Genomic DNA, 60,948 nt, shown 5'->3' with positions numbered 1-60,948 from the left:
TGCCAAGCACTTTTCTTATCTTGTTGTTTTTTGTTCTTAATTAATGATTTATATTTTTTATTTATTTCACAGTATGCAAGCAAGTCTTCAGGAGTCCCTGATAAACTTGCTTTTCGGTAAGTATCTCTCATTTGGCGGTTGACTATTGCACATTCATTGTCAAACCATATCTTAGATTTTGAGTGATGGTTAATAGAGTGGGGGCGTGATGTATTTATGATAATCGTTTGTAAATTTGTCATAAGTAATTGGAAGATGTGGAGTGTGTCAGTCATAGAAGTGGGTTCTAGTAATTCATCTTTAATTTTGTTAATAGTCAGGGAGATTAATAACTTGGTTATCTCGTCGCACAGCTTTGGTAACCATTTAACCCTAGTTGGACGTATTTCTACTTCATTATTAGCAAATGTTCTATTAGAGAAATAGAAGTCAGTTACATTGGGGTTAAATTCAGTAATGGTTGGTAAATGGTCACTTTCTCGACGATTTTCAATATGAAATTTGTTTACCAAAGAGTAAAAATCTATTGAAACAAACACAAAATCAATTTGAGATGAGCCATTGGAAGAATAATAAGTAAATTCCCCTGGAGTGTCTCCCTTTGTTCGACCATTTAGCAATATTAGGTTTGCTTCTGTACACATTTTGATTAGCAGGAGTCCTGCATAATTTGTAGCATTATCCTTGGAAGAATGAGGGGGTATTTTAATAGTCTCCAATAAGAGTAGAGGTAGTTGGTGATACTTTTGGAATAATGCTGCATCTGAATTGCCAATTCGAGCATTAAAGTCCCCATGTAAAATTAATTTTTTGTCCGGATTTTCGATCATCAATTTAGTAATGAAAGCTTCAAGTGAAATGATTCTATTGCTAATTATATTATTACTACGAATGGAAGGTAAGTATACATTGATAAGTATCAATGAGAATTTGGTGAATTTTAAAATGAGAGCAATAGCTACATCTCTGAAAGTCCCAGCAAGTATGGTTTCGACTTTTAAAGAGGTATTCCAACCTGTGTTTGTCAGGTGCAGTGCTGTTTCTGTTCCACTGCAGTTTGGCTTCTGACAAAAACTATGCTATACATCTCGCTATCTGTTGTGGCAGAATTTTACATATTTGTGCAATTAATTACATTTATTACACATCATTCATTTCATTGCAAAGGAAAAGCAATGCAAATACAGGGGTCAGGGGAGACACATCAGGAACCTATCATCTGTGGACCGAAAACAGCAGCAGCAGCAAATACCAATTCTATTCGCGTATTTGTAATGGAGATTGCAGGAGATCATGGAAGTCTCTCCAGCACTCTTTGTGCACGAACACAGCGCTGCATTTTTTTGTAAAAAGCACAGAAACGGGGCTCTGTTCTGCTGCTTTACCCCTGTGCTTCGACAAAAGAGTTCTCTTCCTGATTACAGCAAACCCAAAGTGAAGGGAGAGGGCACGAAGAAGCCTCACAAACCACAGAAACAATTAAATCCCTGGCAGGTTGCACCAGGTCTTTCATAGCAAGCCATGTCTCCTTGGAAACAAGGTGATAAACTCCAGGCAGGGTAGCAATATGTAAATATGTAATCTGAGATGGATGGACACTGACGTCTTCCAGTCATCCTTCACTGCTCTTCAGGGTTCCGTATTAATTACCCCAAGCAGTCCAATCAGAGGAGGGAGGTGTATGCCAGGGGCGGGAGGAGATGCAGAGAAAGACAGGCCCACTTTCCTCAGTCTGTACAAGGGAGCGTCCGTAGTTTCAGGTTAGGAGCAACAGGTAACAGATTAAAGGTAAAGGATTCTTTTTCTCCCTCTCATTTCTTTATGAATTGGCTCAGGAATACTACCATTTAATTAATGCCAATGTAATTAGCTTTCTTTTATTTTGAAAGACACTGCCTATTTTAAAAGAAGGTACATTTAGAAAATTGCTGGTAACTTTGGTAAGACAGTAGTATATGCTTCTGGAGACTATGAAAGCTGGTCATATTCACCAAAAAAAGCTCTAAGAACAACAGCATATGCTTGATGTATTGGAGGAAATTATCTATATCTAACTATAGGCGAGAAAACACAGCTAGGTTGGATTGGGACCTGCTCATGTTGCCTTCAGAATTTGCCTTCAGAATTTGTGAGTGTGTTTGCCTCTAATTTTTGTCATCAAGATCCTTGTGGCAGGTTTTTGGAAATCATTGCACAAATAAAAGAAAGTACACAAGATCTTTTTGTGTAAAGAAAGACTTTTCCACCTTGCCCATTCCTGTTTCCTTATTTAAGATCAGCCATACTTTCGGGGGAAAGCAAGTGCAGCTGTTCATCCTGGTTGTCAGTAGGCCTAAATTGTGGTTGACGTTTGGATTGCAGAGTTAGGATGGATTCATAGTCCACTGGTTGTGCAACACTACACAGGAAAGTGTTTCTCTGAAGGAGATTTGACATAACTGGGGGGATTTTCACCATGCCCATGCAATCACCTGCAAACAGAGAGCCTGTGTAGCCAAGTGAGAAGTGACTTTAGGCTAGCTTCCCACAGACTTCTTGCACTAAAACGGTTTTGCTTTCTGTCAACAATGGTCTACATGGTTTTGGCTGGTATCTAAAGAGCTGGTGTGCATGTACAAGAGTTTGAGGCCTAAGAAACTAAATCTGGTTCTGTTCGTTTGGATCATAACCAGATACTCTGCCAGGTGGGGAGTTATTAATGCAGTGTTTAGGTGCTCTTGGATCAGTGAAATAAGACTCACCGGGAGACTTTATTTTGTAGCATGTTGTTAATTTTCAAAATGCTGCACACCATTCTGATTGAGGGCATTATGCAGCAAAGATCTAAGAACATGTGCATGATTTCACCCTCTTTGAGGTAACAGCTGTATTCCTTAACTTTTGTTTCACATGTGGAATTCACTGCCACAAGATATGGCAGTGATGGCCTTTACGAAGGAATAAACAGGATTTGTATCATTCCTTATTAACTGTGATGGCTAAATGGAACCTCAGCACATATATAAATAATAGATCTATGAATAATAGAAGCTAGGGACAAATAACAGAAGTCAATAAAGGAGTGCAAAATTGTAGGTTTGCTTACATGTGTTATTAAGTCAGATGGCTCATGTAAGAGTATACGTTCTAGAACAATTTTTTCTAGTGCAGCTCCCTGCATCTGATCCAATGCTTAATGCAGGAATGGCTAACTTCTGCTTACTTAGAAACTCTATTATTGCAGTCATTCTAGTCATAATCAACTTATTTATATACTGCATTTTCTCTTACTTGGGAGACTGCCTTATCCCTTATATACCCAGTAGGTCACTGTGATCTGGAGAGCTTCTCCTTCAAGTTCCAAAGTTCTCAGAAGCCTCCTCCACAGAAACTCGGGGCTTTTAATGTGGCTGCCCCTGTTCTGTGGAACACCATTACTCCTGAGATACGATAGGAGCCCACTATCTGCACTTTCCGGAAAGAATTGAAGACATTTTTGTTCTGACAAGCCTCACCAGCTAGATGAATAGGTCTCTGTCATGGGTGTCTACTTAGGTTTTTTGTTGTTGTTGTTATCTGCTGTAATCTTCTGTATTGTTTTAGCTGTTTTTATTACATTTTGTATATCGCCTTGAACCTATGTGGAAGGCACTGAATAAATAAAGCTACATGTAATTTTCCACAAATACATTTGTGTTCAAAGTGATTCAAAAAGTCAGTCTAAATACAGTACTACAGTTACACAGTAGTACAATAACTACACAGTGACCTGAAAGCCATGTGTGTGTTTTTGCCACACATCCTGAAACTCTTTCGTATGTGGTCAGGCTCTATGATAAAGCCGCCAAGGAACAATTGACTAGGAAACAAAACCTAAAAAATGGAAGCAACATCAAATCTCTCACACGCAACTTTTAAAAGTTTCCAGATGAAAAGTGTTAGGCTTTCACAGCCTTTCCTGGCTATTCAGGCTGCAGTCCTATGCACATGTATGTGAGAGTGTCCGACTGAACTCAGTGGGGCTTACCTGTGCCTGAACTACTGTGGCCAAGCACTCCCAGTCCAGGAAAAGTCAAAGTTGTCTTACCAGGCACAACTCAATATCAACATATTGATGTAAGAACTAGTAGACATCATCTAATTATTAGGAAAGTATTAGGAAAGTGTTGCCTGTTACCGTGTTGTCATTGAAAGTTGTTATTGCTGCTTTTTAATAATGATAAGACTTTGTTATCTAATTTTTGTAAATTATACTGTTTTTCTTGATGTGTATTCTGTATTTGTGTTTATTTTTTGTAAGCTGCCTTGAGGGCCTTTTGGCCAAAATGTGGCATAGAAATAAACCAACAACAACAACAACAACAAAACAACATTATTATTATTATTATTAACAACAACAACAACAACAATTGATAAAAGGCATTTCTAGCCACCGAGACTACCTTGGCCTACAGTGACAGACCTGGATCCAGAAGCACCCTCAGACTGTGTACTGGCTCCTTCAGGGGAAGTGCAACCGGCCCACAGTCAGGGGAGGCAATTGGTCAGTTTCTCAGACAAGGGAACCATTCATCCACGTGCCTCCATTTTGCCAGGATTCAAGCTCAGATTATTTTCCTTCATCTATCCTACGGCTGCATCCAGACACCAGTCCAGGGCCCACACAGCCTCTCCTGATTCAGATGTTATGGAGAAATAGAGCTTTGAAATAGAAATAGATCTTGTCCCGAAACTCCTCTAATGACTGCTCTCAGCAGCTTCATATAGGTATTAAATAGCATTGGGGGGGGGGATTGTGCTCTGCAGCACCACATAACATAACTGCCAGGGGGCCAAAAAGCACTGTCCCAATGCTTCTCTCTGGACTTAGTCCTGTAGGTAGGACCAGAACCACAGTAACAGTGCTCCCAATTCCATGGAACTGGTTCAGGAAAATACCATGGTCAACGGTATCAAAAGCTGTCAAGAGATCGAGAAACAGGAGTAAAGTCACACTCCCCCTGTCCTGCTCTCTGTAAAGGTCATCCATCAGGGTAACCAAGGCTGATGTAGTCCCATGGTGAGGCCTGAACTCAGATCTAAATAATCTATGTCACCCAAGAATGCTTGCAGCTGCCCCACCACAACTCTCTCCACCACCTTCCCCAACAAGACGTATTTGCGACTGGTCAATAATTACTCCAGTCCAGGGGGTCCAGGGTCAGTTTCTTTAGGGGTGGCCTCACAACCGCCTCTTTCAAGTCAGCAGGGACCACCACCTTATGCAATGAAGTGTTAGCCTCGCTCTGGACTTAACCAGTCAAACCATCTCTGCTAGCTTTAATAAACCAGGAGTCAAGAGGGCATGTAGTCAGATGTGTAGTCGCCAGCACCTTGCCCACATTGGCAGACTGCATAAACTGAAACTGATCCCACAATACATCACCAATTCCAGCATTAGGTACTCCAGCAACAACAGCAGAATCAAGGTCACTCCGAAGTCGAGCAACTTAACCCTCAAAGTGTGTACCAGTTGGTCACAGTGGGTCTTCAAATGCTCCAGAGGACTCTCCACAACAGTGGGAGTCAGTAATCTCTGGATGGTTCGAAATAACTCCTCCAGCTTGCTACTAGTGGATGCAATGCAAACTGCAAAATCAGCCGCCTTAGCAGCCCACACTGCCACATGGTAGGAATGATTGTGGGCACTAACCAGTGTTTGGTCAGCTTCTGAGACCTGCACTACCTGTGCAAAATTTAGTAGGAATGTGGCACACTCTGGGGGGATCAAAACCAGATGAAGAGAAAGCCAGAAACAACAATAACAGAACTTCAAAAAGCATTTTGAAATGATTGTAAAGATTTATTTCATTTTCAAATTGCTTGGGACAACTTCTCTTTCAGTTCAGGCATGCTCAGGTGAGATGAAAGCAGGCCTTATTATTAGGAAGAGTGAGTTAACTGCCTTAGACAGCCAAAACCTGTTTGTCTTGAGCCCCTCAGCCCCGCTCCAAAAATTCTGGCCTACTGCGTGAGGTGCTGTGGATGCTATTCCATCTCCAGTATTGCCAGTCCAATTGCTTTCTGTTTGTGGAGGGGTCGGGTGGGGACACTGTCTTAACCTTCGACTCAAAGCAACAAAACATCTTTGGCTGGCCCTGGCTAAAAGAAACTCCAGTGATAAAAAGAAATTCTTGAAGTGCACCATGAGCATATATATTTGTGTAGCTGCCTTTTTCTTTTAGTAACGCCACACTGTGGCCACCATATAAAAGTGATAAGTGGACTGAATGTAGCCTCTGGCTGTCTAGGATCTTGCTGGGGAAAGATCCTGTTCTTATAAGTTGGGAGTCCAACAACATCTGGAAGGCACCATGGCAGCTATTACTCTCCTAGGACCCTGCTGTGGAAATTTACATGTTCTTAGACATTTAATTGTTTCTGAATGTAGATGTTTTGGGCTGCTTTTAGGTGTTTTAAATAGGTTTTTATTTTCTTTTTAACTGTATTCTTTTTATCACTGATGCATTTGTGACCCTGGGAAGCAGGGGTGAAATATAAATTTAATAAATAAACAAACAAATAATCTCAAGCTTAGAAGAGCATACAATTGTACATAGTTTGTTGCACCCAGATCGGTTCCACAGATGGTTATCACATACACTTTAGTCTGAAATGTCTCTCTTGCATCTGATTCAGAGGAGCATTAATTCCAAATATTTCTGAAGAGAGGACTTAATAGCAAACTCTCATCACCACTGGCCATGATGGCTAAGGCTGACAAGAGCCGAACAACATCTGGGGGGGCCACAGGTTCCTCGTCAGTTGTGATGTTAACTGTTATATTGCTATTCCAACTACAGATGGCACTGTGTCCAGTCTTGGGCAGTCAGTTTAGGTTCCTGTTCTAGAAATACAGTTCTTCTGTTTGGCATCCATTTGGGAACTGTCTGTTTTCTCAGGGGATAATCTGACATGGTGTCAGAAGTCTAAGTCTTAGACACATTTTTATTTATTTTTTATTTATTTATTAAATTTATTAGTCGCCCATCTGGCTGGTTGTCCAGTCACTCTGGGCGACGTACAAGATAAAAAACAATACATTAAAACGTTAAAATTTAAAACCATAACAGTAAAAACCTAACCCACCCCAAAAGCCTGCCTGAAGAGCCAGGTCTTCAAGGCCTGGCGGAAGCTCATCATAGAAGGGGCATGGCGGAGATCATTTGGGAGAGAGTTGTGTATGTATATATATATACATATATATATATATGTATATATATATATGGTCGTGTATGTATATATATTACATACAACACCTTCCCCCTGGATTTCTAAGTATAAGCTGAGTTGCTACCCTGAGGCTAAAATATGTACAGCAGTTAATATCTAGTATATTTGTACCATATTCTTGGCAGGTGTTTGTATTTCTTCTTAAGAGAAGGTTGAAATTCCAGTTTTGCACAATGACCTTTTGGACTGATATTATCAGAGGTTTGCAAAACTCTTTCTGATAATTAATTGGTAAGCTATTTTTAAAGTATTATCTGCATTTCACTGTTGGCTAGGTATAACAGCAGAGCACATTTTGCAAACATTCTTAAGCTGTAATGTGCACACTTTTGGGTTGTTGTTTTTTACTCCAACAAGTTGTTGAGATTGTAGGTCTACACACACATGAACCCTTATAGTCTGGGTTATATAGCAAAAGGAAATCTTGGTCACAGATGGGAATGGGGGAGGGCTATACCAGTTCCTCCCCTCCCCCCAAAAAAGAGGAGCATGAGATATTTGCAAAGTAAGAAGATGATAAACCATTTTAGACTGTGATGATGATGAAGATGATGATTTTATTTTAAATATCAAATTTAACAAGAAGAAAAAAATAAAAATATAAAATTTTAAAAAAGGAAAAAAATGACAAAACCCCCGCTGTCAGCTCACATTAAGCGTATAATAATCATCATTATTTCCATCTGAAATTAATCATAGAAATCAATATGAGCCCTCCAGATGTCTGCATAGGTGTCCACCCGAGTATGTAGCAAGGGATGGAAAACCATTTGGGCTGCAATGAGATGTGCACTGATTTTGGGGGTAAGCTTCAAGGAAAAGTAGGAGTTGCTTCGCAATATAATGCACAGGCTCTGGTTGTAGAGTTTGTAAATTCCTTTTCGCCAGCGTTATATTGTTACACTGCAGAGGTGCTGCCAGGGTTGAGGAAGCTGCCTTGTTGGACTCCCACTCTGGCTGCTTCGCCCATGGTGACAGGAAGTTGTTTTGCTGGGGGGGGGGTTAGCCTTAAAAAAAAGACTCTTGTGCTGCTCACAGTGACATGAGCCCCTCTATGCCCACTCCCTGGAGTTATGCCCACACCTCCACAAGGGTCTGCACTTCCTAAAAGGTGTTCAGAGCAACACAACTCAGTATGACATCATGTTGCTGTAGAACTGGTGTGGGGCGCCTTTGGCCCTCCAGATGTTGCTGAACTGCAATTCCATCATCCTCAGCAAGCATTGCCAATGGTCAGGGATGATGGGAGCTATAGTTCAGCAACATCTGGAGAGTAAAAGGTTCCCAAAACCTGCTGTAGAGCAAGAGGTTGCCAATCTTTTGGGGGCAGTAAGCAGATTTGGATTTTTGAGAAAGTGTCATGGGCGCTAGTCACAAAATGGCTGCTATGGGGGCACTGGCATAACACAAAGTGGCTGATGTGGGGGCATGGTACGACATAAAATGTGTGCCATGGGAACATGGCATAACACAAAATGCCTGCCACATCTAAAAGAACAAAGAAAGAGGACCACAAAAAAATGCAGGATGCCCCCCCACCCCCAGCCTCACCATCAAGGGAAAAAAGTAGTCTACATTACCCACCCTTGAAGACAACCCATCAGAGTATCTAGGCCAGGGGAATGCTACTTCAGCCTCTAGGCACTAGAGTCTCTAGGGCAGCCTTCCCAACTAGTGAGCCACCAGATGTTGTTGGACCACAATTCCCATCTTTCCTGATCATTGGCAATGCTGGCTGAGGCTGATGGGAGTTGTGGTCCAACAACATCTGGTGACCCACTAGTTGGGAAAGGCTGCTCTAGGGTGACCAGATGCAAAGGATGATGGAACTACTGTATCTTTAATAGCTGTGTAGAAAAGGGAATTTTAGCTACTGCAGCATTTCTCAGCCCTGTATGGCAAACTACACATATCAAATTCGACATAACTTTTACATGCAAGAAGAGTGGTTGAATCTTGTGAACAAATCTTTTTCTTCAGTTGACCGACTCATGCATGTCATGTTGGCATTCGGTCATTACTTTTTACATTCATTCATTCAGGATTACTATTTTTAAAATTCCCTTTGCAAAAATCTTTCCAAAGACACTCATGTATATAAGTATGTATATATGTACAGGTATGAATATACACAGAGCATCTTCACCCTGCTAAAGCGAGCTCTTTCCTGTGAGTAGGGTTGCCAACATTTTTGCCAATTCCTGCTGCTTTGCCTTTAACAACAACTTGCTCTGCAGGCATTAGGCCAAGTTGCTGTTAAGGCTCATAAGCAGGCCAATCAGGTTTTCTTATGGTAAATTAGAAACTATAACACTCCTAAATTACAGTATCCAAGGTGTTTTGAGGACTAAGGAAGTGTATATTTAACCATTTCAAGTTGTGTAGCGTAGATATGCCCACAAATCCCTTATCTTCTTATTAAAAAAGGATGTCTGACATCATTTCTTCTTCTAGATGCCTGGCACAGCAAGACACGACCGGGAGATGGCAATCCAGGCCAAAAGAAACCTTGCCAAAACCACAGATCCAATCGAGAGACTTCGCCTTCAGTGTCTGGCAAGGGGCTCTGCAGGCATCAAAGGCCTTGCTAGGTAAAATGAGTTTGTGAGGTAAATTATTAAACCAGCCCATGGTCTTCTGTAGGCCAGGAGATTACTGAAGTGCAGCCAGCCAGCCTTGCTTCGTAGACACTCGGGCTCCTTCCTCCTGTTTCAAGAGGCCCTCAAGTGCTGCTGATATCATTCGTGAAGCAGCCTTCCTCCATCAAGAGAAAGAAAAAACTTCCTTGAGCCAGTTAAAGGCTATAGTGGCCTCATTACACCTGAATTCACTTCACAGCTCATGAATTCACTTAAGTGTAAACAGGCAAATGTGAGAGGGACTGGAAGAGTTCTTTTGTAGAAAATGAACAAACAGATCACAGCAGAAAGAAAGAAAGAAAAAGAAAGAAAGAAAGAAAGAAAGAAAGAAAGAAAGAAAGAAAGAAAGAAAGAAAGATCAGGATGTTCATAGCCCCCAAACAGCATCATTTAAAGGTGGCCCAAGCTACATATTGCATTAGCTATGTAGATGTGACTTTTAAGTTTTAAAAAACACAAATTGCTGTCATGGGGGCTTGATTTGTATCAAGATCCTATGGGAGGGTGTTACAGGGCTTTAATCATTTACCCCCCTCCCGTTGTGGTCCCAAACTGGATCATTCCCCCAGGGCCAATGACCTGATCTAGGATACATTTGTTTTTTTAAAAAAAGTAGTGCATTCTGAGAGCATTGGCTATGGTATTATCTCATAATAAGCAGAGATGTATGTAGTTTTGATATTTTACTAACAGCATTTATTATCCGCTCTTCAGATGTGGCTCTCAAAGGAAAGCATAAAAATACAAGGTTATCAATACAGACAGTTCAAATCCTGTGTAAAAAAATGAACACAATATTAAAAGGTCTGGGCAAATTGAATTCAACCCCTGGTGCAAAAAATTCAAATTAAAAATGTTTAAAAATAGAAAATAAAGATAGACCTAGGCAAACTTTGCTGGGGAGGAAATTCTGCAGATATTATTTATTTATAATTATTTATTAAATTTATATCCCGCCCTTCCTTCCAATAGGAGCCCAGGGCAGCAAACAAAAGCACTAAAAACATTTTAAACCATCATAAAAAAGACTTTAAAATAGATTAAAACAAAAACATCCTTAAAAACATATTAAAACAAAATATCTTTAAAAACTTTTTAAAAAGTTTTTAAAACATCTTTTAAAAAAGGTTTAAAAATACCTTAAAAGGCAATTTCAACACAGATGCAGACTGGGATAAGGTCTCCACTTAAAAGGCTTGTTGACAGAGAAGGCGCTGAAAAGATAACAGAGATGGTGCCTGTCTAATATTTAAGGGGAGGGAATTCCAAAGGGTAAGTGTCACTACATTAAAGGTCCATTTCCTATGTTGTGCAAAACAGACCTCCTGATAAGATGGTAAGTGCAGGAGGCCCTCAGCTACAGAACATAGTGATCTGCTGGGTATATAAGAGGTAAGACAATGTTTCAGGTATCCTGGTCCCAAGCTGTATATGCCTTTCCACACTAAAACTAGAACCTTGAACTTAGCTCGGTAGCTAATAGGTAGCTCTTTCAGCAGCGGGATGACATGCTGGTGATACCCTGCCCCAGTGAGCAGTCTTGCTGCTGCATTTTGCACCAGCTGCAGCTTCCAGACGAACCTCAAGGGCAGCCCCGCATAGAGCGCATTACAGTAATCCAGCCTGGAGGTTGCCAGTGCGTGGATAACAGTGGCCAGGTTGTCCCGGTCCAGAAACGGCCGCACCTGTCTTACCAGCCGAAGCTGGTAAAAGGCACTCCTAGCCACTGAGATCGCCTAGGCCTCTAGTGACAAAGATGAATCGAGGAGCACCCCCAGACTACGGACCTGCTCTTTCAGAGGGAGTATGACCCCATCCAAAGCAGGCAACTGACCAATTATCCCAACTTGGGAACGACCAAAACACAGCGTCTCTGTCTTGCTAGGTTTCAGACTCAGTTTATTGGCCCTCATCCAGCCCACCACCGTGTCCAAGCAGTGGTCCAGGGCTTGCACAACCTCTCCTGATTCAGATGTTATAGAGCAATAAAGCTGGGTATCGTCAGCATGCTGCTGACACCTTGCCCCAAATCTCTTGATGACCACTCCCAAGGGCTTCATATAGATGTTAAACAGCATGGGGGACAAGATGGTACCCTGTGGCACCCCACAGCACAACTGCCAGGGGGCGGAAGGACAATCACCCAATGCTATTCTTCGAAAACAACCCTGGAGAAAGGATCAGAACCACTGTAAAACAGTTCCTCCAATACCCATTTCACTAATTTGGCCCAGAAGGATACCATGGTCAATGGTATCAAAAGCCACAGAGAGATCAAGTAAGAATAAAAGGGTTGCACTCCCCCTGTCCTTCTCCCGATAAAGGTCCTCCATCAGTGCAACCAAGGCTGATTCAGTCCCATAACCAGGCGGGTCAAGATAATCTGTTACTGCGCCACAACCCTCTCAATCACCTTCCCTAAGAAGGGGGTATTTGCAACTGGGTGGTAGTTGTCACAAACCAAAGCGTCCAGGGTGGGCTTTTCCAGGAGCGGTTGGATCACCATGTCTTTCAGGGTGGCTGGAACCACTCCCTCCCACAAAAACACGTTGACCACACCCTGGATCCACTCTGTCAAACCCCCTTGGCAAGCTTTAATAAGCCAAGAAGGGCAAGGGTCAAGAGGACACGTTGCTGGCTGTATCATTGCAAGCACCTTGTCCACCTCATCAGGCTGCATCAATTGAAACCAATCCCAAGAAGTTGCAGCAGACGTTGCACTGGACACCTCACTGGGGACTCTACAGTAGATGTGGATGGGGCATCAAGATTGCTACAGAGGTGAGGAACTTTACCCTCAAAGTGTCTTGCAGACAATTCACAGTGGGCCTCTAAAAAGTCTAAAACTCCATTTCCTAGAGTTGATGTCCACAACCCCCTGACAATATGGAAAAGCTCCACGATGGCTGAGGATGCAATGGTGGCAGAAAAGTGGGCCGCCTTCACCGCCACTAAGTAGGCATGGTTATGATGTTTTACTTGTGTCCCATCAGCCTCACAGCACATCTTTCTCCACTTGCACTCTAGGCGTCATCTAGCCTGTTTCATTGCTCTTAGCTCACTAATGTACAAAGGTTGCCCCCAGGCTGCACAATGCTGGAGCCCGATGCATCTCACTGTTCCACAGTGTGACAAGGGTTTCAACAGGGTCACCTGCTCTATCTGCTGGGAACTCCCCCAGGGCATTCAGGAATCCTATGGATTCCATTAGTCTCCGGGGTGGACCATCTTAATCTGTCCACCACTCCTGCAGGGGAGGATAGGAGCCACAAGTCTAAACTTCAGAAAGTGATCTGACCATTACAATATGATAACATCCATCTCCCCTATCTCCAGACCACTCCTTCCTCCATCTGGAGCAAAAATCAAGTTGAGGGTGTGCCCTGCCCTCTGCAGTGACAACCCATGGTTGTCATGGAGGCCATGAAGCCCCGAGCCAGAACACCAGAGGCAGCCTCAGCATGGACATTGAAATCACCCAGCACTATCGTTCTGGCCTTCTCCAGTACCACAGCTGAGGCAGCCTCCACCAGCTCGGTCAGAGAAGCTACCGGGCAGCAGGGTGGATGGTACACCAGCAGCAACCCTAGTTTACTGTCTCCTTGGCCCAACACCAGGTGCAGGCCCTCAGAGCCAGCTCCAAGACAGAGTGATTTTCTGGTGACAGAGATGGAAGTTCTGTAGACCACAGGAACTCCTCCCCCTTGTCCCTGCAACCTGTGCTGGTGTTGCACCGAGTATCCAGGAGGTCAAAGCTGGGTCAGATCAGATCAACTCCTCCCAGCTCACCCACCTAGGTCTCAATAATGCACACCAAATCGGCACTTTCGTCCACGATCAAATCATAAGAACATAAGAAGAGCCTGCTGGATCAGGCCAGTGGCCCATCTAGTCCAGCATCCTGTTCTCACAGTGGCCAACCAGGTGCCTGGGGGAAGCCCACAAGCAGGACCCGAGTGCAAGAACACTCTCCCCTCCTGAGGCTTCCGGCAACTGGTTTTCAGAAGCATGCTGCCTCTGACTAGGGTGGCAGAGCACAGCCATCATGGCTAGTAGCCATTGATAGCCCTGTCCTCCATGAATTTGTCTAATCTTCTTTTAAAGCCATCCAAGCTGGTGGCCATTACTGCATCTTGTGGGAGCAAATTCCATAGTTTAACTATGCACTGAGTAAAGAAGTACTTCCTTTTGTCTGTCCTGAATCTTCCAACATTCAGCTTCTTTGAATGTCCACGAGTTCTAGTATTATGAGAGAGGGAGAAGAACTTTTCTCTATCCACTTTCTCAATGCCATGCATAATTTTATACACTTCTATCATGTCTCCTCTGACCCGCCTTTTCTCTAAACTAAAAAGCCCCAAATGCTGCAACCTTTCCTCGTAAGGGAGTCGCTCCATCCCCTTGATCATTCTGGTTGCTTGATCATGGATGAGTATGACCTTATTATGTACTGATCTGGTGTTAAACAGCGACACACATAGGCCAGTGGGCACAGCAGATGAGCAACGAGGAACCGGTCCATGAGAGGAGTGGAAGCGAGGAGCAACACGTAGTTAGCCTTGCCCTCATCTTCTATGGTAGCTTACTACCTTCCCGTGGCTATAACTCCCTCTCCACATGTTCACTGGAATTGGAGTGGCATCACCCATGTCCCTTCTTGCTAAGAGTCCTCCTAAACATCTGATATGAACCGAACAAGAGCCCACCAACAAAACCTGCCTGAACCAGTTATCCCAGTAGGCCTCTGAGAGAATTGGGAACAGTCAGACCCACTCAATATTTTTCACACAGGGCACATCTACTCCACCCCCCATCTCACAGCCAGGGAGGGTCAGCCTTCTGCCAGTTGCAGACTCTCCCTGTGAAGGCATCTGGCAACTTTCTCCTATTGTTCAGTTCACTGCACTGCCTCTCACCCTGGCAGGAACTACACATGTGCCATACACCCTGATTGGTCTAAAAAAAATAAATATAGAAAGAGGTAGCACCCTCATGACTCCCTAAGGGGCTCCCCAAGAGCAGCCGGGCTTTTATGCCCCCTGACCCAGCCAGGAGCTGATGCAAGAGGCTGCAAGATTAATTGCAGCCTCTCTGTGGAGTCAGGGTCAGGCAAGGGGGTCTCAGTACTTGCAGCACTTACCTGGTACTTCAGCTGTCTCAGGAGACAGCCACCCAGAGGAGTGAGCAAGCAAGCAAGCACTCAGATGCTCAGGTGCTCACTTCCAGGGCAGGTCTTCTCCAGTCCCCCAGTGCTGCAGTTGTAGATATGGTGCTACAACTGAAAAGTCCCTGTCTACAGTTGCGTTCCACCTTACTTCAGCTTGCAGGTGACATGGACCAGGTTCTTTGAAGCTGATCTTAATGGCCAGACAGGATGATGCAGAAGAAGACAGTCCTTTGAATAGCCAAGCCTTTTAGGACTTTGCTGTTTAAAACCAGCACTTTGAATTATGCTTATAAATGTACCAATTGTACCAGTGGTTCTACAATTGGTACAATATGCTCCACATGACCAGTCCCAGTTTACAACTGCTGTTTGCTGCACCAACAGCAGTTTTTGAACAGTCTTCTAAGGCAGCTCCATGCAGAGTGGATTGCAACAGCCTAAATGAGATGTTACCCATGTATGAATAACTGTGATCAGGCTATTTCTATTCAGGAGAGATTGCAGATAACACTCACCAGCCTCAACTGGTAAATGGTGCTTTGGGCCTCTAAAGATAATAAATCCTACTCCCAACTGATTTTTCAGGGAGAGCAGAACCTCATCCCTAATAATCACTTTTGGTCTGAAATATTAGGAGTGGAACTTCCTCTCTGCCTTCTTAGATGGTGCCCCTGAGCTCAATTCAGTAACATGCAATCCTAGCTGTGCACACCTTAGCTGTTCACAGCAACCTTCTGATTAAGATGGTGTAGTCCTGTGAGCTCTCTGTACTGACAGTTCAAGTAGAGAATGGATGGTATCTATTTTCTGTAACAAATGTACAAGTGTGCCTTGAGCTCTAGGAATAACATTAAAAATTCAAATATAAAAAAATAATATTTAAGGACTACAGGACTTGAAGCTGCAAAATTCAGTTGCAAAACTTGGGAACAGAATCCAAATTTATTTAATCCAAACCTGTTAGCAGAATCCAAATGTATTTAATGCATTTGCAAACCGAAAAGACTCCAAGAATGGCTTGTATACAATTAATACAAGACAGGTACATTACAGTCTAAAAGACAGGACACAAAAGGAAAAAGAGATGGAGAGGATGGAATGGAAACAGTTCAAATGAACTCTACATATGCATTTGTTGGCATGGGTGCCTTGACAAATCTCTTTTTAAAAAAATCGTATTCTTTTATTTCATTGTTTCAACATTACAATTCATAACAGATTGATTTTTTTAAAAAAGGAAAAGAAAAATTAAAAGGAATGGAAAAAGAAAACTAAGTTAAATTATTTGCAAATCAGTTATAATCAGGAATGGGTAAAAACACAATCCCTTGTACATAATCAAAATATTTTTTCATCTTATTCATTTAGAAGATTGCAGGAGTGCTAAATTACCTTACTGATTTATTCCGTGTTTTCAGGGAATCGGACTTTACAATCGATTAGCTGACCTCTTATCTTTCTTCCATTTTCCCTTTATCCAGTTACCACAAAGATCTATTCATCTTCACCATATTTCTATAGAGCGAGGGTGTCTCTATTATTTTATTACTCTTTCCTTCAAAGTAGCCTTTCTCTTCTTCAGGGTCTTCCGTATCATGGATGATGACAACAGTAGGACTCTTGATTTCAAAGAGTTCTTAAAAGGCCTCCATGATTACGCTGTGCTGATTGAGAAAGATGAAGCTGAAAAGATCTTCAGGATCTTTGATAAAGATGGAAGTGGAACAATCGACTTCGATGAATTTCTTATTACATTAAGGGTAAGGTTCTTTTTCTAAAAATACAACAAAAATGCTTTCCCATGTCATAGCAACCTAGAATGGTAATATTAATACACAAGGGTTATTCACTAGTATAACAAACGTATTTTTATCCAAGTGATTTTTCCTCTTCTATAAACCTACAATGACCTGGTTTGCAAGTAATACTAAACTATAGTTTAATAAACCAGAGTTGAATTTGATCCTCCAAACCTGGCCCATGTTTAATCACAAGTGAACCACACCTGTAAACCATGGTTTGTTTTGGTTTATAAACCTTAGTTAATGTTAGCCATGGCTTAGCATTACACGTGGACTAGGCCAATAACTATATACGGTTATGAATTATAAAAAGTATTCTATCTGGGAAACATATCCACAATGTGCCATTTCCCTGTAATTCTTTTGTGGTCATTGGTTCATAAAAAGCTCCCTCTTGTGATGAAGTAAAATAATTTAAGGAATCCAAAGTAAGTTTTTTGCAGTCCAATAATATGCACTGTGTTCAATGGGCTTGCTCACTAGCGTGCTGCAGGACTGCAGCCTCAGCATATTGACTAATTCCCTTAAAATTCATTCTGAGCAAATTTCACATAGCTACATGTGTTCTACCATACCCTGTGTAAATGCTCATGTATGTTCATACCATTTCTTCAGTGCTGTGAACATGTGTTGAAGGAAATATAGTTCATCTAGCATGCTTTTGCCATTATGAAATGTTAAGTAATAATATAGGTAGGTACGAGGGCACCACTGGACAGCAGGTGGCAGTCTAACGACTGCTATCTTTGTCAGTTGGTTTTTATTTTATTTTTTTAGCCTCCTATGTCTAATGCAAGGAAAGAAGTCATTATGCAAGCCTTTCGAAAGCTAGACAAGACCGGAGATGGGATTATCACCGTTGAAGATTTACAAGGAGTCTACAATGTAAAACATCACCCCAAGTACCAGAACGGAGAATGGTCTGAAGATCAAGTCTTCAGGAAGTTTCTAGATAACTTTGATTCACCCTATGATAAAGATGGACAAGTAAGTGAAAAATCACACATTGACAGGAAGGTAGTGCCGTTGGAATATTAACGTGTTTTTTTTAATGAACCACTCTTGTTGGCCCAATAATAATGAAGGCAAAACCTGCCTCCAATATGGGCTGAGTTCCAGCTGCTGAGCCTCACTCCCTTGTCTCAGAGGACCTCGGTGGGCTTGCTGTCTAGTAGGTGGTGGCTGAAGGGTTAGAGATGTGAAGGCCCAGAAAAATTTGCGGGAAAAACTTTTTTCTGATTTTTTCAGGGCCATCACATCTCTACGAAGAGAGACACCAGGAAAGACCAAGGGCAGAAAATGTTACTTGATAATCAGGCACCATAGATTGCATTCAACTAAGTTTTACTCAGAGTAGTCCCATTGAAATTAATGACCATGACTAACTTAAGTCCATTAATTTTAGTGGGTCTGCTCTGAGTAAAGGTTAGTTGAATACAACCTCATGTTATTCAGTCCCTGAGGATAAATATGATTGTATTGCACAAACCTTTCATAAACTGCTTTGAGGGCCTCTCAGGCCTATAATGTAGGCTGTAAGTCTTCTAAATAAATGAGTAATAGAACACTTGTTTATTTAACAACATTTATATACCTCTTGATTGTAATAAAACCTCAAAGCAGTTGACAGAAAAATAAAACAAAACATTAAAATTATCAATAAAAATGTAAACTGCCGAGAGAGCTTTGGCTATGGGGCGGTATACAAATATAATAAATAAATAAAATAAATAAATAAATAAAAAGACAGGTATTTAAAAACATTCAAAAACTAATTAAGATTGAAAAATGGAAATGGACTGCCTTCAAGTTGTTTCCAACTTATGGCGACCCTGTGAATAGGGTTTTCATGGTAAACGGTATTCAGAGGGGGTTTACCATTGCCTTCCTCTGAGGCTGAGAGGCAGTGACTGGCCCAAGGTCACCCAGTGAGCTTCATGGCTGTGTGGGGATTCGAACCCTGGTCTCCCAGGTCGTAGTCCCAACACCTTAACCACTATACCACACTACACCAGATTAACAATAAGTTTAAAACAAATTGAATCACATGTAACTTCTACATGTCTAGATAGGCTCGCCTCAACAAAAATGTTTTAAGCAGGCGCTCAAAAGAATACAATGAAGGCACCTGCCTGATGTCAGTAGTCGGGGAATTCCAAAGGGTAGGTGCTGTCACACTAAGAGATCAATGTTTTACAACTGCGTACTGTGGCATGTATAACAGTGCCAATCTGGCAGATTGAAATACATAGGGGTAAGGCAATCCCGTAAGTAAACTGGTCCCAAGCTGTAAGGGCCTTATAACACCTTGAACTTCGCCTAGCAGCAAATAGACAACCAGGGCAGATACCAGTGTAATATGCTGACAGGGTCTCCTTCTTGTCCCTCTTGCAGCATTCTGTACTAACTGTAGCTTCCAGGCCCACATTGCAGTGCATTGCAGTAATCCAACCTTGGAAGTATCCAGTACCTGAATTATTATGGGTCAAGCTCTTCAGTCCAAGAATGACCCTAGCTGTTGTGCCAGTTGCAGCTTCTAGCTACATAGGCTACCTGGGTCACCAGCGACAAAGCTAGATCCAGAAGCACCCCCAGACTGTTACTTGCTCCTTCAGGGCAAGCGCAATCCCATCCAGGGCAGGCAATTGACCAGTTTCTCAGACATGGAAACCACTCACCCACAGTGCCTCCATCTTGCCAGGATTCAAGCTCAGATTATTTTCCTTTGTCCATTCCGCCACTGCGTCCAGGCACTGATCCAAGGCCCGCATAGCCTTTCTTGATTCCGATGGTACGGAGAAATAGAGCTGAGTGTCATCTGTGTGCTGATGGTACCTTGCCCCCAAACTCCTAATGACTGCTTCCAGTGACTTCATATAGATATTAAATAGCATTGGGGGTAAAATGGTGCTCTGCGGCACCCCATAAAACAACTGCCAGGGGCCTGAAAAGCACTCTCCCAATGCTGTTATCTGGACTCAGTCGCATAGGTAGGACCAGAACCACAGTAACACAGTGCTCCCAGTTCCTATTCCATGGAGCTACTCCAGGAGGATACCATGGTCATTGGTATTGAAAGCCAGAGAGAGATTGAGAAGCAGGAACGAGGCCACACTCCCCTTGACCTGCTCTCTGTTGCCAAGCTCAGACTAACCAAGGCCAACTCAGTCCCATGGCTAGGCCTGAGCCCAGATTGGAACAGATCTAAATAATAGTCTGTGTCGTCCAAGAATGCCTGCAGCTGCCCTCCCACCACCTCTTAAAGTGATAGAACTAGAAATGGACATATACACCCCGCAGGCAAGTGGGAGGGGATTGTAGTGAACAAAGGAAATTGCCTTACACTAAATCATACCATTGGTCTATCTAGCCCTCTAGATTTATAATGATTGGCAGCAGCTCTCCAGTGTTTCAGATGGGGTTTCTCCTTATCCTACCTGGTGTTACGAAGGGACCTTGAACTTCCTCATGAGCAGAGCTCACTAGAAATGCAAGTTCCCCTATTAAGCGAGAGCAGCAGGATCTTTTGCTGGAGTTACCTGCACGTCACCCCCAGAGCATGTATAAATTTACCCTTAACCCAATGACACACACTGAAAGTAAAAATAAAGAGTGGTTTTATTAAGAGAAGAAACAAGGAAAAATATTGCAGTTTACAATTGCAGTTAACATTGAGCAGCTTTATTCATTCATTCAGCAACACTGGATAGACTAAAGCAAAGAGACTAACCCTATAAACACTTTCACATTAAGCTCACCCGCACAGAAAGAAAAAAAGAAAGAAAAAGGCCCAGATAGTTGCATATACCTTTCTTGGAGAGTTGCTGCAAGACTAAGGCTGAGAGAGAGACTTTCGTATCTAGCCCAGTGAGCAAAAGCTCTGCCCTTGTGTAACCAGTGCTAGATTTTAAAGTTCTCACTCAAATCCTTAGCTCTGAAATTGTCCCAAAGATGCTAGCATGCGTTGGTCAGAAAAGCAGATGTTGGAGCCCTCCAGAAGCAGAACTCCCCTCCCCTTCTCACTCCTCATGTTTTATACCTTTTCCTAACTAAACTGACCCCAATGTAAACCAGATGTAAATGTCTCCAGGGAGATGTGGACGTGACAAATAAGAACAATGAAAGAATTTAGGATCATCAGTCAAGGAATGTGTTGTTTTTCCAGAAACCATTCCTTGAGGGATTCCCAGATAATGACTGCAATCTCCTACCTGTGAACTCCTAATGTTCTGTCTCTTCCTTTAAGATTATCATAAAGGTTATGCAGACCATTTCCTAGTTTGAAAGGAACTATCCTGTCTCTTCCAAAGGCTTAGAAATGCACAACACTTCCTAGTTTGAAAGGAGCTATTCTGTTTCCTCCTGAAGGCCTAGACATTTCCTTTGTTTGAAAGGAGCGCCTGTTCTTACTGGGTGACATTCCCCAAATTTCCATATGAGTCAGGAAGTCTATACCTACAGGCTTGCATGATATGCACTCAGAGGTCTCAGAGGAGCTGTCTCCCAGGAATCCTTGCTGTTGCTGGCTTTCCATACTCTGGTTCACTGAGATGAATCAAAGATTAATAATCCCCAATATTTGATTCCTCTTTACACTGGAGTTACTGGACATGAAACCTAGGACCTTCTGCATGCAAAACAGGTCCTCTACAACTGAGCCAAACCCTTCTCCAATGGTGCTCAATGGGGCCCTCTTCTCTCCATTCCCCTACTTGCTGGCCCTTGCTGGTGTGCAGCATGATTGACATGGGAGGCAAGTATGCACCTCACCTATACGGATATGTCCCACTCTCTCTTTTTAGCTCTGGGTTGCTTTCACGTTACTCCTAATGTTCCTGATGAGAGCATGGTGTGCCCTGAAGCACTAGGGAGGAGCAATGCAACTGAAAATTTGCTGGGTGCCCCACATAACGTGCTCTTTTCTAGAGAAGGAGGGAAGAAAGAGCTCAATAATGGGAAATTTCAGCTCATTTATTTATTTTATTAAATTTATTAGTCGCCCATCTGGCTGGCTGTCCAGCTCATGTTCTCCTTTATCTTTTCTACCATCATTGACACCACATGACTATCCCTTCATTTTTCCTTTTGCGGTAGGTCCCTTCTGAGAACCAGATGCCCTCCAGATGTTGTTGGATTGTCACTCCTATTGGGTCCACCCAACAAGACCAATGGTCAGGAATGATGTGGGTTGTGGTCCAAAATATCTGGAGGGCACCAGGCTGAGAAAGGCTGCAATGCTGCAGTTTCCTCCTCAATTTCTTTCCTGTAGCAATATGTTTTGTATGAGATAACTGAAGATATTTTTTTTCAAATTTCTCCACTTTAGGTTACAACAGATGAATTCATGAACTATTATGCAGGGGTCAGTGCGTCAATAGATACAGATGTCTACTTCATCGTGATGATGAAAAATGCTTGGAAAATCTGATTGTATGAATTTGTAATGCAAGGCCCTTGTTGCTGTTGTCGTTGTTGCTTTAAACATCTCCTTCGCCTCATCTACAGGACAGAGCCTTTGTGTTCTGAGCAATGACCAGCTGCAGCGCTCATGGCAGTAACTTAGAAGAAGCAATAGTCAGCATTATTATCACACCTATTGTTTTGGCAAGACCAGTCTCACTACAGAACTGCAGTTTTAATTTCAGCCAACGGGTTCCTAATGTAACCAATGTGAATAGGGAACAGAAGGATTTTTCAGGGAAGAAGTGGTGGTTGATCAGGGTGCTTAACCCTTCCTCTGCCTGCAGCTTTCCCCTCACAACTCCCCCCCCTTAGCCCCATTACTCCCCTTCTAGTCAGGCTCTGAGGACAGTAATAAGAGGTGGCCTGGGGAGAAACACTATCAGGGGAGGGCTTGCAAGAGGGAAAGTGGTGGGTCGGGGAAGGGTCTCCTATAAAACTCCTCTTAATCTCTGTATTATTATTATTCAGCAAACACAGGAGTGGGAACACTGGGTTGCATCCCTGGGCTGCACCTGACCTCAGCACAAGGGTGGGGATCCTTTTTCAGCCCGAGGGCCGCATTCCCTTCTAGCCAATGTTCCGAGGGCCACATGCCAGGGGTTGTCAGGGCCGGAGGCAAAAGCGGTCAGAGGAATGAAAATTTTGCATTTGTGCAATAGGCAAATTGCAAACACACCCTTCTCTGTCCTCCATTCAGACAAGCAAGAGACGTTCTAAGAGTTCAGTTCCAGCCAGGCAAAAACACTCAGTGTGAGAAGCACCGCCAGGGAGGGATGTGGCCTAGGGAGAGTTCTGAGGGCCAGATAGAGAGGCCTTAAGGGCCACATTCGTCCCCCAGGCCTGAGGCTCCCCACCCGTCTTAGTGGAAAGCACTTCTGCTTGAAAAAGGCAGGCCACCTGGTTTTTGTTGATCTCTCCTACCCGCTTAAGCTCCCTCGCCCACTGAAAAGCTGCACCTGCGGGTTGGGGACCCTCTGGTACAGTATGTGATATGACAGACAGGTCTGTAGTAGGTGGGAGGCAGAACTGAAAATTGGGAGCCCCAACTTGTGCAAGTAGAGGTGCTTTCTAATAAGGCAAAGCCAGTGTTGGATACAATCTGCTGTGGTGGCTGAAGCCCCATGTAGTTCTGCCCTAGGGGTGAGTAACGGAATCCTTGCTGCCATTTCTTCTTTTCAATATGAAATCTGCTTCTGCTCTGACCTCTGTGAACCCTTCACAAATATAAGTTAAAATGTAAGATCCAGATCATAGATGTGCTAAGCCAAAGTGCCTGGATTTATAGTGATTCTTATGGCTGAGTCCAAATTATTGTTCTGGGCAAACAATTACACAGGATATTGATATGACGATTTGTTGCCTTGCGTCGAGGCAGGGAGGCGAGAAGGAAAACACTGCTGGTACTCCTTAGAAAATGTTAAGTGTATGTGCATTAAAATGGCATCCACTGGCTAACGCTGATATCAAGTATTTATTTATTTTTCAAGCAAACAACAAACTTAACAGTGTAAAACAGCTTCCAGTATTTGAGACAATTTTTTTCATGCATAAACTCTCAGTATCAAAATTCACCAGCTGAAACTACTTCCTCCTTTAAAAACAAAATACCCAGCTAGATGTTATAACAAAACTATATGACAAGGCTACACGTGGTATAAGAATAAAGTCCATGATGATAACAAGAAACAGCGTGAGATCCAAAGACATACCCCAAGTGGGTATCTGCTGCACAATGGGGCTTCTCTTTCATCTCCTCCTTGCTGCTACCCTCCGCGCACCCCCAGGTTCTGCTCCAGAGAGTTGGCAAACCTGCTGGAATACATTTTGAGGGCATAGGGTAGGGGGAGCTGGAGAGAGGAGAAGAGCAACAAGAGAAGTCTTCTTGTGCAAGCAAATTTTCATTGCATTAGCAGGCAAACACCATTAGATCATTATCATTATTTATTCAATCTACTAGTTGCTTGTCATATCAGTAGTCTCCAAGAAACAAAATTCAAGAGTGTAAAGCATAAAATCAGAAATAAGAACAATACTGTAAAAGCCATACAATAACCTAAAAACTGAACCAATAATACATCAGCTAAACCTTCAGCAGCAAAAATGTATCATCAGTAAACGGCAAAATCACCATATATCGGCTAAGCTGCAATCCAATAATATCTGGGAATAAGTCCCATTGATTGGAACGGGGCTTAGTTCTGACTAGATATGTATTGGATTGCACTGACAGCATCCTGGAATCCTTGAAGGAGCATTTGAAAAGGCTACATGGAAAAACTAAGCAGCATTTCATGATAGAATTCAAGTTTTAACTTGCTCCAGTAGCAGCCAATGAACTAATAGCCATGTTAACCAATACATATAAAATGTATGGGTGGAATAACATATATAAACATGTTCAGGAGAAACAAAAGTTAAGTACTTGTTCACACAACACACAATTTATGGAATCCGTTGCCACAAGTTGGGGTGCTGACAGCTAACTAAGAGAATTAGACAAATTAATGAAGAGCATGTCTATCAATTATATGGTTGGCCACTGTGGGGGGCAGGGTGCTAGATGGTTTGTTCTGATCCAGCAGGGCTCTCCTAATGTTGATCAGCCAGGAGTAGGGATGGGCAAATCTGTCAATTTCAGTTTCTCTCTGTTCTTCATTTTTCCCATTCTAAAATTCAGTTCTCCACATTTCCGCAACAGGTTTTTTGTTAAGTTCTCTCAGCGTTCTAGTGCAAATTTCTCCTGCACGTTACTATATTCAATTTTTCCTAATACCCATATTTTTGCAAAACATTTCCCTTAATATAAAGTGTTATTTTCATTAATATATGCATTTATATAAACACTTTATGTATTTTTGTACACATTGCTTGGCTGGAGAACTGCACTGCAAAGTTTGGGAAAGTGAATTTCAAGGATGGCTGTGTTTCAGTCCACATATTGTTTCTGGAAGTGTGAATTCAGTAAGTCATTAATGCGAAATGAATCAAGTTTGTCTGCCAACTCTAGCCAGGAGTCACCTTTGTAATACAAAACACAGTTCGACAGAATGGAATGTTCTTCCACTCCAATGTTAAGCCTTTTTGGAATAATGCTGTTAAAGGTCTGGAACATTTTCATCATCACCAAGCCTTCTCAGGATCAATTGAGAACTGGATTTTTGTAGCGTAAGAAAGAAAAATGAGTGTGTACAATTCATTGGCAACTTCTCCCATGGAAACCCTGTTAGAATGAATGTGCTCTTGTGCAACTTTTCAATGCTTTTTCTGCAAAAGACAATTGAGGGAATATTGCCAATGAATGCCGTAAAATCACCTCTGTAACCTGGTCTTCTGGTTGTTCTCTTGGCTGGTTTTAATGAAATCTCTGTAAATGTTTCAGTATTTTGTACACACCAATATTTAGAATGCAGCTGGCCCTTATTTTGGCAAGTGTCCATTGAAAAACAGACAAACCTTAAAGTACCTGTTCTTTCCTAAACAGTTTTGTTGCATTGCTTGGAAGGAAATATTGCTTGCATTGACACACATGTTTACGGCAGCAGCCAACTTGTCCGTAGGGCAAAAATCTAAATACAGACTAAACTGAAAGGTGAAAGAGGGTTTTCAGATCCCACCTGACCTATAATATTTTTAAGAGCTGAGAGTAGGCCGTGGTTCTACTAGTGCAGCTTCTCCATGTTGCTACAATGATGAGAAAAGCAGAACCTGTCCCTGACACACATTAGTTAAAAGCTGAGCAGCAAACATCAGAGCCAGGGCAGGGCAAAAGAAATCAGTGTGGGAAAAGAGTAGATTGTGTAAATCAGTCCTGTAAATAAGTCCACAAAAGTTACTAGCCTGGAAAAAAAATTGCCTATTGATGGCTAACAGAAGAGGGATGGAGAGCTGTGACCCTCCAGAAACAGCCTGCTATATTTCTATGCTGGGCACTAAGGACAGGGCTTCTCTTCTGTAGCAGCCCACGGTTTCTATGCAGGGAGCATTTGCCTGCATGGAATTCTTTATTGCTTACGGCTACTAGGCTAGCAGTTAAATTAAAGTCTGATATAATCATCTAACCGATCTGCTCAATGTCCTGAAATGCTACTTGTGGGGGTCTACCACACTGTGTGCCAACACTGCTAGTTTCCAACATTTCCCTTCTTTTTGAAAAAACTTGCCATTGTGACATAAGCCTCTTCTTTATTTGACATTCTAACATCTGTGTAAGCTTGGAGACAGTGATCGGCCTCTAATCCAGACAAGGGGCTCATAGCATCTGTCGATGAACTGGAATGATTGCCAAGAGCATCACTACAGCTATGCTGGCCACCATCACTACTCTGCTCGTATGGGTTGGCATTGATGACGGTGTCACCACCAGATGTCTGGAGACTTCTGCTCACTCGCCCGTTCAGCATCTCAGCTGGCCACATTCCTTCATACGCTAGAGGCAGTTTCAGCCAGCCATGGTTGATATCAACCAGCTTGTTCTTTTGCTCTAGTCCATTCCCAGTCTTTGCTGAAACATCTGAATCCCAGGGGAGCAGTGAATGCTGAAAGCAGTCCATTTTTGACTTGGCCCAAATGCTATCCACCTTATGGACGTCAACATATTCAAAACTCTCAGGATTGAAGAAGCTTACATCAGAATTCTACAGGAGTAAGAGGATATTTCACGTGAGAGCGGAATTGATGAAATGCATTTCTAAAGCAGAGCTTGGAAAAGTTACTTTTTTGAACTACAACTCCCTTCAATCCAATCCAGTGGCCATGCTGGCTGGGGCTGATGGGAGTTGTAGTTCAAAAAAGTAACTTTTCCAAGCTCTGTTCTAAAGCTATGGTGTCAACTTTGGTAGTAAAAACTTGACAAGAGTTTTCTCAGGAACATAGCAAGCTGCCTTATACTGAGTCAGATCACTGATCCATCTAACTCAATATTGTTTACTCTGACTGGCAGCAGCTCTCTGGGATTTCAAGGAGGGGGTCTCTCCCAGACCTACCTGGAGATGCCAGGGATTGAACCTGGGACCTTCTATATGTATAAGAGATGCTCTACTACTGACCTATGATCCTTCTTTAAATCTATTTTTTTAATTATCTTAAGACATAGAATAAAATTATCTTAAGATGTAGAATAAAAATATGATAGATTTTTAAAGCAGTTTTGAAAGCTGTGTTCAATGCAATATTTTCCATATTTGTATCTTTTAAAAAATGAATAGGGCTAAAGCAGAGGTCCAGTGGCTCTTGAGTTGTAGTGAGGAACAGCAGATGCTCCACAAAACATTTCCTGCTACCCAACTTGCTCCCCCAGCTTTCAGTTACAGGATATTAAGGTATCCTAACTATTGGCCATGGTGGCTGGACATGATAGGAGTTGGAGACCAGCAACATCTGGAGGGCCACAGGTGCCCAGCCCTGCGGTGCAGCATGGATGGAATGCTTGTTACTCTAATAATGGCCTTTGCCACTACTTCACTCTCCCAAAGTACTTTTTCTGGTGTTGCCATTGGGTCAATGGAAATATTCTTCATTGATCCTGCATTAAGTGTGGGGTTGGACTAGATCCCTGCCAGCTCTATTTCTATGAAAACAGTATGGTGAGATACAGAACTGGTTAAGCTGATCTGCTTGGAACTGACCCTTCATATTTGTCTTCACTATCCGTAATAGGCCCTTCAGTGCTTTCCCAAGAGAGAGAAAAGCATTTCATTTTCCCCACTATGGGCGTGTATCATCATTATCATCATCTTTGTACACCAAAACTAAAACCTTGAACTTGACCTGGTAGCAAATGGGCAGCCAGTGCAATTCTTTCAGCAGCGGGGTGACATGTTGGCAATACCCTGCCCCAGTGAGCAGTCTCGCCACTGCATTTTGCACCAGCTGCAGCTTCCAGACCAACCTCAAAGGCAGCCCCACATACAGCGCATTACAGTAATCCAGCCTGGAGGTTACCAGCGCGTGGACAACAGTGGTCAGGCTATCCCAGTAAAGAAAAGGCCACAGCTGTCTTACCAGCTGAAGCTGGTAAAAGGCACTCCTAGCCATGGAGGTCACCTGGGCCTCTAGCAACAAAGATTTATTTATTTTATTTTATTTTATTTTATTTTATTTATATACCGCCCTAAGCCCGAAGGCTCTCTGGGCGGTGTACATAAAAGATAAAACAAGCACAGTGTATAAGTACAATAAATACAATAAATCAAGAGCCAAAAACAAACAAACAATAAAAGAACCAAACAACGTCCAAAATACAAGATAATAGTGAAATACTGTTAAAATACACTTTAAAATGCCTGGGAGTATAAAAAGGTTTTCAAAGAAAAAGAAAAGATAGTAGCGTTGGTGCCAGGCGCATCTCATCAAGGACACTGTTCCACAGTTCGGGGGCCACCACTGAAAAGGCCCTAGTTCTAGTCACCACCCTCCGAGCTTCTTGATGGGATGGCACTCGGAGGAGGGCCTTAGATGTTGAGCGCAGTGTACGGGTAGGTTCATATTGGGAGAGGTGTTCCACCAGGTATTGCGGTCCCATGCCGTGTAGGGCTTTATAGGTCAAAACCAGCACTTTGAATCTAGCCCGGAAACAAATAGGAAGCCAGTGCAGATGGGCCAGAACAGGTGTTATATGAGCGGACCTTCTGGTCCGCGTCAGCAATCTGGCCGCTGCATTCTGGACTAGCTGTAGTTTCCGAACAGTCTTCAAGGGCAGCCCAACGTAGAGCGCATTGCAGTAGTCCAATCTAGAAGTTACCAGAGCATGAACAACTGAGGCGAGGTCGTCACTGTCCAGATAGGGACGTAGTTGGGCTACCAATCGAAGATGGTAAAAAGCATTCCGTGCCACCGAGGCCACCTGGGCCTCAAGAGACAAGGAAGGATTGAAAAGAACTCCCAAGCTATGAACCTGTTCCTTCAAGGGGAGTGTAACCCCATCAAGAACAGGATGAACATCCACCATCTGTGCAGAGAAGGCACTCACCAACAGCGTCTCAGTCTTGTCTGGATTGAGCTTCAGTCTGTTAGCTCCCATCCAGTCCATTATCGCGGCCAGGCAACGGTTTAGCACGTTAACAGCCTCACCTGAAGAAGATGAAAAGGAGAAATAGAGCTGCGTGTCATCAGCGTACTGATGACAATGCACCCCAAAACTCCTGATGACCGCACCCAGCGGCTTCATGTAGATGTTAAAAAGCATGAGGGACAGTACCGATCCCTGCGGGACTCCACAATGGAGGGTGCAGGGTATCGAGCAATGTTCCCCAAGCACTACCTTCTGGTGGCGACCCACCAAGTAGGAGCGGAGCCACTGCCAAGCAGTACCCCCAACTCCCAACTCTGTGAGTCTTCCCAGAAGGATACCATGGTCGATGGTATCAAAAGCAGCTGAGAGATCAAGGAGAATCAACAGAGTCACACTCCCCCTGTCCCTCTCCTGACAAAGGTCATCATACAGGGCGACCAAGGCTGTTTCAGTGCCAAAACCGGGCCTAAAACCGGATTGAAATGGATCAAGATAATCAGTGTCATCCAAGAGCCCCTGGATCCAGGAGACCCCCATCCTACAGACCTGCTCTTTCAGAGGGAGTACAACCCCATCCAAAGCAGGCAACTGACCAATTATCCGAGCTCGGGAACCACCAAACCACAGTGCCTCCATCTTGCTAGGATTGAGAGTCAGTTTATTGGCCCTCATCCAGCCCACCACCGAGTCCAGGCAGTGGTCAAGGGCTTGCACAGCCTCTCCTGATTCAGATGTTACAGAGAAATAGAGCTGGGTATCGTCAGCATACTGCTGACACCTCGCCCCAAAGCTCCTGATGACCGCTCCCAAGGGCTTCATATAGATGTTAAACAGCATGGGAGAGAAGATGGTACCCTGCGGCACCCCACAGCACAGCTGCCAGGGGGCCGAAAGACACTCACCCAATGCTATTCTTTGAGAGCGACCCTGGAGATAGGATCAGAACCACTGTAAAACAGTGCCTCCAAGACCCATCTCACCAAGTTGGCCCAGAAGGATACCATGGTGAATGGTATCAAAAGCCGCTGAGAGACCAAGAATAACATGGTCACACTTCCCCTGTCCTTCTCCTGATAAAGGGCATCCATCAGGGCGACCAAGGCCGGTTCAGTCGCATAACCAGGCCTGAACCCAGACTGGGATGGGTCAAGATAATCTGTTTCATCCAAGAGTACTTGCAATTGCTGCGCTACAACCCTCTCAATCACCTTCCCTAAAAAGGGGGTATTTGTAACCGGTTGGTAGCTGACACAAACCAATAATAATAATAATAATAATAATAATAATAATAATAATAATAATAATAATAATAATAATAATAATAGTAATAATAATGATAATAATAATAATAATAATAATAATAAATGCACACTTTCCTCTAAAATATGCAGTGTATAAACATTACTGGGTTGCAGAAAGGCACTGCAAAAGTCAGAGAACTGTGAATTCCAGGAAGTGCAAATCCAGTTAAAATTAGAATGTGACCGAACTGAATTTCTCCCCCATTCCTACCTTTGGTGCAAACATCTGTGCTCCAAATCCATTTCAGACATGTTCCCATATACATCTGGATGCACAGGTAGGTGTGATTGTGATTGGTCAATGGGATACCTCTATAAGTTACATAGTTTCTGCTTCCACAGTATGTTGAACAAGCAGTTTGAAGCCTAATAATGGGAGAGGTTCCCCCCCTCCGTTGAGGGCTGACAGTACTATTTCTTATTAGGGATGGAATGATCTATCCATTTCAGTTCTCTCAGTTTCTCATTTTTCTAATCTTAAATTTGGTTCTCCAACGTCTCCACATTTCTGCAGCAATTTGCAATTTTTTTAAAAAAAATCCTCATGAAAATTCTTCAGCATTTTAATGCGAATTTCTCCTAATAAATACATTTTATATAAAGTTTTAACTAATGTACACATTTTTGCAATCAATTTATCTGTATACAATGCATCTCTGCACGTTAGTTTTACCAATATATTCATTTTGTGCACACTTTCCCCCAATATATGCATTTTTGTAAGCACTGCTTGCCTGGAGAACTGCATCACAAAATTAGGATAAGTGCAAATTTCAAAGTATGGCTGTGTTTTTGTTCTCATATTGTTTGGAAAATGCAAATTTGATCAATTTGGCTTTAAATGCATACTGAAATGAATTTCTCCACCTCCTAGCTTTTATGTAAGCTTCCCTGTACTAACAAGTAGCAAAAACACAAACCTTTCTTAGTTTGTTGCAGAGCTTATCCAAAGTTTTCTTATGGTTAGGAAGGGTGGGCCACATAGCAGGTTTTATCCTGAAAGAAAGAGTTAAAGCAATACAAGTAGTGATGAGGAACATTCTTACAGCATCATTTGTGAATGAGCCTTGAAGGTGACTTTCATCATATCCATGGAAATGTTCCCTGAACAGGCCTTCAATGTAGCTTTCCTATCTACAAAATTATGTGGAAGTAGAATGGACTGAGAACCTCTTTTGGGAAGCTCCACTGGAGAATCTCCTTTTCTACGATAAAGAATCTGCAATTAGCAGCCCAATCCTCTTTTTGAAGATTTTATGCTATACTGGATTCCATTTATGATGCTATCATATATGGAAGAAAAACCCAGTGTCTACAATCCACTGGAGATCTATGCTGAGCAAACGCCTCGTGGCACGCTTGTCCCTGGCACGCCCCTATTTTGGACGGGTGTGGGATATGGCTTCCACCCATCGGCCTACCTATCAGTGGAAGGAAGAGTCAGTATTCAACTAAATAAGTGTGCAAGCTAAATAATTGCTTCTGCAGTAAGACTTTCTCCCCTCTCTTCCATGCACCCCCTAAATCTATTCTGGGTTTCCCCCCAACCCTCCAGAACAGATTTGGGGATGGTGCAGCATACACGTGTGGGGACGAGGGAGGAAGTACTGCTATGAAAGCGGAAGTCATTTGCTCATGCAATTATTTAGCTGAATGCTGCCCACGGACTTCAGTTGTTGTTGTTGGAATTCTGCTGGTAGAGATATTTCTGCCAGGTTGGGCTCCCCTCCAAAAGGGGGAGCCCATTTGTGCCATATCCTGATCCCCTCTAGCCTGGCAGAAACAGGCTTTAGATCGCACAGTTAGTAGTTGAACCACCTGCTGATGTATTGTCATACCAGACTCCCTAGGCTAGCTGTCAGCTATGACAAACCCCAAACTGCTTGTTGTGACTAGTCCAGTCATACTAGCATGGGGATTATTGGGACGGGTGGAGAACTAGTGCACAAAACCATCTCCCTATGAGAAGAAATATGTCTTCTTAGTTATACTTCTAATTTTACTTCTGGGTTTGTAATTACTGTAGCCAGTGACATTTATGCCTCAAACCTCCATTCGTTTGTACTGGCACCAGGTTTATCTAGCTTGTGCAGTGTTCTCATTCATTTCAGCAAGGTTTGCATGGGAGGAAATTCCAGAAGTGTACCGTGATCTCAGGACTGCTCTTTTGATGAAAAGGGCTTAACATTACCTGTTTTTCCAAAATATCGGGATCAGAGAAATGACAATGAGCAGCACAAGGAAGCATAAAACGGTTGCAGTCATCATGATAACATTGTTGTTATTATCTGAGGAAACAAATACAAAATACATGTTTCTAGAATTTTATTATTATTGTTGAGGGCAAAGCTAGTTGTGATGTTAAACATGTGCAAAGTGCCAGGAATGTGTGTTTGGAACCAGGGCTTCTTGCAGCCAACCTTCAGCATCTTACCTCCGGCACCACTAGCCTTCTGGCCCCTTAGCCAGCCAGGCTAGGCTCTTGGGGTCAAAGACACTCTTTTGGCTGCAGTATACAATATGGTCAGCTGACCTGACAAGCCAATAGAGATACAATAGGCACTATAAAATCTATCCCTCCATGCCAGTTCCTCTGTCTGAGCACTGTGTAGCAATGCAGACTCTCAGGTACTGCCCTCCAAACCTGCCCTTTGCCACACCTCTAGCCTGTCCTTGGCCACATCCTCCTTCTGACTCTCACCTACATATGTTAGAATCAGACTCCAGTTGCAGCCTGTCACTCCGCTAGGCCCCAGGCTTGAACAGCACATCATCATCTCTCGAATGGGTTCCCTTCCCCCCCCCTTTAAAATAGAAGCTGCAGGGGGATCAGGAACTTGTGGCATATCAGAGCCCCCCCATGCCATTTTCCTCCCAAAAATCACCCCCTGGAGTTCTTTGCCTCTGAGAAGGAATTGTGAGAGAAATGTGATAAACTTCACACCTAATTGCCCCTGATTTTCTGCATCTGATGTTAAGAATAAAACCATCAGTAGTTCTTAACTAGGCACATTCTGTTCAGAAAGGCATGCTGATGCCTGTGTAGAAAGACTTGGTTCTTTATCCATTGCTAGTCCCATTTTGTTGTGTGGGACTACTGGCTCCTGCGGTCAGTTGTCCCATTAGCCAGGGTGAGACAGTTGTCTCAGGTGGTGGATGGTGGGAGGCAGTGGATTGGTGCCCCCTGCTCCACTCTCCACCATTGTCTCCACCCACCTACACTCATGGTTGTCCCACTTTGCCTTGCTGCCATTTTTCCAGTCAGGGAAGGGCCACAGCTCAGTGGTAAAGCATGTGTTTTGCATGCAAAAGGTCCCAGGTTCAATCCCTTCCATCTCCAGGTAGGGCTGGGAATGTCCCCTATCTGAAATCCTGTCTCCAGTCAGCTGATAGGCAGTTACAAGGAGTCCCTTTGAAGCCCTTTTGATGGACGCATTTTGGATTCAAAGCCTTTCCTCCACGAAACACTTTGAATCCAGAACACTTTCTCTGCAAGGGGAAAAACTGCTTCCTCTGCAGAGGGATGCCAGGTGTGAGACAGGTGGTTTGTGGGGAACAGCCTCCCAGGCCAAATTTTTCCCTCTCAGTGTTTTGGAATCAAAGTGGTTCTTCCAAACACAGCATTTTTTTTCCTCTGCAGAGAAAAAATGCTCCATTTGGAGGAAGCATTTTGAATCCAAATTGCTTCCTCCAGCCCCCTAGGCTGCAATACGGAGTTCCCAATGGGCAACTCCCTAGTGCAGCCAAGTCTAGCGGGGCTCCCTATCAACATTGATCAGCTGTTTTACACTGACGAGGAAGCCCTGCTTGTAAAGGAACAGTTGCAAGCTCTCAGTTGTTTCTTTGTAGCTATGGCCATACCTGCCCCACATATGACATCAGTGTTTGCAGGTGGGCATGGTTTGTAGGGAACGGCCTCACAGGCCAAATTAGGACCAGTGCTGGGCCTAATTAGGCCCATGGACTGGAGGTTCCCCCTACTATATTATAATAGCAAACTGATTCTCAAAGTGCTGATACTTATGTAGCTAGCATAGCACAATCAACAGACAGATAGTTTGAGGGAACTCAAAGGTTTGCAGAAGTAGAAAACAATTGGGGGGGCTAAAAGGATGAGAGGGGGGCAACAATGAAGACTCAGAATGCTCAGTAGGCAAGAAATGTTGACAGAGAAAACCCCATATACCAGACTGGCAAAGTTGGAAGCAAATGGAGAGAGGAAAGGAAGAGCAGCCTCTTTTTTCCTCCAGCACATAGCTCGCTGTTTCACAGTGAACCAGGCTACAGGTAGCCCCTGGGAATTGCAGTTAGCCCAGGGTGAACTACCAGCATTTCAAGCTTCAGCTGTTGCACATCAAAATAAGAACACAAAAAGAGCCCTGCTGGATCAGACAAAAGCACATCTAGTCCAGCATCCTGTTCCCACAGTGGCCAACCAGATGTCTCTTCAGAAGCCTACAAGCAGGACCTGCGCATCACAGCACTCTCCCCACTTGTGATTCCCAGCAACTGTTATTCATAGGGAGGGAGAAGACAATCATCATGGTCATAGACAGCCTTATCATCCATGAATTTGTCAACCCCCCCGAAGCTTGGAGATCAGTGATAATTTATGCAACAAGTACTTTTTCCAGTGTCAAGCTCCAATCAAGATTTTCTGAATGGAATATGTGTACTATATAGATCTGTTATTCTATGTTATTACATTTTGCATGCATTTATAATGGGATGCATGAAATGTACTTTGGTTTGCAATAAAACAAAATCTTGTACTTACTTATTTCAACAGGCATTCTGGATGCAGTTTTGAAGGATTTTGCAGAACTCCATTCACTCCACGTGCCTTTGAAATAATTTCCATTGGGCTTTGACCGGACTTTCATCTCATATGTTGCTCCCGGCTGAAATTCCTTTGCCAGAAGCGTTAATGTAAGGTACTCAGACTCTCTGGTCTAAAAAGGGAAACATATTTTCTTTTTCAAAAAGTCAGGAAACCAAAACCACTTTTTGAACCATTCATTTGCACGCAGTGAAACATTTATTTACGCCCAAAGTTTTCTGTCTGCAAGCATCCTTCTGACAGTGGGGAGATCAGCCCGTCTCAAAGCTGCTTTCTTGGTATCCAGAGCACAGCTAGGGATGGAAAAGTTTGTTCAGTCCTCATTTTTATGTGAACTAATCCCCACGCCCTATGTGAGTGAGTGTGGGTTACACCAACGCTGCAAAGTAGCCTAGTGTTGTTATAACCGCTTTGCAGAAGGGAGGGGGGAGGTAGTGTTTGACAATCCTGAAGGGCAGTCCTTCTTGTTAATGTCTGTGTGGATTTTTTTTCTTTTTTTAGAAAATGCAGTGGGGAGAGGGATGTGGAGTTGGTTGTAGCAGCAGGGCAATTAATCAAGGACTAGAGGAAACGAAGGAATCCAGAGAAAGAACTGAGGGTTTTTAGCAGTGAAGGGACAGACATTGTCTGGATGCTGGTCCACCTGTAGATGTACAGCAGGTCTACCCAATGAGAATCAACACAGGAGTAGACCTGGAATACAAGTTTCACAGAGGCCAGGTTGAACCAGGTCGTGCTACCCCTCAGACACCAAAAACAGTACACCTGTTCAATGGTGCTAGTGATATATGCTTATTTATTCATTTATTTGGAGTGTTTACTTTCTTCCCAAAAGCCCAGGAATCTGTTTGTGGACAGCCATCCATCTATCCATCCATCCCTAAGTACAGTGCATTCATACATTGACAAAATATATAATTTCACTATATGATCCATACTAGGCTACCAATATATTCTTGGCCCTTTTCATAGTCAGCATTGAACAATGGAAGTTGCTTCTAGGGGAATCCCTATAACTCAATGCTAGAGCACTTGCTCCACAAACAGATTCTCCAGGGAGGACTGGAAAAGACTCATGACTGAAACTCTGAAGAGCCATCGCTAGTCAGGGTAGAGAATACTGAGCTAAATGATCAATGGTCTGACTTGGTAGAAGATAGGTTGCAATGTCCCTATGTTGTGGCATTACTAACATCTGTAAATGGAAGCTCTGTTATGGGTGAATTATGTAGGCACATCTCATGCCATCATTACCCTTCTCTGGGCAATTGCAGTGCCAGAATGGAAATGAATCACATAATTTGTCTATCTTACTGTACATATTTTCTAATTAGAGATGTTACTAGTGTCATATGGGACTGGACAACATACAAGGAGTTCTCATATTGGAATAGCTGGCTGCAGGATTTGTTTGTTATGCTAGGAGATGGGATACTATCAAATGCTATTGACTATTAAGCAGTTATCAAATATTATTAAATGCTAGTGTCAAAACAATCCACCCAACATGTCATCAACCCTGGGTAGTGCAAGTCTGATAAGACTTGGGAAGTGACAGCTTCACATCCACAGGCTTTCCAGCACCATATCTGGTCAATTCATTTGATTCAAGGGAGGAACAAAGTCCAATGAATGATAAGTGGGAAAGTGACAAAGAAATTGATGGAAATTGAATACCATGTGTAGGTCTAATCTTAACTGGAGTGGGTCTAGGGGTACTGAAGACCATGCCTACTGGATGGAACGGAAGAAATATTTGGTTCAGAACAGTGGCTCATAAATAGCCTGTCAGTTTCAGGGCAGGGGTTTTTCTCAGCTTGGATCTGAACTGAGGGGAAAGACAGATAAGTGGTTGTTATGGTGACTGGGCCTTGGCCTTGGCCAAGCTAGGCCACAGTTAACCAGAGTGTGAATCTTAAGATACAGAGATGGATAATTCTAGTGGCTCTGGGTCCAGTGTGACCTGATAAGACAATTGGAACATGTAGTTTGCTCTACAACAAAGGAAAACTGTTTCTGGACTGTAAAGTACAGTGGTGTGATGAAATTGTAACCTTGTACAGGAAAAAAAGATGGCTGCCCACACAGGTACATGGGGCAGCCGTTTTTTTCTTCATACAGTTATCCATGAATATGTCCAACAATTCTGTAAACACCTAGGAGTAAGGCTCAGTGAACTCAATAGGACTTACTTCTGAACAGACATTAATAATTTTACTCTGAAATTTAGCCACACTTAGGTCCCATTGAAAACAATCATGACACCTAAGTTCAGTTCCATTCATTTCAATGGGAACTAAGTGCAACTAAATTTGTCTGGATCCATCCCATAGCTTTCATCTAAAGGACAGATCTTAAATAGATTTTTGTCAGAGCAGAAAATGGAAAGGGCACACTTATGGTAAACTAAAATGACGCATCCTTACTCACAGTCCAGATTGTGTTTCTCTGCCGGTAGGCTAGTTCATGTATTAGTTTATTCTCAAGGTATGGTCCTGAGTGTGGGGTTGAGAAATTAATATAATACTCATTTGCCTCTTCTTGGTATGTGATTTGTAAGTTGAATGGTGCTTCAGGTTTAACTGTAAACGAAAACATGAAGAGAATGCAAATCAACACAATAAAAACAATGCATCGCCTCCTTAAATGGGGACATATCTCAGGGAGTCTAAGCCAATGGATCACCTTAAGGTCTGGGACTTCTGCCACTTCAGCTTCAACATATTTCTAGGCCTAGGTAAGATGGTACAAGAATTTGTCTTAACTGGATTCTGCCCTGGATATTGCAGCAACATGCTCTCTGAATGGCTTGTACATTCAGACTTGGCAGGGCAGAATCTGGATGGATTCAGAAGGAGTGCTTTGGAACTTCAAAGCTTTTAAAAATGTTTTTAAAAACTGTACTGCTAAAACTTTGATCATCAGCACAACTAGACTCAGAATACAGGCAACATGTCTTGAAAGAAACCATTTCTAGCCATGTTAGAATGTATGTCTGTCGGTCTGTCTTCACACCTACAAACTTTTAAGCATTTGCTTGGGATTAAGCTTAGTGAGACTTACTTCTGGGTAACCACACACAGTAATGCGGTGCAAGCTTGTCAATTTCTTTATAGGCACCTTCATGCGTTCTCCTGAATATGTGTGGGGTACAACTGTGGGTAGGGGTTAGGATTGCACACAGAAGTCCCACTCACAGTGTCCCCATGTGTCTGTGGCCCTGCCTGCTCAGTCCCTGAACTTCACTGTGTTCAGTGGTATGAGGGGCTTTCATTCAAGCATTCGGGATTCCCAGTTGTGTGGCAGGTTCCCTACTCATATTCAAGCAAACACTAGTAAAAGCCCCCTGCAGGCCTTAAATTTTCAACACAGGGAAAATCAGGGACTGACTGAGTGGCTAGGGTTGCCTGGCAACCAAGAGGTCTTCTGTATCTTTAAAAGTTGTGCAGGGTAAAGGGAGAATTCCACCTTGTGGTTTTTCCCATTACAGAGTTGCAAGAACACCTGCACTTGGCTGACTTTCTCTTCTCCTAAAGATACAGGATCAGGCCATGGACCTGGCAACCCTAGTGGAGCCACACATTCTGAGATATGGGGTGGGGGCTTTGATTGCATCCATGCCTCCATCTGTGGATTCAACATTTGTCTGTTCAGGCAAAAACCTGAACATGCCTTCTATTATCAGCTGATGTACATAGGTAAATAATGGGGGATAAAGCTATCAGTGGTTACTAGTCATGATGGCTATGCTCTGCCTCCATGGCCAGAGGCATTATGCTTCTGAATACCAGTCGCTGGAAACCACAGGAAGAGAGAGCACTCTTGCGCTCAGGTTCTGCTTGTGGGCTTTCCACAGGCATCTGGTTGGCCTCTGTGAGACCAGGATGCTGGACTAGATGGGCCATTGGACTGAACCAGCAGGGTCTTCTTATGTTTTTAAAACAGTAAGGAAGCTATATTTGAATATAATGTTCAGTTGTATATTGAAGCACTTCATGGGCAGCTACTTTGGGACATGTGCTTGGAAAAGTTACTTTTTTGAACTACAACTCCCATCAGCCCAATCCAGTGGCCATGCTGGCTGGGGCTGATGGGAGTTATAGTTCAAAAAAGTAACTTTTCCAAGCTCTCTAAAACCTTTCATTTATACAAGCAGATTTTGTTCAAAGATGTAGATCAACATTGCAATGTTCTTCTGAAAAGGAGTCATTCAAAGCAACTCTTTTGATGCAGTTGCATATTTCCACCTTTTTTGTAAAACAGATAGAATGGGAATGCACATCTACATCCAGTGTTCATGAAACAAGTTATTATGCCTGACTATATTCAGATATAGTCTTTCTCTAGTAGCATTGGAATTGGCAGCTCCCAGCTGGTCATGTACCTATGAGGTGTGTACTTGTATAATTGGGTCACACTGCTTATGTGCAAGGGCTCTGTGCCCTGGTTTTGAACTGGTACAAAAACTGCAAATAATTCTGAATCATGCACACAACACCACCATGAAGGAGCTCACTGATATGAACTGCGATCACATTATGGCATTCCTTGCATTGCTGTTTCATTAGCGTTGTGACCAAGCAAACTTCCACAGGTTGAAGGAGTTCATCATTGTCTATAGGACAGTTGCCTTGCAGTTGGTTCTCCATTGAGCATGCACGGGTATGTTCTCCGTACCTGTGGAAAATATTAGTGCTGGAATGAAATTTCTGAAAATGTCCAAAGCGGTGGAAATATCAAACTTATGATGCTGTCCTTGAAAACTGACCTAAAAATTAACTTAATGGTCCTAAATATTCAGAATATGAGAGAAATTCAATGCTGTGTGAAGCACATGCCATGTGTCTTAGTTTTGGACTGCAGTTTCAAATTTGCTGTAGGGCACTTTCTTGGTTAGGTGATTATTGTCAGCAGTTTAAGTCGATGTTTCCTGATTGTTTTATTGGTGTAAATGAGATAGTGGAAACCAGGATCACCAACCCTTTTTGGGCAAATGGGCACATTTGGAAATTTGAGAAAGTGCCATGGGCACCAGTCACAAAATGGATGCCATGTGGGTGTGTGGCTGGTGAGTGGAGAGTGCAATCCTGCTGGGGTCTGCTTTGCAATGTAATAGGGGAAGCAACCACTGGCAGCCAAAGGAATTGAACCCTCCGCTCATCAGCTGATGAGTGGAGTGTTCAATCCTGCTGGGTGCTGCCTCACCAGCATGTTTCCTGCAGGGAACACACTGCAAACCACCCGCACTGGTTAACTTTGACAGATGGGCAAGGCCACTCATCTATCAGTCCCCTAATGTTGCCATGATGTAGATGATTGACAGTAGGATTGTCCCATTCACCTGTCAAAGTTGGCTCTTGCATAGGTATTGGGGCAGAGATAAAGATTTAGCCCACCAGGCCAAAGAAGTTTCCTGGCTTTTGAGCTGTAAACATCAAGAATTTCTGAGAACTTAGGAAGGTCTATCTATGAACATTAAAGCTATTAAGAACAAAGGAATTTAACAAAGGAGTTATTAGAGAACAGTAACCATGTTTTAATGCATTGGGAAAGTTCTTACACAGTAAACCCAACATTATTCATGTTCATCTCTATCACTGTGATGTTGCAAATTAAGATATTTATTTGGAAGACTGGCATTCGAACGACACACGTGAAGTTGGTGTCCAGTTCAGCATCTGCACAGGCACCTGTGGAGAAAGGGTCATAAAAGGAATGCTTTAAAGTGCAGGTTGGCAGGTTATAAGTACTTCTTAATTATAAGTACTCTGATAATTTAGCATTAACATTTCAGTTTTTAAGAATGGATTTTCATTCCCTCCCCTCCATTTGCATTCTCATTGCTCAAAACCAGATCATCTCACACCTTACAAACCCAATTGATCACTGTGTTTTGCAAGAAAAGGGAAGTTTCGCATTCTGTATTCATACAGCAGGCCACAAACCCTCCTGTCAGCCTAATCCATAACCCACAGTTCATCATGGGGACAGAGATTGATTCAGTCTTCAGCTCCCCCCACAGCAAGCTCTCTCTCTCTCTCTCTCTCTGTGCCTTATTGGACAAGATGCATGAGCATGTTGTGGTGTCTCAAAGCTGGAGGGTTCTGACTTATACAGTTTATCTAGACCCCTTTCAGTCTGGCTTCAAACCTGGTTATTGGGCATAGATAGCCTTCTAGTCTCTCTGGTGAATAATCTGCACCAAGAACTGGTCAGAGAACGGTCTCCTTGTTTGTTTTGCATTTTTCAGTGCTGTTAGTGATGGCAAAGTTCTGGACTGCCTGGCTAGGGTAGGACTTTGGGGGCAACCATTTTGCAGTGGTTCTGTATCATCCTGGAGAGGTTTCGGAAGGTGGCTTTGCGGGACTTCTATTTGATGCCTTGGCCATTGGTCGATGGTGCCCCGCAGGGTTTCATCTCATCTTGTTCCTGTGCTGTTTAATCTTTATAGCAGGGCAGGGGAAACTTTGGCCCTCCAGATGTTGCTGGACTACTCATGTCAGTCCCAGACAGCATGGCCAATGGTCAGGGGTGATGCAAGCTGTAGTTCAGCAACATCTGCAGGGCCAAAGGTTCCCCAGCCTTGCTTTACAGCATAGGGATTTGAAGTGTGCAGTCACCAATATACAGATGGCATCCAGCCCTGTCTCTCTTTCCCATTGCAATCCAGGGAGGCTGCTGAGGTGTTGAACTGGTCTCTCCCAGTGGTAATGAGTGGATGGGGACAAACAAATGGAAGCTCCATCCAGGCAAGACAGAGTTGCTCCTAGGGACCAAAGTATCTGTCAGTTTTGGTTCTCGTTTTTCCAGTCTTAAATTCAATTTCCCAGGTCTCTGCATCAATTTGCAATTAAAAAAAAACAAAAAACCTCATGAACAAACTTCAGCATTTTAGTGAAAGTTTCTCCTAATAAACATATTTTTACATGCAGTTTTTACTAATGTACATATTTTTTGCAGGCAGTTACTCTAATATAATGCATTTTTGTATATCATATTCAATTATATATTCATTTTATGCACGCTTTCCCCAAATCAATGCATTTTTTAATGGTTGGTTAGTTACATCACGACTGGATTACAGTCAGGGCACTGTAGGACACTAAAGGGCAGCCAGGTGGGGCACTGGCCCGAGGGCCCCTGGAGCTACAGGGGGCCCTCCGCTCTCCTTCCGCGATCAGCGGAAGCATCCGCGGACTGCCATCCCCCCGCTATCCACCTGTTTACCTACTTTTCCGTTGTTTTTTTGCGGCGTGCAGATTTGCCATCAATCAAGATGGTGGCCAAGGTTTCCTTAAGGGGCTGAAGCCTCTGCTGCCATCTTGGCTGATGGTAAGCACGCAGGAGGTCCAAGCAGAGTTTGCTTGAATTCAGGGATGTGAACACTGTGGCACTGTCATTGCAATCCAGCCCCGGGGGCAAGCATAACCACTGGTCAGGGATGAAAGGAGGTGTAACCCAACAAAATCTGGAGGGACACAAGTTAGAATAGCATAGCATAGCATAGCATAGCATAGCATAGCATAGCATAGCATAGCATAGAATAGAATAGAATAGTTGTAAGGGGCCTATAAGGCCATCAAGTCCAACCCCCTGCTCAATGCAGGAATTCAAATCAAAGCATTCCCGACAGATGGCTGTCCAGCTGCCTCTTGAATGCCTCCAGTGTTGGAGAGCCCACTACCTCTCCAGGTAGTTGATTCCATTGTCGTATGGCTCTAAAAGTTAGGAAGTTTTTCCTGATGTTCAGTCAAAATCTAGCTTCCTGCAACTTGAGCCCATTGTTCCGTGTTGTGCACTCTGGGACGATCGAGAAGAGATCCCGGCCCTCCTCTATGTGACAACCTTTCATGTATTTGAAGAGTGCTATCTCCCCTCAGTCTTCTCTTCTTCAGGCTAAACATGCCCTGTTCTTTCAGTCTCTCCTTATAGGGCTTTGTTTCCAGTCCCCTGATCATCCTTGTTGCTCTCCTCTGAACCTGTTCCAGTTTGTCTGCATCCTTCTTGAAGTGCAGAGACCAGAAGTGGATGCAGTACTCAAGATGAGGCCTAACCAGTGCTGAATAGAGGGGAACTAATACTGCACGCGATTTGGAAACTATACTTCTGTTAATGCAGCCTAATATAGTATTTGCCTTTTTTGCAGCCACATCGCACTGTTGGCTCATATTCACCTTGTGATCAACGACAATTCCAAGATCCATCTCACAAGTCATATTGCTGTGCATTTGGTTTCTTTTTCGCAGGTGTAGAACTTTGCATTTTTATCCTTGTTGAATTTCATTCTGTTGTTTTCAGCCCAACACTCCAGCCTATCAAGGTCCCTTTGAATTTTGTTTCTGTCTTCCACAGTATTAGCTGTGCCCCCCAAGTTTTTATCATCTGCAGATTTGATAAGCATGCTCTGTACCTCCTCATCCAAGTCGTTAATAAAAATGTTGAAGAGCGCTGGGCCCAGGACCAAGCCCTATGGTACCCCACTTCTGCCCAGTTTGAGAAGGAACCATTGATAAACACTCTTTAAGTACAATTCTGGATCCACCTGATAGTTGTTCCATCCAGCCCACATTTAGCTAGCTTGCTAATCAGAATATCATGGGGCACTTTGTCAAAGCTTTGCTGAAGTGGAGATATATTATGTCCACAGCATTCCCACAGTCTACAAGGGAGGTTATGTAATCAAAAAACAAGATAAGATTAGTTTGGCAGGATTTGTTCTTCATAAATCCATGTTTGCTCCTAGCAATCACTGCATTGTTTTCAAGGTGCTTACAGATTGACTGCTTTATAATCTGCTCCAGAGTTTTTCCAGGGATTGATGTTAGGCTGACTGGTCTGTAGTTCCCTGGTTCCTCCTTTTTGCCCTTTTTGTAGGGACAACATTACCTCTCCTCCAGTCATCCAGCACTTCATCAGTCTTCCATGATTTTACATAGATAATAGAGAGCGGTTCTGAGAGTTCTTCAGTCAGTTCCTTCAATACTCTAGGATGCAGTTTATCGGGCCCTGCCGGTTTGAACTCGTTCAAAGTGATTAGGTATTCCTTAACCATTTGTCTGTCACGCTCAAGCTCCAATCCTGCCCCTTCCATTCATGTTTCCCAGGAGGGTCCTAGATCCTTTTTGGGGAGAAGACTGAGCCAAAGTAGGAACTGAGCACTTCTGCCTTTTCTTTGTCATCTGTTCTCATTTTGCCATCCTCACTGAGTAGCTGTGCCACCATTTCTTTTCTCTGTCTTTTACTATGGACGTACCTGAAGAAAGCTTTTTTGTTGCTTTAGCATCTCTCGCTAACCTCAGCTCATTCTCTGCTTTAGCCTTCCTGACGCCATCCCTGCAACTCCATGATACCTGCCTGTACTCTTCCTTTGTGGTCTGGCCTTCTTTCCACTTCCTGTATGTGTCCTTTTTTGTTTTCAGGTCATCTCTAAGCTTTTTGTGAAGCCACATTGGCTTCTTCTGCTGTTTCCCCCCTTTTTTCCTTGTTGGAATTGCTTGCCATTGAGCTTTCAGAATTTCCTTTTTTAGAAACTCCCACCCATCTTGGACTCCTTTTCTCATTAGGGTTGCTTGCCATGGAACCGTACTTACAAGAGTTCAAAAAGTGTATATTAATATCAGCTTTCCTGAAGGTTCCAGGGTGCGCTTATGGCTACTCTCAGCTTTTGCTTCTGTTAAAATAAAAAATTCAAGTATGGTGTGGTCACTTTCCCCCAGAGTTCCCATGACTGCCACTTCATCCACCAAATCATCTCTGTTTGTTAGAATCAAGTCCAGGATAGCTGATCCTCTGGTTGCTTCCTCCACTTTCTGTAGGAGAAAGTTATCTCCAACACAAGCCAGAAATTTTTTGGAGGGGCCGTGTTTTGCAGAATTTGTCTCCCAACAGATATCGGGATAATTGAAGTCCCCCATTACTACTACATCATGCCTCCTCGAAACATTGGCAATTTGCTTTTCAAAAGTTACATTCTCATCTTCTCCTTGATTGGGTGGTCGGTAGTAGACTCCAAGCACATTCCTTTTATTACTTGCCCCATTAATTTTAATCCAGATACTCTCGGTGGAGCTACCAAGCTCATCTTCCTGTATTTCTCTGCAGGGATATATATTTTTAACATACACTGTGATTCCACCTCCCTTTTTATTCCTTCTGTTCTTTTTGAACAAGTTATATCCTTCAATTGCTGTATTCCAGTCATGGGAGTCATCCCACCAAGTTTCAGTTATACCTATCAAGTCGTAATTACCCTCCTGCATTACAAGTTCAAGTTTGTCCTGCTTGTTTCCCTGCTCTGCATGTTAGTATGCAGACATCAAAGACCATGTGATTTATGGCTTGGCTTCCTTACTACATTTTTCTGAGACTGTTACTGGGCCCTATTAGAGCCGATCTCTCTGTTCCCGTTACTGTGCACAAGCCTTCATCAGTCGTTACCACCAAGTTTACGTCTCCTTCCCCCTTAGGATTCAGTTTAAAGCCCTCCTGATGAACTTCTCCATGCTGTGGCCAAACACATTCTTCCCAGTCCTTGTGAGATGCAACCCATCACTTGCCAACAGTCCATCTTCCAGGAAGCATAGCCCGTGGTCCCAGAATCCAAATCTCTCACGTCAGCACCGCCTTTGTAGCCATTCATTCACTTGGAGTATTTTTCTTTCCCTTTCTACTCCTCTTCTAAGTACTGGAAGGATGGATAAAAAAAACTATCTGGGCCCCAGAGTCCTTGAGTTTCCTCCCCAGAGCTTCAAAGTCTGATGTGATTTCTTTATAGCTCTGTTTGGCAGTATCATTTGTTCCCAGATGGATGAGGAGAAAGGGATACCTGTTGGTGGGCTCGATGAGTGATGGCAACCCTTCTATCACATCTCTAATCCATCCTCCTGATAGACAGCATACCTGGCAAATCCACAGATCTTCTCGATGTACATGGGTTTCGATCCTATGCAGTAGGGAGTATTGTGGGGCATGGTTTCATTGGCCCTGCTTGATTGCTCTTGATTGCTTGTTGTTGCACGGGGTCCCCTGTAATTCTTCCACCACAGGCTGTCCTCCAATTTCATCCTCGAGTGATTGAAAGTGATTCTATAGTTCCACTGGTGAAGGGTGTCTTCTAGCTCTTCTGCTCCTAACTGTCACCCTTTCCCACTGAGTTTCCTCCACTTCATTGTTCCTCTCCAAAGCAGTCTCCTCTTCTGCTACCTGTTCCTGATTTAATTCATCACTGAAGATGGAGTTTTATTGTTTTTATTTGCTATAGTCTTTCTTTTTAAAAACTTTCTTACTCTTTATTTGTGATCTTTTAAAAAAATGGTTGAAAGCCACCCTTTTTTAAAAACGGAAAGTAAGGATATACATATTTTAATAAATACATAAATATAAACCTTTTGGCTTGCCTGCTGGAAAGGGGCTGGGTGGGCAGGTAATTAATTTTGGGTGTCTACTTACATGTTGCAAAAATAAAAGGACAAAGGTACTGATTTGCATTTAATTTGCATATGCTAATTGTATATAGATATGAATGTAGGAAAAAATGGGCTGTATCCAATGTGAATCGTACATAGACCCTCTGAAATTAATGGACCTAAGTTATATATGTCTATTAATGTGGGAGGAAGGGTGGGATATACTGTAAATAAATAAATAAATAAATCTATACAGGAACACAATACATCTTACCCTAGTGCAGAAAACTCTGACTGGGTGACCTCTTTTCCTCCTCCATATGCTGCTGAGGTGCTACCTGCTGATGGGCAATTTCAGATGTCCTCCTTTCCCTTTTTAGACTTCTTTATGTTTAAACCAGAGTTGGACTGGACAGCCCTTCAGGCAAGTCCAAGTAGAGGACTGTCCACTGACAGCCCTTCAAATGGAGGGCTATCCTCTATTACAGCCTACTGCAACCTAGTGCCCTCCAGGTGTTTTGGACAACAATGCTTGTCAGCTTCAGGCCAATAGTCTAGGATGATGGGAGTCATAGTCCAACACATCTGTGGAGCACCAGACTGGGGAAGAATGCTCTGTAATGTAGGGCATGTGGCCACTCTACTCTTAGTCAACATATTCTCTCTAGAATAAGTTCAGAGTAACAAGAAAACTTTCATCAACAGATCTTTTTATGACTCATGGTAATTACACTACATATTTCATTTGCATGTTCCTAGAATGATTGCACAGCACTGTAGATAAACATTCAATTCAAAGCATTAACAAGTTCAACATCAGATGGTAAAGACATGTGAGAGCTGTTATGGGAAACAGCTTACACTCTACGGATAGGCTTTTGCAGAAGCGCCACTCACTTTGATCAAAGCTTTCAATGCCAGCTAATGGAATTTCCACTAAGGTTTGTTCAATTAATTTTTCAGCAGTAGGTCATTTATGGTTTCCTATGCAGCAAAAGAGTTTTTAGAATTCACAGATGACTAATCTACAATGGCATAAATTGTGTAAATATGAACAATCAGACCATAGTTTAACAGCTATGTCCACATAACCATCTTGCTTACATTGAGGAGCACATCCCCATTCTGGCACAAACAATCATGCACATACCCAGGTGTGACTAAAGCTAGATCAGGGTCTGTCTGTTTTAGAATGTAGTCTACACTTACTGAAATCGATTGGAGTTTTTCCCATTGGCTTTAGTGGTCTATGTCCCTCCAGATGTTGCTGGAATCCTACTGCCATCAGACCCAGTCAGCATGACCAGAAGTTGGGGTGATGGGAGTCATAGTCCAGCAACATCTGGAGGGTGACAGGTTTCCTGCCTTTGGTGTATAGATGGGACACTTAGGTTTATGTTAAGTTTTAAATTAATATATTTTTCATATTTTTCAATGTTGCAGTTGCTTGCCCTCTTCTACCAAACCTTCAGGATTGTGAGTGATCTATTTCTTTTTTTAAAAAAAACCCAAGTACACAGCTCAGGTAGTTGGATCTTTCAGCACCCATTGTAAATGCTACCCTCTTCCCAAATTCCCTCGTTGGACCCATACCATCCTCTCCAAATCCAACTCCCTTCTCCTCTTTGCTCATTTAGCTGTTCTTGCAGCTTGATTGCCTTCTTTCCACACCAGCACTGACTCTTATTCCCAATGAACCACCAAATAGTTGTTAGGTATGATAACCGACTTCTTACTTTGCCAGATGTGGACAAAAGGAAGGACTTGAAATTATTGATGTCTTTAGTTCTTTCTCTTTCTAAACCCCAGGTATATAAAATATTGGCCAAAAATAAAATGGTGCCACCTCCTTTCCTTAAATGCAATCCCCACAATCCCTGACTATTTATTGACCATGCCAGCTGGGGATGATGGAAGCTGAACAACCTCTGGAGAGTCACAGATCCCTTGCTTCTAATTTCAATGGTTGAGATCCAAAAACATTCAGAACTTTAAGAAAGTGATGGGGAACATGTGGCCCTCCAGATGTTGTTGGACTACACTTCCCATCATCCCTGACCATTGGGTGTGCTGTCCAGGGCAGACAAAAGCTGGAGTCCAATGACATCTGGAGGTCCACATGGTGCCCACCCTTACTTTGAGATGTCAAGTCTTTGGCTGAATGAGAGTGCAAGTATCATTGGATTAGTGCTAGGGTGACTGGATACAGAAAAGAATGGCCTCCTGTACACTTAACAGCTGGAAACAAGACAGGATTTTGGCAGAAGCAGCATGGAATGAAGGGAGGAGAACATCTGACCATGCAGAAATGCCCTCCTTGTGCCAAATTGGATAGAAGACAGGTTTTTGGCAGAAGCAGCATGGTATGAAGGGATGAGAACATCTGACCATGCAGAAATGCTCTCCTTGGGCCAAATTGGACATGATGTTTGTCCAATTTGGATATGACGTTTGCCATAAACTTTGCCCTTACAAAGCTGCTTTGGTTGTTGCTATGGAATGGGTAGGATACAGCTGGATTGGGACCACATTAGGGAAAAGGTTTAAAGCAAGGATGGGGAATCTATGGCCCTCCACTTGTTGTTGGACTATACCTCCCATCACCCCGACACTGACTATAATGGCTGGGGCTAAAGGGAGTTGGAGTCCAATGACAGCTGGATGGCCACAGGCTCCCCATCCCTGCTATTATAGACAAAGGGAGCTTTCAGGGCATTGGACAGCTCCTTGAAAGTTTAGATTAAAACCTGGAGAAGATTCCACTGCCCAGTGACATGGAGCCATCAGCCACTACTGCATGTGACCATCTAAAGAGGAGTGCCATGTAATACCATCAAGTACAGAGTAGACATGGGGGAGAAATTTGATTCAGTTCACATTTAAAGGTGAACTTACTTAATTTGCACTTTCCAAAACAATATGTGAAGTGACTTTTTAAAAATTCAGTTAGTTCAGTTTAAAGGTGAACCTACTTCATTCACACTTTCCTAAACAATATGTGAAGCAGCTTTTGAAATCTGCACTTCTCTGAACTTTGCAATGCAGTTCTCCAGCCCAAGTAATGTGTACAAAAATGTGTCTGCCAGGGTAAAGTGTGCATAAAAATGCATATATTCATGAAAATAACAGATGAAAATGCATTATATTAAGGAAATATGTTTAGCAAACATGTGCATATTAGGCAAAAGTGCATACAAACATGTGTATATTAGGAGATGAATTGTCATGAGTTTAAAAAAAATATATCTAAAACTGATGTAGAAATGTGGAGAACTGAACTGATTTTCCAACTGATTGACAAAATAAGAAACAGAGAAAGCAAAACTTACAGATTTGTCCATCCTTACACCAGAGTTTAAAAAATCACCTAGCTGCCACACTGCTGCAAGTCTGGGAATCATAAACATCTGTCTTTCGGAATTACTCTGAGTTTTAGAGAAATGTATCAAATGACTCACCAGAACCTAGCGATTCTCCAAGACCACTTTCTGCAGCAATAGCAGGAAGAAGAGCACAGAAGTAAGCACACAACATTGCGCTCGCAACTGCCATCCTGACTTCACATTCTTTATATCCTGTCTACGTCTCTGTGTATGAGAGAGTGACTGAGAAACAAAGGCAGAGAAAGAGCTTGGCTTGCTATTTTATCCCCGCTCTTGATAAAGTAACCACAGGCAGGGAGAAATGTAAACACACAGACAAGTGGGCACAGAGTGAAACAGGAAGCCAAGGAGTACGTTCTTGTGGAAGGAAGTCAGTCAAAAAGATACCACCAAGGGCCTACACAGACTCACACATGCATCTTCAAGAACATCTCCCTGCTGTGCACCAGAGGCATATCTTGATTCCAAGGTCAGGAGTGTCTTTTCAGGAGCGGAGTGAAGATTTGCAGCAAGGGCCAAAGGCTGTACTTGGGCATATTCAAGCGTCAATTGAAAAGAACAACAACAAGAACGAAGAAGCGCAATCGAAGAGCACTTGTGTGGATATTTATTAATGTCCACTAATAAGGAGAAATACAGCTGCTTTTGAGAAATAATCTCATGTGGTCTTGGCAGCTTCCCTCCTAGGGTGAACAGCAGCGTTGGGCGGGAGGGAGAATTTCATTCCATGGCATGGAGCTGGGAAAGGATTGACACCCCTGGCTGCTATTTAAAATGTTTAAAGTGTTTATTTATTACATTTCTGTCCTGTCCCTTCCTCATAAAGCCGAGGGTGGTAAACACCAAAATGGCAAACCAATACAAAGAATAAAATAAAAGCATACTTACAACATTTAAAAACAATTAAAAACATTTTTTTAAAAAAATTAAAAGCATCTAAAAACATTTTAAAACAGTCATAGATCCTCACAGCGAATAATTGCAAGGTTGCCAGGAACAATAACTTTCAATTATCAAATGCCTGGGTAAACAGGAATGTTTTAAACTTCCTCCTGAAAGTTAACAATGAGGCAAACAGACAGACCTCACCAGGGAGGGCATTCTGCAAACAAAAGGGACTGCCACCAAGAAGGCCCTATCATGGGTCAATGCCAGCTGGGCAGTGCCCAGTGGTAGCACCAGCAACATGGTGTAATTTTCAGTCCTGACATTAACACCACATCTAGCTTAGACCTCAAGTTCTCCTAAAAACACCATTCCCTCAAAGCATGCCCCACTGTGCCCATGCAACTGAAGAGTGGGGAAGGACATATCACTGTAATCAAACCTTCATCTCACCCTGCCAGCCCAGGGATGGGGACCCTGTGGCCCTCTAGATCAGCCTTACTTGAATTATGAATCCCTTTGAGAATCTGATGAAAACTATGGAGCTCCTTCTTCCTAGAAAAATGTTTATAAACACATAAACACAAAATTGTGCACATTTTTTTTATTGCATTAGAAATTGATTTTTCCCAGTTCATGGACCCCCTGAAGCCCATGCATGGTCCCTCTAAGGGTCCATGGACCACTGGTTAATAACCCCTGCTCCAGATGTTGTTGGACTCCAATGCCCATCACCCCAGCCAGTATGGCCAATGGACAGGGATGATGGGAGCTGTAGTTCAGCAACATCTGGAAGGCCACAGGTCTTCCCATCACTGTGCTAGCTCCTTGCACTGATAAGAAACCTTATTCAAAAAAGGACCCAATGCAGTCAGTGCAGTCACTGATAAGACAGTGAATTTCCATGTTTCATTTCTGTGCTGCATTATAGTGCACAGTGCAATCCAGTGTCTATCCAAGTCTGAAGTATACGCAGAACTCAATGGGACTTAATCCCAGGGAAGTGTGCATAGGACTACAGCCTTAGACCAGTAAGAGAGGAGTCTAGTCCAATGCAATACCAACAAATTACTCAGGAGCTCCAGACCTAGCCCACTAAATCTGTCTGAAATGATAATTCCTGGGCAAGGTCCTGGAACGAGTGGTTGCAGGCCAGCTCCAGACACTCTTGGATGAGACCGATAATCTGGATCCATTTCAGTCACGGTTCAGGCCTGGTTTTGGCACAGAAACAGCCTTGGTCGCCCTGTATGATGACCTTTGTCGGGAGAGAGATAGGGGGAGTGTAACTCTGGGTGCTTTCACACATGGGGCTAATAGTGCTAGTTTTCCGGATTAAGAAGGTAGCGCTTCGTTCCATATTTAAAAAATCCCTTTCACACTACAGTACCTGTTATACTGGCATTTTGCGCAACAGTCGTCCACACAGAGCACAGTTTTTCTCTCCCCCCCCCCATTCGGCCTCATGTGACACCGGATGAACTGGTTTGAGGCCTGTTCTTTCGGTGCGTGTGGGGGTTGAAAGAGGCGCAAATGCGATCAGCTGACAGGCACAGCAGTGCAGCAGCACAGGCTCTGCAGCACAGGCTCCACTCTCAGGAGAAGCTGGGATTGGCTGGAATGCACAACGAGGGCCGTTGGTAAGGGCGGGAACGCACTGCATGCTGGGAGGGCTGTTGGTAAGGGCCGGAACGCACTGCCTGCGGGGATGGCTGTCACCTGAGCAGCGGCAGCTAGCGCAAAACTCCCACGATCTTCCGTGTCCCCGGCCTTGCTATCGGAATTTTTCCGGTATCATTTATTGCGGAATTTAGCGCAAAACTTCCACTACATTTCACCAGAATTCCAGAGCTACCTGTTATGTCGTGTGAAAGCTCAAATTTTATGCGCAAATTAACAAAGAAACAAACAAAAAATTTCCAGTATCACTACATTTGTTTTCTATTTGTTAGTATGTCCCATCCAGAGCCGAAAGAATGAGGCTGGAGTGTGTGTGCAAGTAAATCTTGTTTTATTAGAGTAATGGATACATCAAAGGCATTGCGCTTCATAGGAAACCCTACGCTAACTCACTAGAGTCCCTAACTATACTCTAGACATGCTCTGCAGCGTGTGAAGGAAGTTGACTCAACGACCCCCCACTGGGAGCGGCAGGCTTATATAGGAAATGTTTTCGAAAGTAATCTCTGACTCCTTCGTAATTCCTGTCTTTGCCCTGTCCGTTTCTCGCGGCAACGGGAACGAGGAGACAGGGGACGCGCATCCAACGGCTCATCTGAAGACACCTGCTCCCGAGCAACGGGCTCGAGGTCAGGGGGCGGTGCCACACTGGAATCCTCCTGGGAACTGCTTGGCAAGGGAGGAGCTGGCACTGTCTCTGAAGCTTCCCCCCACAAGTCCTCTGCATCAACTGGGGGCGGTGCGCTCGGCTCCTCGGAAAGGGTGTTACTCGTGGGATCTGGCTGGAGAGCAGGTTGCCCCCCTCCCGCACGATCCTGCTCAGACACAACAATCCCCAACTCTGCTTCTTCTGGCTGCGGAGGCGCCTGAAACTCATGCCTCCCCCCTTCCTGTCCCTTCTGAGTTGGCTGCAGCGCAACATAGTAGCAGCTTCGCAACCAGCATCGCCTGGGAATTCTAAGAAACCAAAACCTCAGTGCGGGTGTATAAGAAGCGGTCACTGGTGTCACACAAAGATGGGGGAAGTTCCAAAGGGAACATCTCTCAAGTCAGCTGCATTAGGTCATTTTCGATGCCCATTCACCATGCCAGTTGTTGGTGGGTGAGGTTTTTTTTAAAATGTGTGGAGTTCTCAGTATGGCAATACATCTAGACTGGCATCATTTCCCCCACATTAGTTGCTGTTTTAATATGGGTGCCCAGGGAAGCACAGGAAAATGAAAGTGGTAAATGCTCATCAGAAGCTGTCATTAGTGGGAACATCTCTCGATCAGTGATTTCAAACTGGCAGAGGAGCCCACCCCCCATCCCCCAAGAAACAAGGCAAGATTCCATTTACCCTAGGGCCTTTCCAGACTGGTGTTTTATCGCGGGTGCATTCTGCGACATTTTCTTGACACAACAATAGTGCACTAGTGGTGGATTTATTCTGCTTTATCTGTTGTTCTGAGATGCTCCTGCAATGCTATGACATTACTGGTCGTACTGCCCTGAACACCATCCTGAGCACACCTGATCTTGTCTGATCTCGGAAGCTAAGCAGGGTCAAGCCTGGTTAGTACTTGGATGGGACCCCACCTGAGAATACCAGTTGCTGTAGGCTTTTCCTCCTTGGGGAAGGGCCATAGCGCAGTGGTAAAACATCTGCCTTACATGCAGAAGGTACCAGGTTCAATCCCTGGCATCTCCAGGTGGGGCTGGGAGAGACTCCCTGTTTGAAATCCTGGAGAGCTGCTGCCGGTCAGTGTAGACAATACTGAGTTAAATCAAAATACATATATTTGTGAAAATAACATACAAAATGCATTGTATTAGGGAAAATTGTTTATTAGGAGTAATTCCAAATATGATTTTAGGTTGTTTGAAAATGTTTTTAATGATGTCTTTTAAAACTGTTGTAACCCACCCTGGGGCCTTTTGGTAAAGAGTGGGTAATAAATAAATAAATAAATAAAAATATTGATCACAACAATGTTATATGCCTTCAAGTCGATTATGACTTATGGTGACCCTATGAATGTTTTTTTACATATATATTCATAGGATTTTCATGGTAAGAGGTATTCAAAGGTGGTTTACCAATAATTCACATTAAAATACTGATGGATTTTCATGAAGATTTTTTGTTTTAAAAAATTGCAGATTGCTGCAGAAGAATGAACTGAATTTAAGATTGGAAAAATTAGAAAGTGAGAGACACTGAAACTTACAGAGCCATCCATCCCTAGCTGCCAGCCAGAGCGGTGCACAACAGTGGGCTAGCTGAACAGAGTCTGGCCTGGTATGTTCTGTTTGCATTTCCACAGGACCACACTGCATGACAGATACTGAATTCAGTTCACCAGTTGCAACAGAGCATGACAGCAAAAAGGAGGATGAGGAGTTTCAAACCAAGCTGCACCAGCCCAAATGGCCTGAGCATTGTGCTTTTGTCTCTTGCAGACAGTTTTGCTGAAGTTACGCCAGATGTTTAAAAATGGCACAGAGAAGTAGTATACGGAGCAACCCACATACCACCACCTTGATGTTTCCTGATGATTTATATACACACAAAAGCAAAGGAAGAAATTAAACCCAGAGGCTGGGTAGGAAGCTGAAAGTGAGTGATGGGAAAGTGTGGGGCGACCCTGAAAAAATGGAGGAGATGAGCAAGGGGAGAAGTCTTAAGGTGATGAGGGACCCAGGGGCAGGGAGGAAATGGGCAGAGAAAAGAAAGGCGCATAGCATGAAGCTGCTGAGATCAGGTGTGCTAGGTGCTGGCTTCCACATACGGACACCAATAGTTGTCTAAATTCACAGGGGCACCTCGGGATTTCATGGAAGCCATGGCTTCCTGAGAACTGCGCCTTATTTCCATGGGTCCCACCCATGTAGCTGGTCATGCACTTGACCATGTATTTGCCTTGGGAGAGGAGGGGAGTGATCTGAAAATGGGGGCTACATCTCTTACCCCCTTGTCATGGTCAGATCACTATTTGGTGAGAGTAGACCTTTCGATGCCACACACCCTCCGTGGAGGCAAAGGACCCATTAGGATGGTCCGCCCCAGGCATTTGATGGATCCAGATGGATTCCTGAATGCGCTTGGGGATTTTATGGAGCCTGCAGACGGGCACTCGGTCGACTCCCTGGTGAAGGAGTGGAATGAAGCGATCACCAGGGCATTAGACCGGGCGGCTCCGAAACGCCCTCTCCCCCAGAATAGGACTCAGACAGCACCGTGGTATACTCCACGGCTGCTAATTCTGAGGCGGGAGGTGAGACGGCTAGAACGCCGGTGGCAGAAATCTCACTCCGAGGACGATAGGACACGGGTTAGAGCAGCTGCAGCAGCCTACCGTGTGGCAATAAGGGCAGCAAAGAAGGATTTCTATGCTGCCTCTGTTGTGTCCGCAGAGTGCTGTCCCAGGAGGCTGTTCCAAGTGGTCCGAAGCCTGGTCGGTCCAGTTGCTTCGGAATCGATGGGACATTCTAAAACCTCCTGTGATGAGTTTGCAAAGCACTTTGCAGATAAAATCGATCGTCTAAAGAGTGCAATTCCGCACACTGTGGATACAGTGAGTGAGCCAGAGTCAGCCATGACCCATGGGCATTACTGTCTCTAGTTGTTTTCCATAAAGCCTGCAAGTTTGAAGAAGTAACTGTTATCTCTTGGCCTGAGAGTGAGCAGACATCCAAGGCCAGCGGTTGTCATGGTAACGTGAGATAGCAACTGGGAAAGTTCTAACAGAGTCTGTAAGTTGTGTCTTCTGAATATTGCCTCTGAACTGTGAGGCTGTTCTTCTGAATATTGCCTCTGAACTGTGAGGCTGTTCTTCTGTGTATTGCCTCTGAACTGAGAGGTTCTCTTCTGTGTTTACTTTTGAAGAGAGATGTACCAGAAGGGGGGGTGACTGAAGAAACTCTACATGTATTTACTCTTAAGCCTTTGGCCGTAATGTCTTAATAAAGACTCTTAACATGCTCTAATGCTCTGAAAAAGTTTCTTGCTCAACTTAACTCCAACGTAATGTATGCTGTTTCACGCAACAACGCACACACGTCAACAGGGGTTATGGGCCCAGATCCACAGCGCATTACACGGGAGTATGTTGCTGGTCTGAATGGCAGACGGAGTTCCAGAGGGCAGCTTGATTGATTGTACCAGACGGAGGTGAGCAACATGGCTGTAAACCTCTCTGGGGGAGGCTTGCCAATGGAAAGATTGACAGAAAAGAATTATGGCAGCTGGAAGCCGAGGATGCGGGCTTTGCTGATAACAGAGGATTTATGGGACATTGTAGATGAACCACCCCCGGCGGTATTGACCGCGGCCTGGAAGCGCAAAGATCAGAGGGCGCAGGCGTTTATAATCTTGGCTCTATTGAATTCTCAACTGATGTGTGTGAGAGATGAGCCGTCGGCCAAACAGATGTGGGATGCGTTGCAGGATTTGTCCCAGGAATGGCAGTGGAGGCAGAAGGCGCAGAGAGCCGAGCTGATGGAAGCTGTCAGAAGCAAGGAGAAGAAAAGTGCCGAACCGGAGGAGGCAGCCGAAAGCAAACAGGATTACAACCAGCAGCTGTTAAAGGCTTGTTATGCCTGTGGGGCTCGTGGGCATCTCCGAAAAGACTGTGCAGTCAAGCGAAACTCCAGGGACGGAGGCTTGAAGCAGGGAAGTGTGAACTTTGTTTGTAAACAGAAGTCTCAAGATTTAGCACCTGTTAACTGGCTTGTTGACACCGGGGCAAGCCATATATTAATCAAAGACAGAAGTTTGTTTTATGCTTCAGAAGAAGTGCAAGATTTTGTGCAACTTGCAAATGGATCACAGAAACGGGTGGAAGCCCGAGGACTGGTGAGATTTAATAAACTTGGGATAATGTCAGAATGTTTGTTTGTTCCAGAATTGGCTCATAATATTTTATCAGTTCAAAAACTGGTGGATTCTGGGTATTGTGTAACATTTGATAGAGGAAAATGTTTTATGCAGAGAAGAGGCAAAGTTGTCTGTCAGGGTTTTATGACACAAGGGCTGTTCAGAATGTCCGTGGGTGTGAAGTGTGCTGATGCCTTGAGTTTAATGGGGCAGAAAGAGAATGACAGTCAGGGCTGTAAACAGACTGCTGTTGTGACACCGTCGGCATTAACCATTCAAATGAAGCACGTGGAATGTGCGGAACCAACCTCATTTAATGAAATTAGGCTGATGCCTGAGGCAGAGAAAAATAAGTGGCAACAGGCCATGCAGGAAGAATTGAAAGCCATGGAACAGAATGGCACGGGGACATTAGTCAAGTTACCTATGGGGAAAAAGGCCATAGGTTGCAGATGGGTGTTTAAGAAGAAGAAAGCAAGTTCCGGGGAAGTACAGAGGTACAGGGCACGTTTGGTTGCCAAGGGATTCACCCAGCAGCATGGGACAGATTATGATGCTGTTTTCGCCCCGGTTGTGAAACATGAGTCCATTCGTGTGCTGCTGAAGCTGGCAGCGATGCAGAACATGAGTGTAAATCACTACGATATAGGGACGGCATTCCTACATGGTGATTTAAGAGAGGAGATATATATGGAACTGCCTCTGGGTTCTGTGTCAAAGGAAGGGTTCGTGTGTAAACTGCATAAATCAATATATGGACTGCGGCAAAGTGCACGCTGCTGGAATGAGAAATTGGACAGAGTGTTGCATGGAATGGGATTCCAAAGATGCAAGGCAGATCCATGTGTGTATATAAAGAGACAGGGGATGAAAACCACGTTCTGTGCAGTTTACGTTGATGACATCATGTATATTTATCATGAGCTGCAAGAGGAACGAGAATTTAATGAGCAACTGGGCAGGCAGGTGGACACAAAGAATTTGGGGCCTGTCACACACTATTTAGGCACGGATATTGTGCGTGCAGAAGACGGAAGCATAACATTGAGTCAGGAAAGTAAAATAAATCAGATCATAGAAGAATGCAACATGACAGAATGCAATGTTGTGAAGACTCCAATGGTTGTGGCTTTCCAACAGAATGTGCAGGAGACGCCTTGTACAGAACCTGAGAAGTACAGGCGCATAATAGGGAAATTGCAATATTTGGTGAAGGTGTCTCGCCCAGACATATGTAATGCAGTCAGCATTTTAAGCCGGAAGGTAGAGCATCCTTCAGAGGCTGACTGGCAAGGGATTAAAAGGATAGTGCGTTATCTGAAAGGCACGAAGACAAAGAGTCTGGTTTTGTCAGGAGCAAAGACAGGAGGTCTTGAATGTTTTGTGGATGCAGATCATGCAGGGGAACTGAGCAGTCGTAAGTCAACCTCTGGCATAGTTGTGATGTGGCACGGGTCATGCATTGACTGGAGCAGCAAGAAACAAAATGTGGTGGCAACCTCAAGTGCAGAAGCAGAGTATGTGGCTCTATCACAGGCCTGTAATGAGCTACAATGGTTCGCAATGCTCATGCAGGAGATAGGCATTGATATGCAATTTCCGATTACTGTATATGAAGACAATCAGACCTGCATCAAGATAGCCACATCAGAAGCTCATACCAAAAGAACAAAACATATTAGTGTCAGATACTTTCATGTAAGGGATTGTGTGCAGCAGGGGTTCGTTAACCTGACATTTTGTGACACTAACAACATGGTGGCTGACATAATGACCAAGCCTTTGTGTGAAGAGAAATTTGGCAAACTGGTGACAAGGCTTGGAATGAGTTGAAATTTGATTGAATAAAGTTCTAACTAAATGTACAGAGATGTTCTGAAATGTACTGCAATGTACTGAGAGGTAATATGGATCTGTATGATGGAATGTATTGAAATGTATTACCTTTGTATTGCTGAAATGGAAAAGTTATAGATGCAATGGAAAGTATTTGCAGTCTTAATGGAAAAAAGGGGGTATGTTGGGCTGTGACCCATGGGCATTACTGTCTCTAGTTGTTTTCCATAAAGCCTGCAAGTTTGGAGAAGTAACTGTTATCTCTTGGCCTGAGAGTGAGCAGACATCCAAGGCCAGCGGTTGTCATGGTAACGTGAGATAGCAACTGGGAAAGTTCTAACAGAGTCTGTAAGTTGTGTCTTCTGAATATTGCCTCTGAACTGTGAGGCTGTTCTTCTGTGTATTGCCTCTGAACTGAGAGGTTCTCTTCTGTGTTTACTTTTGAAGAGAGATGTACCAGAAGGGGGGGTGACTGAAGAAACTCTACATGTATTTACTCTTAAGCCTTTGGCCGTAATGTCTTAATAAAGACTCTTAACATGCTCTAATGCTCTGAAGAAGTTTCTTGCTCAACTTAACTCCAACGTAATGTATGCTGTTTCACGCAACAACGCACACACGTCAACAGATAGGACACGGGTTAGAGCGGCTGCAGCAGCCTACCGTGTGGCAATAAGGGCAGCAAAGAAGGATTTCTATGCTGCCTCTATTGTGTCCGCAGAGTGCTGTCCCAGGAGGCTGTTCCAAGTGGTCCGAAGCCTCGTCGGTCCAGTTGCTTCGGAATCGATGGGACATTCTAAAACCTCCTGTGATGAGTTTGCAAAGCACTTTGCAGATAAAATCGATCGTCTAAAGAGTGCAATTCCGCACACTGTGGAAACAGTGAGTGAGCCAGAGTCAGCCAGTGGTTTTCTGGTGATGTGGGATCGGTTCCAGCTTCTTCCTTCTGATGAAGTAGACAAGGTGCTTGCAACCTTAAGGCCAACCACCTGCTTACTCGATCCCTGCCCATCATGGTTCATCATGAACTGCAAGAATAGACTGGGTGAGGGGGTCAAGGCGGTGGTAAATGCGTCCTTGGAAGAGGGCATGATGCCATCAGCTCTCAATTTTAAAGAAGCCCTCCTTGGATCCCCAAGATTTAAACAACTTTCGCCCAATCTCAAACTTACCATTCTTGGGCAAGGCGGTTGAGCGGGTGGTGGCGAAGCAGTTGCAAGCGCACTTGGAGGAAGCGGATTATCTGGATCCATTTCAGTCGGGCTTCAGGCCTGGACATGGGACTGAAACAGCCTTGTTTGCCTTGGTGGATGATATGAGGAGAGCATTGGATAGGGGTGAAGGCACCTTCCTCGTCCTCCTGGATCTCTCAGCGGCTTTTGACACCGTTGACCACGGTATCCTTTTGTACCGATTGGAGGGGTTAGGC

General features: G+C 43.6%; 2 protein-coding genes across 4 annotated transcripts; one reads left to right on the top strand and one right to left on the bottom strand.

The window, feature by feature from the left end:
• Window positions 1–1,695: 1,695 nt before the first annotated feature.
• On the top strand, window positions 1,696–23,777 carry CAPSL (calcyphosine like). Its single transcript, XM_061607437.1, has 5 exons — window positions 1,696–1,788; window positions 9,706–9,842; window positions 16,640–16,817; window positions 17,637–17,846; window positions 22,186–23,777. Exons 2-5 carry the CDS (start codon window positions 9,706–9,708, stop codon window positions 22,285–22,287), a joined length of 627 nt encoding a protein of 208 aa, XP_061463421.1. The 5' UTR covers window positions 1,696–1,788; the 3' UTR covers window positions 22,288–23,777.
• Window positions 23,778–23,842: 65 nt separating this feature from the next.
• Window positions 23,843–50,479, bottom strand: IL7R (interleukin 7 receptor). 3 transcript variants are annotated; one of them, XM_061607434.1, is made up of 8 exons: window positions 50,336–50,479; window positions 41,033–41,162; window positions 39,989–40,149; window positions 37,903–38,054; window positions 35,410–35,584; window positions 32,824–32,920; window positions 31,553–31,628; window positions 23,843–26,956 (listed from the first exon to the last, which is right to left on the bottom strand). In XM_061607434.1, exons 1-8 carry the CDS (start codon window positions 50,427–50,429, stop codon window positions 26,444–26,446), a joined length of 1,398 nt encoding a protein of 465 aa, XP_061463418.1. In that variant the 5' UTR covers window positions 50,430–50,479; the 3' UTR covers window positions 23,843–26,443. The 3 variants fall into 3 exon arrangements, with proteins under 3 accessions (XP_061463418.1, XP_061463419.1, XP_061463420.1); XM_061607435.1 differs by having other exon boundaries at window positions 23,843–24,169; XM_061607436.1 differs by lacking the exon at window positions 23,843–26,956 and adding an exon at window positions 29,205–29,390.
• Between the last annotated feature and the right edge of the window lie 10,469 nt (window positions 50,480–60,948).

The sequence above is a fragment of the Rhineura floridana genome, chromosome 1, assembly GCF_030035675.1.
Source record: "Rhineura floridana isolate rRhiFlo1 chromosome 1, rRhiFlo1.hap2, whole genome shotgun sequence".
NCBI lineage: Eukaryota > Metazoa > Chordata > Lepidosauria > Squamata > Rhineuridae > Rhineura > Rhineura floridana.
Note: the sequence above shows the minus strand (reverse complement) of the source record. Positions and strands in the feature narration are given on the sequence as shown.

Bases quoted from the DNA above. Each gene is read 5' to 3' on its own strand.
- CAPSL (XM_061607437.1), top strand. From the start codon at position 9,706: ATGCCTGGCACAGCAAGACACGACCGGGAGATGGCAATCCAGGCCAAA. The intron at 16,818-17,636 runs GTAAGGTTCTTT...TTATTTTTTTAG, and splicing joins AATTTCTTATTACATTAAGG to CCTCCTATGTCTAATGCAAG. The intron at 17,847-22,185 runs GTAAGTGAAAAA...TCTCCACTTTAG, and splicing joins CCTATGATAAAGATGGACAA to GTTACAACAGATGAATTCAT.
- IL7R (XM_061607434.1), bottom strand. From the start codon at position 50,429: ATGGCAGTTGCGAGCGCAATGTTGTGTGCTTACTTCTGTGCTCTTCTT. The intron at 40,150-41,032 runs GTAAGAACTTTC...TATTTTCCACAG, and splicing joins AATAATGTTGGGTTTACTGT to GTACGGAGAACATACCCGTG. The intron at 26,957-31,552 runs GTTTGTGTTTTT...TTACTCCTGTAG, and splicing joins TCTGCAACAAACTAAGAAAG to AATTCTGATGTAAGCTTCTT.